At 37.9% G+C, this 72089-nt stretch overlaps 2 protein-coding genes and 1 pseudogene across 2 annotated transcripts; all 3 read right to left on the bottom strand.

Annotated features, from left to right (window-relative positions):
• Positions 1–2030: 2030 nt before the first annotated feature.
• On the bottom strand, positions 2031–2960 carry LOC120864502 (olfactory receptor 2T27-like). The gene has a single exon (XM_040241571.1). The coding sequence runs from the start codon at positions 2958–2960 to the stop codon at positions 2031–2033; it is 930 nt and encodes a 309-aa protein (XP_040097505.1).
• Positions 2961–40916: 37956 nt separating this feature from the next.
• Positions 40917–41860, bottom strand: LOC120863761 (annotated as a pseudogene).
• A 9230-nt stretch (positions 41861–51090) lies between these two features.
• On the bottom strand, positions 51091–52146 carry LOC120864503 (olfactory receptor 2T3-like). The gene has a single exon (XM_040241573.1). The coding sequence runs from the start codon at positions 52144–52146 to the stop codon at positions 51091–51093; it is 1056 nt and encodes a 351-aa protein (XP_040097507.1).
• Between the last annotated feature and the right edge of the window lie 19943 nt (positions 52147–72089).

Below are 72089 nucleotides of genomic sequence, written 5' to 3' on the forward strand. Positions count from 1 at the left end.
AGACATAGAGTGGCTAAATAGATGCAAACACAAGATCCAATATATGTTGCTTTAAGAGAGTCACTTCAGATCTAAAGATACACACAAACTGAAAGCATTCCTTGTAAATGGACTTTAGAACAAAGACTATAACAAGAGAACATTATATAATGATCAAGAGATCAATTCAAGAAGACATAACAATTTAAAATATGTATGCATGCCAAATAAGACTACCTAAGTATATAAAAAAAGTTGAAAGACATAAAGATAGAAATGGACAGTAGCACAGGAACAGCAGTGGACTTAACAAGAAACTTACATTAGTGGAAAGAATGAATTTCTGAATTTCATCCAGAAAGAAAATAAAGAAGGAAACACTGGCTTTAACTGATGCATTAGACTAATTGGATACACACACACACACACACACACACACACACACACACACACGTAACATTTTATACAAAATCAGCACAGTAGACCTTCTTTTCAATTTCACATGAAACATTCTCTAAGATAGATAATGTGCTAGGGCACAAAACAAATTTCAGTCAATTTAAGAAAACTGAACTCATATTAATCATCTCTTTCCACTACAAGGCTACATGACAAGAGAAAAACTGCAAAGAACACAAACAAACAGAGGCTAAAAAATATGCTGCTAAACAACCAATGAGTTATTGAAGATATCAAAGAAGAGATTAAAACAATTCCTGGAGACAAATAAAATGAAACACTCAAACACCCAATGGACCAAAAATCTCTAGGATGCAGCAAAACAGCTAATGTGGGGATTGGATATAAATACAAACCTGCCTCAGGAGAAAAGAAAGACATAAAATAAGCAACGTATCCTCACGTCTAGAGAAACTAAAAGAAGAAAAACAGACAGAGCACAGGTTATAGAAGAAAACAAACTGTAAGGATTAGAGTAGAAATAAATGAAATAGATAATAAAAATGGAAGAGATCAATATTGTAAAGTAATTAACCTCCAATTAAATAAATAAATTTATATAAAGAATAAAATTAAGAGTTAGTTCTTTGAAAAAATAAATAAAATTGACAAAACTTTATATAGATGCATCAATTTTATTAATTTAGAGAGGACTTAGTAAAATAAGAAATGAAAAGAAGTTACAACTTATACCACAGGAATGCAAAGGATCATAAGAGATTACTACAAACAATTATAACCATTAAGATGGAAAACCTAGAACAAGAGGACATGATTTTGATGATGATATTGATGATGTCAATAATAATAAGAAAATTGAACAGTTAACTAGAACAATGAGTGATAATTTTATAAATTAAAATTTTTTATTATTGCTCATTTTACTTGAAATAAAACCACATAATCATAAGTTTCAGTTAATTGTAGTTATTTTTAACTACAATCTCAGTAGTCACACTAAATTGGATTATAAATTATGAAATTGAACTATTTCATTGGCTTGAAAAATAACAGTTAATGTAGCATTGAAGAATGAAAAATGGTGAAAATTGAGAAGTATACATAATGCAACTACATAAATTATATGTAGAAAACATAAAAAATTATGTATGAGTACAAGTAGGAGATTAGAAAAAAGAGTTATATAGAACTATTTCATGGAAAAAGTGATCTTTGTTTTGATCTTTTGTACAGTGGTGCTTCAGTCAAGGCCATTAAGAATGAATTGATGAATGAAAGAAAACACAGAAATAATGACTTTAAGAAAAGAAACATCAACCAAGTAGTTATAGGATGACAATCAGTTCTGAATTTAATGAAGCTGCTCCAGAGGATGGAGATTATCTGTGTAAACCCATGTAATTTCCCCAAAAGCTAAAGACAAGTAACACATTGTTTGTACTCAACTAGAGTCATCACTATAGAATTAAGAACAGCTCCATCTCAATAGACATATGTCAATATGTATGCATCCTAATATCATCTTGCTCCTTTATGCTGTTATATTTCCCATATGACAGTCCAGTGACCATGATGATTTTTAAAATTGACAGTAGAGCATTTCTGACAGTGACATTGTGGAATATATTTCCTCACTTGTAACACTTTCCCATGCACTTCCTCAGAGCCCCCGCCACTTCTTTATTCCTCAGGCTGTAGATGAGTGGGTTGAGCATGGGGGTCACTATGGTGCCAAGAACAGCTCCAATCTGGTCTTGTTCAGGTGTATGGGCTAAGGAGGGTGTCATGTAGATGAAGATTGCTTGACCAAAGTAGAGACTCACCACTGTTATGTGGGAAGAGCAGGTAGCCAGGGCTTTGTTCTTGCCCTTGCGAGAGTTCATCCTGAGAACGGTGAGGAAGATGAGAGTGTAGGAAGTTAGGATGAGAATAAATGGGATCAGGAGAAAAACAATGGTTGACACAAATTTCACCATCTCATAGGCTGATATGTCCATACAAGACAATCTCAGGATGGCAGGCATCTCACAGAAGTAATGATTAATCTCTCTGGAACCACAGATGGGGAAGTTCATTGGATAGATGGTGTGTACAAGGGCTGCAAGGGCTCCACCAATCCAGGCTGCAGCAGCCATCTGTAGACAGATGTTGGGGTTCATGAGGACTGTGTATCGCAGGGGGTTACAGACAGCCACATAGCGGTCATAAGCCATGAGAGTCAGCAAGATGCACTCAGCAAGGCCAAGGGTGAGGAAAAAGAAGAGCTGAGTAGCACAGGAAAAATAGGAAATGTTCTTCTTCCCTGTGAAGTAGTTGGTGACCATTTTGGGGACTGTGCAGGAGATGTAAGCCAGGTCAATGAGGGAGAGCTGACTGAGTAGGAAGTACATGGGAGTATGAAGATGGGAGTCCAGCCAGATAAGGAGGATTAGTATGGAGTTTGCAGTAAAGGCAGCAGTGTAGATAAGGATGATAAAGAAGATGAGGAGGTTGGGATGTCTGAACCAGGGAAAGAGCCCCAGGAGGATGAAGTCAGCTGAGGTATCATTCTTCTGATTCATATTTTCATTCAGATGCCTTATTCAAACTGAAAACTTGCAGAAGCAAAATAAAGTAGCAGAGGATGTGGTGCTCTGCTAAAATAATTTAATATGTCGGTCAGGACTTTCTGTGTACACTTATGGATCAGACTACAAAGCAGCACATTCTCATAAAAGAAAATGGGAAAAACCCACAAAACTTCCTCAAATTAAAACACCTGTACTTAGAAATTAGAAAGATCATACCTGAAAGTTGGTAAATGAGTATTTATTCCATTTGATTTATAATACTCACTTACTTAACCATTATTTCTCCCATGTTTGAATTTCTTAATGTACTGACATTCTTATTTCTTGCATATTGCTTTTCTAACTGTTCTATTCTATCTACCTTCACCCTAGAAGAAAGATTTCTTACTTCCTTTGGAGTTCTCTCTCAGCTTTTATCAAGAAATTTTAATTGTCTGCTAATGAGAAAAGCTATTCACTTCATTTTATAAGCTAATCTCTGTAATTCTTATTTTATTCAGTTTTCTCTTTTGATTTGTACTTCTCATCTTGGTTTTCAACTGCATATTTACAGTTAAATAATTTCCTTATTCAGTTAACAACTTAAAGACAGCTGCCATATCCTTTCGTTTGTTAAAAGTGAAGTTGCTCAGTCGTGTTCGACTCTGTGACCCCATCAACTATAGCCTGCCAGGCTCCTCTGTCCATGGGATTCTCCAGGCAGGAATACTGGAGTGGGCTGCCATTTTCTTCTCCAGGGGAGCTTCCTGACCCAGGGACTGTACCCAGGTCTCCTGTACTGCAGGCAGAATCTTTACCATCTGAGCCACCAGGGGCAACCAGTTAATCTTACAGTTATTGTTCATTGATCATAGAATAAAAATCTCCTTCAAAATACTCTTAACAAGTTGACTAAAATCCTACAAATGAATTTTAAGATCCTGTGTTTGTAGGAGTCATATTTTTCAGCTGATGACAAACGAATTCATATATCTTCATAAATATTCCCTATGCCTTCTTTTATTTGAAATAATGAAAGAGAAACATTGTATACTGTCTGACTGTCAATGGAAAGAGAGCAGAGTTCTCAGTGTCACACTTCCAAGGAAAAGTCACTATAAGCTGTGGCAGCGCTTTAGCTCTGGGAAATTTTGTTTCCTTACATTACCAGAGATGCTGGGCACCTCTGGGTCCCTGGACTGCTTTTCTGGAGTGCTTTCCTTCAAGATGTTTCTCTGTCATCCCACATTTTTTGACATAAATATTTCCCTAACACATTCATTCTCTGTGGTATGAAATGATGGGAGAATAGCTTTGAAAATTATATTCTATGATCAAGTATCACATGTAAAATATGACATTTTGCCTACATATTTAATACACGCGGATTATTATTACTATGAATTCTAGGCTAAGAATGGGAAATAGTCAAACACTGCCAAATTAATTTGCTCTTTGCTTGCCTAGAGAATCCTGCGGATGGAGGAGCCTGGTGGGTTGCTGTCCATAGGGTCGCACAGAGTTGGACATGACTGAAGCGACTTCATGCATGCATTCACTGGAGAAGGAAATGGCGATCCACTCCATTATTCTTGCCCGGAGAATCCCAGGGACAGGGGAGCCTGGTGGGCTGTCGTCTATGTGGTTGCACAGAGTTGGACACGACTGAAGCAACTTAGCAGCAGCAGCAGCAGCATGAGTGATAAAGGATTGAACACTGTACCTAGCATCTCACTGATGATCAGTTTTTGAAATCTCTGTGCTTATATACAAGTCCTTTTCAAGTATGAATTAATCATTTCACAGATTAACAAATTAGACTTTTAAATGTGATATATTGTGGTTTGAAAATATTATGTTTTATATCTATTATGCAATATTACATTTTCTTGAATTTAGGAATATAAAGTAAAAGTGATTCTTGAGATTTCTTTAATAAGATCTTGGTTCTATCAGTATCTTTGTAAGCCTGGAAGTCAGTGAATAGCTCTAGGATTCAGTTGGTTCATATGTAAGTGAGACTTTGATCTGCTTGATTTATAAGGGGTGTTCTTGCCTTCTTAAAAATTACATTAATCAGTAGGTATTGATAAAACCATTGGACACACACTTTATTACACTGAAATAATGATTCAACAACAAACTATGCATTAGCCAACTCTTTGTGACCTTATAGACTGTAGCTTGCCAGACTCCTCTGTCCACGGGATTCTCCAGGCAGGAATACTGCAGTGGGTTGCCATGCAATCCTCCAGGAGATCTTCCCAACCTGGGTTGAGAAGGCCTTCCATCTGGTCAAACAGAGTTGGATATGACTGAAGCTACTTAGCACATACACATAAGTCTGTATTTGGCTAATGCATAATTTGTTGTTGAATCATTATTTCAATATAATAAAGTATCTGTACACATAAACTCAGTCTTGCAAAATATTTTTCTGCCAAAATATGTATATTTTTGCCTTCAAATGTTCAAATATGGATGAGCATAATTTACTCAAGAAATACAAAAAAAGCAAGTTTAATTCTGTGGGATATTTTAGCTAAAAGTAGTGCCAATTCTTTTAGTTTCTTCTTAGAAAATTCAAATTTCCTGGTAAATGCTCAAAGATCCTAATGTCTCCATTACATAAAGTCTGAAATTGAGTGATTAACCATCAAAGAAACACTCACTCTTAAAGCATTTTTGTGTAAATGGTGAAAGATAGAACCTATCAGAAAGGTTTGTACAGATTATTTCCATCCATGATTCACCCTATTCTTTTGAATGGTCTTAAACTCTTCTTCTGGAAAACAATGTCCAAAAAATGTCTTTGTCATGCAAGATCCAAGTTGCATTCCTTCTAGGCTCTGGGGCAGTAATTCCTAAAGAAATACTGTGAGAGGACATGATTGTCTCCTCCAATGACAGTATGGTGGAGGAACTGCTAATAATAGTGATTATAACAACAGTGAAGTGAAAGTGAAGTCGCTCAGTCGTGTCCAACTCTTTGCGACCCATGGACTGTAGCCCATCAAGCTCCTCCATCCATGGGATTCTCCAGGCAAAAATACTGGAGTGGGTTGCCATTTACTTCTCCAATAACAACAGTAGTTAATACTTATAGTAAAAGTAAAGTAAAGTGAAAGTCACTCAGTTGTGTCTGACTCTTTGCAACCCCATGGACTATACAGTCCATGGAATTGTCCAGGCCAAGAGGACTTACTAAATATCAGAGCCCTTTACATCCCTTAACCTACCGAGTGTTCATATGGAATGTATGTGCAGTCTTGAGGAACTGATGCAGAGAAGACATGTAGCGATGTGCTCTCAATACCCTGTCAGACAATGGCTGAAGAGCATGGGGACACAGGCAGTTTCCTACAGAAATTCCCTCCATCAAGATATTATTCAACCTGTCTAGTCATTTATATATTTATGTAATTGTAAAAGAAATGTAAATTGTAAAAGAAATGCATTTCACATATCATGACTCACTGTGAGAGGCTTCCTTTCTGTGTGGTCCAAACATATGTGCTCTTGTTTTTCAAAGCTTTCTGTCCTGAACCTTTGGTGTGGAGACTGAATGAACAAGAAGAGTTAGCTTCTTGCATGGAAGAATATAAATTATTATAAATTATTTATCCACTGTTAATAGGTAAACAACTTTTCTCTTCCATGGCTATTGCTGCTTGGTGAGCTTCCAGTAGCTACTGCCATCCCCTTGTGCACTACGACTCTTGTGCAGTAAATTCTTGTCTTGAGAAACCTGATTTCTGACATGTCAGAGTACTTGAAAGTGAATTAATTACATTTCTATTCTACACCTGGCTTAGGTCTGAGAACAGAATGTGAGGATTTAGTATTGTAATATGAAGTCCTTCCATAGCTTCTGTGTACCAGAGTTGGAGAAACCTTAAAGGATTTCTCATGGGAGTCTGTCCCCAAACTTCAATTAATTACAGATCTAGAGTAAATGTGGCTTCCCTGGTGGCTCATTGGTAAAGAATCCACCTTCAGTGCAGGAGAGGCAGGTTCAATCCCTGCACTGAAGCAGGCCGGGAAGATCTCCTGGAGAAGGAAATGGCAACCCACCTCATTATCTTTGCCTGGGAAATCCCATGGACAGAGGAGCCTGGTGAGCTACAGTCTGTGGGTTTGCAAGAGCTGGACATGACTTAGCTACTACACCACTACCACCACCAAATAAGTATAGGGCTCTTAGAAACCACCTATAAAGTATACACACTGTCCAGTATTATGTACTTTTTTTTTTTTGCAAAATAGCATGGTTGAACTTTGATTGTACCTATGAAAATGGAGACGTGAAAGAAGTTACATGCTGAATATGTGATAGCAAAGTATTTGGATGACTTAGAAAGAGTGGATAGCAAAAAACAAACTTTTTTTGAAAATTATACTTAAACATGAACTATGAAGCAAAATTCTAGGTGAGAATGCCAGTGTCAAACACCTTATGTTTTTACTGATTATAATTTTATTCCAAATTATCATGGGTCTGAGTATTAGTTTATCTTATTACAATCTATTTTTGCACTGGAAAATGGAGGAAAGTAAATTAATTGAGTAATATAAACTCTGTGGTTTCAGCAAGAGAATAATAAGCAAACTCATTTAAAGGAAGAAAATTCAATGAGTCAAGTAATTTGTGGGTTCTAGAAACAATAGTTTGATTATTATTTTAATTGTGACTATTTCAGTCTCTGGATGGAAAAAGTTCCCTCCAAGAATCATTTTACTTGAAATAACTAGTTGCTCACCATCTAGGAATACTGTATGAGAGGGCTGAGGTAGCCCTGGGAGACCATATGACTTGGTTTCACATCACACAGTTTTGTGGTTATTCTGACTCTACAGTCACACTTGGTCAGGTGTGTAAGAATATCTACTTCAGTTGCTTTATGGGAGGTGACAATCCATACCTAAACATCAATGGCTTTGTGGAAGTCACCATATTTCTTTCATGAATGTCATAGATTTTTGCTTTATTCCCAGGTTCAACAGTAGGAATAAAAGGTGACTCAGAAATACTAATTAGGGCATCAGTGGCTCCAAGTACAAGTAGCTTGTTTTCCATAACAAGATACAAATTGTCTAGTAACTTTCATGTATTTGTTAAACTACTCAGAAAGGAAAACACATAGCTTGTGGCAAAAGGCTTTTGCACACGTCATATGTTTGAGACAGAGTTACCTCTTTTCTATGTGCAGATGTTGGTTCTCATTATTTGTGATAGCTTTGCCCTTTTACTCTCTCCCCAAGATTTTTTGAGTAATAGTTGAAAAGTAAAGTTTATCTTTAAAGTGTACAACATGATGATAATTTGATATGTTCCATACTTTGAGAAATGACTACCACAATTAACACATTCATTACCTCACATAGGAACTATAGGAACTTTTTAGGGGGAGGCGGTTGTAAAAGCTTGGGCTTCCCAGGTGGCTCAGTGGTAAAGAATCTGCCTGCCAGTTCAGGAGATACAAGAGACATGGGTTCAATCCCTGGGTCGAGAAGATCCTCTGGAGGACAAAATGGCAACTTGCTCCAGTATTCTTGCTTATAAAATCCCATGGACAGAGGAGCCTGGTGGACTACAGTCCATGGGGTTGCAAAGAGTTGAACATGACTGAGTGACTTAACACAATGTAAAAGCCCAAGATCTACTCTTTCAGCAAATTTCAACTATACAATAAATGGTTATCTATAATATTCCAATGACATATAACACCATGCTGTATGTTACATCCTTAGGACTTGACTCATCTTATAACTGTCAATTTGCATTCTTCGACTAAAATATTTCCATTATTCCTACCATCTAGCTCTTGATATATACTGCTTTACTGTGGTTCTATGAATTAAGAAATTTTTAAATAAATTCCATATATGTGAGATTGTACAGTATCTGTCTTTCCAGTTTAGCTTATTTTACTTAGCATAATTTCTTCTAGATTCATTTAGGTTGCTGCAAATGGCAGATTTTTTTTTCTCTTTTATGGATGAATAATATTCCATAATAAAGGGAATATAAATATATGCTATATATTTATATAACAATATTACATATATATATATATATCATTTTCTTTATCAGTTTCTCAATTGTCTGTCACTGGACTTATTTTAATTTCTTCTCTATTGTGATAATGTTGTAACAAATATGAGAGAACAGATATTTCTTTGAGGTGATCTCATTGCTTCAGATTTATTACCCAGATTGGTTGAGCACATTCTACTTTTATTTTTTTAGAAACAGCCATACTGTTTTCCATAATGGCCGTACCAAAATACATCCTCACCAGCAGTGTACAAGAGATCCTTTTCTCCACATCCTTGCTAACATTTACCTATTATCTTTTTAAAAATAGAAATCCTAACAAGTTTGTGGTAATATCTCATTGTGAATTTGATTTACATTTCCTGATAACTCATTGGAGAAGACTGATGTTGGGAGGGATTGGGGGCAGGAGGAAAAGGGGACGACCGAGGATGAGATGGCTGGATGGCATCATGGACTTGATGGACACCACTCTGAGTGAACTCTGGGAGTTGGTGATGGACAGGTAGGCCTGGCGTGCTGCGATTCATGGAGTCACAAAGAATCGGACACAACTGAGCGACTGAACTGAACTGAACTGAACTGAACTGATAATTAGTGATGTTGATTGAGCATGTTTTCATGTATGTGTTGGCCATTTGTATGTATTTGAAAAAATGTCTATTCAGGTCGTTTGCCCAATTTTACATTAGAACACTTGTTCGTTTGCTGCTGAGTTGTATGACTTCCTTTTATATTTTGGATATTAAATCCTTGTCAAATAAATGATTTATAAACATTTTTTCCCATTTTATTGATTGTTTTTTCATTTTTGATGGTTTCCTTTGATGTGCTGAAGTTTTTTAGTGTGATGTATTCTATTTTATACTTGCTTTTGTTGCCCTTTCTTTTGATGTCATATCCAAAAAATAATGGTCAAGACCAATGCAGGAGCTTTTGAGTATGTATTTTTTTGAGGCACTTTACAGTTTCATGACTTATATTTAAGTCTTTTATCTTTTATTATTGGATAAAAGACAAACTTTTGTGAGTGGAATAAGACAAGGATCCAACTTCATTCTTTTACACATGGATATTCACTTTGACATAGTGGTAAAAAATCCACCTGCAATGTAGGAGACATAAGAAACTCAGGTTCGATCGCTGGATTGAGAAGATCCCCTGGGGGAGGAAATGGCAACTCATTCCAATATTCTTGCCTGGAAATTTTCATGGATGGACGATCTTGATAGGCTATAGTTCATGGGGTCTCAAAGAATTGGACATGACTGAGCACACATACATGTATCCAGTTTGCTGAACACCATTTATGAAGATATAATCTTTCCATGATGTCTGTTCTTGTTACTTTTGTTGAATATTAGGTGAGATATGAGTGGTTTTATCACTATACTGTCTGTTCTGTTTAATTGAATGATACCAGTAATATACAGGTTTGATCTAGTATATTATTTTAGTATATCTTTGTAATAATTTGATATTAGAAAGTGTAATGCCCCTGGTTTCATAATTCTTTTTCAAATTGCTAAGACTCTGGGGCAGTGCCAAGATGGTGGAGGAAGAGGAGGGGGAGACCACTTTCTCCCCAACAAATTCATCAAAAGATCATTTGAATGCTGAGCAACTTTTACAAAACAACTTCTGAATGCTGGCAGAGCAAACCAGGCACCCAGAAAGGCAGCCTATTCTCTTTGAAAGGAGGAGGGACAAAATATACAAAACAAAAAGAGAGACAAAAGAGTTAGGGACAGAGACCTGTCCTGGGGAGGGAATCGTGAAGGAGGAGAAGTTTCCACACAGTAGGAAACCCTCTCACAGGTGGGCCTGCGGGGAGTTTTGGAATCTCAGAGGGCAACATAACTGGGAGAAAAAAAAAATCAAAACCCCATAGAATAGGTGCCTAACTGTAACTGTGAGTGGGGAAGTAGCCCAGACGCTCGTGTCCACCACCAGTGAGCAGGGGCTGAAGATACCACCAGAAAATTACTAGAGCAAATCAATGAATAAAGTTGCAGCATATAAAATTAATACACAGATATTCCTTGCCTTCCTATACACTAACAATGAGAAAACGGAAAGAGAAATTAAGTAAACAATCCCATTCACCATGGCAATGAAAAGAATAAGACACTTAGAAATAAATTCATCTAAAGAAACAAAAGATCTATATATAGAAAACTATAAAACACTGATGAAAGAAATCAAAGATGACACAAATAGATGGACAAATAGACCATATTCATGGATTGGAAGAATCAACAAGTGAAAATTAGTATACTACCCAAAGCAATCTACAGATTCAATGCAATCCCTCTCAAACTACCAACAGTAATTTTCACAGAACTAGAACAAATAATTTTATAATTTGTATGGAAACACAGAAAACCTCAAATAGCTGAAGAAATCTTGAGAAAGAAGAATGGAACTGGAGGAATCAACCTGCCTGAGTTCAGACTATACTACAAAGCTACAGTCATCAAGACAGTATGGTATTGGTGCAAAAAATGGATATATAGATAAATGGAACAAAATAGAAAGCCCAGAAATAAATCCATGCACCTGTGGACACCGTTCTTTGACCAAGGAGGAAAAATATACAATGGATTAAAGACAATCTTTTCAAAAAGTGGTGCTGGGAAAACTGATCAACCACCTGTAAAAGAATGAAACTGGAACACTTTCTAATACCATACACCAAAATAAACTCAAAATGGATTAAAGATCTAAACATAAGACCAGAAACTATAAAACTCCTAGAGGAAAACATAGGCAGAACACTTGACATAAATCACAGCAAGATCCTCTATGACCCAACTCTGAGAATGATGGAAATATAAGCAAAATGAGGGATGGTACAGGGAGGGAGGAGGGAGGGGGGTTCAGGATGGGGAACATATGTATACCTGTGGCGGATTCATGTTGATGTATGGCAAAACCAATACAATATTGTAAAGTAATTAACCTCCAATTAAAATAAATAAAATTAAAAAATAAAAAAAGAATGAACATGGAGGACAAGAACAACAACAAAAAATAAAAAAATAAACAAATGGAACCTAATTAAACTTAAAAGCTTTTGCACAACGAAGGAAACTACAAGTAAGGTGAAAAGACAGCCTTCAGAATGGGAGAAAATAATGGCAAGTGAAGCAACTGACAAAGAATTAACCTCAAAAATATGCAAGCAGTTCATGTAGCTCAATACCAGAAAAATAAAAGACCTAATCAAAAAATGGGCCAAAGAAGTAAACAGACATTTCTCCAAAGAAGACATAAGGATGGCTAACAAACACATGAAAAGATGCTCAACATCACTCATTATCAGAGAAATGCAAATCAAAACCACAATGAAGTACCATCTCATACCGGTCAGAATGACTGCCATCAACAAGTCTACAAACAATAAATGTTAGAGAGGGTGTGGCGATAAGGGAATCCTCTTAATCTGTTGGTGGGAATGAAAACTAGTACAGCCACTATGGAGAAGAGTGTGGAGATTCCTTAAAAAACCAGAAATAGAACTGCCATACGGCCCAGCAATCCCACTGCTGGGCATACACACCAAGGAAACCAGAACTGAAAGACACACGTACCCCAATGTTCATTGCAGCACCATTTACAAATGCTAGGACATTGAAGCAACCTAGATGTCCATCAGCAGATGAATGGATAAGAAAGTAGTGGTACATATACACAGTGGAATATCACTCAGTTATTAAAAAGAACACATTTGAGTCAGTTCTAATTAGGTGGATGAAACTGGAACCTATTATACAGAGTGAAATAACTCAGAAAGTAAAACACCAATCTGGTATATTAAGGCATATATATGGAATTTAGAAAGAATGGTAATGATGACCCTATATGTGAGATAGCAAAAGAGACAGATATAAAGGGCAAACTTTTGGATGCTGTGGGAGAAGCTGAGGGTTTGATGATTTGAGAGAATAACATTGAAACATGTATATTACCATATGTGAAATAGATGACCAGTCCAAGTTCGATGCATGAAGCAGGGGACTCAGAGCTGGTGCACTGGGACAACCCAGAAGGATGGGATGGGGAGGGAGGTGGGAGGGCAGTTCAGAACAGAGGATCACATGTACACCCATGGTTGATTCATGTCAATGTATGGCAGAAACCACCACAGTATTGTAAAGTAATTAGCCTCCAATTAAAATTAATAAATTAATTTAAAAATTGCTATGACTCTAGTTTTTTGTGGTGCCATATAAAGATTGCTTGTTCTATTTTTGTGGAAAATGTCATTGGCTTTTAATAGAGAAGAGTCGGACATGACTGAGTGACTGAACTGAACTGAACCCTGAATTTGTAGATTTTGGGGGGTAGTATGAGCATTTAAAAATATTAATTCTTTAAATCCAAAATGTGTCATATTTTTCCATTTATTTGTGTATTCTTGCTGGTGGTTTATTCACTAAGTCATGTCTGACTCTGTGATCCCATGGACTGTAGCCTGCCAATTTCCTCTGTCTATTGGATTTCTCAGGTAAGAATACTGGAGTGGCTTGCCATTTCCTTCTCCAGGGCATCTTCCCCACCCAGGGATTGAACCTGGGGCTCCTGCATTGCAGGCAGATTCTTTACTGACTGAGCCAACAGGGAAGTCACTGGTATAAACTTTTAGATTTCTTTAATTAATGCTTTAGATTTTCAGTATATAAGCCTTTCACCTCCTTAATTTTTTACCCAAATATTATATTGTTTCTTACACTATTGTGAATTTTTAAAAATATTCTTTACCATAATGTTCATTAGTAAATATTTTTCACTGTATTGTTCATTAGTTAGTGAATGTTAGTGTAAGATACAAATTATTTTTATATGTTGATTTTCTATTCTGAAACTTTGCTGCTTTTGTTTAGTTCTAAGAACTTGTTGGAGGAGCCTTAGGATTTCCTCTATATAAGATTATGTCATCAGCAAACAGACATGCCTTTATTTCTTCTTATCTAATTGAAATTACTTTTATTTTTCTTGCATAATTGCAATGATTAGGGACTCAACTACTATGTTGAATAGAAATGTTGAGTGTGGGCACACCTGTATTGTTCTAGATCTTGGAGGAAACTCTTTTATCTTTTCACCATTCAGGATATCACTAGCTATGGGCGTGTCATATAAGGCCTTTATTATATTTGTACATTCTTTCTGTATCTAACTTGTTGAGAGTTTTTATCATTAAAAATGTTAAATTTTGTCAAATACTTTGTTGCTTTTAGTGAGATGATTATATTGTTTTTATCCTTTTTCTGCTAGTGTTATATATCACATTGATTGATCTGCATATTTTGAATAATCTTTGCATTTCAAGGATAAATTCTACTTCTCAATGGAGGATGACCTTTTTCATGTGCTATTGAATTTGGTTTGCTAGTATTTTGCCAATCACTTTTGTATTTAGATTTATTAGATTTATTGGTGTATAAATTATTTTCTTGTACTGTGTTTTTCTGTCTTGTATCAGAGTTATGCTGCCTTGTAAAATGTTGGGAAATATACTATCCTCTTCAGTTTTTTGAAAGAATTTGTGAGGGATTGGTACTGATTCTTCTTTTATTTTATTGAGATATAATTGACTTACAGCATTATATTAATTTAAAGTATAAATATAATGATTTGATATTTGTATTTATTGAGAAATGATCACTGAATAAGCCTAGTTAATATCTGTCAGTATGCACACTTATTTTTTCTTGTAATAAGAACATTTAATGTCTACTCTCAGCAATTTTCAAATATACAGTAAAATATAATTAACTATAGTCCATATGTTATGTGACTTGCATATTTTATAAGTTTATACATGTTGACCACATTCACTCATTTTGCTCATCCCTTGGCAACACACAATCTGTGTTTTGTACATATAAACCTGCTTTTGTTTGTTTGTTTCAGATTTTATGTATAAGTAAAATCACAGGAAATTTGTCTTTTTCTATCGGAAATGGCAACCCACTCCAGTACCTTTGCCTGGAAAATCCCATGGACGGAGGAGCCAGTAGGCTACAGTCCATGAGGTCGCAAAGAGTCAGACACGACTGAGTGACTTCACTTTTCACTTATCAAACATTTTTACTTAGCTTGATACCCTCAAAGTCTATTCAGGTTGTCAAAAATGGCAAGATTTTCTTCTTTTTATGGCCCCAAAATATTACAGTGTATATAAACATACTTTTTTATTTGTTCATCCTTCAATAGACATCTAGGTTGTTTTCATATCTTGGCCAGTGTAGATAAAGCTATAATAAACTTGGCAATGCATACATATTTTCTTGTTAGTGTTTTTGTTTTCTTTAAATAAATACCAAGATATGAAATTGTTAGATCTTATGATAGCTCTACCTTTAATATTTTGGGGAATCTCCATACTGTTTTCCATAGTGGCTGTACAAATTTTCATTCCCACCAACAGTGTGCAAGGAAGGGTTCACTTTTCTCCAGATCCTTGCCAACACTTGTTTTTTGTCTTTTCGATAATAACCATTTGAATAGGTGTGAGAGGATATCTCACTGTGGTCTTAAGTGGTATTTCTCTGACGATTAATGATATTGAACACTTTTGTGTGCATGCATGTCTGGTTCTTTGTGACCCTATGGACTATTGCCCACCAGGGTCCTCTCTCCATGGGATTCTCCAGGTAAGAACACTGGAGTCGACTGCCATGCCCTCCTCCAGGAGATCTTCCTGACTCAGGGATCGAACCCACATCTCCTGGGGCTCCTACACTGGAGGCAGAGTCTTTACCACTGAACCACCAGGAAAGTCCCATTGAACATTTTTACATACACCTGTTGGTCATCTGTATGTCTTTATTGGAAAAATGTCTATTCAGATGTTCTGTCCATTTTAAATTTTTTATTGAGTTGTATGAGTTTTTATATAGTTTGTATAATAACTGCTTATCAAATAAATGTTTTCCAGTTTTTTCCCCATGAGGTAAGTTGCCTTTCAGTTTGTTTTTCTATTCCTTGGTTATGTAGAAGTATTCTAGTTTGATATAGTGCACTGGTTTATTTTTGTTTCGGTGACATTGCTTTTGGTATAAAATCCTAAGATCATAGCTGGTATTCATGTCAAGGTACATAGCACCTACGTTTTGTTTTTGTTTTTAGGAGTTTTATGGTTTCTGATCTTACATTCAAATCTCACCAAACCTGGATAAGTTTTTGTATAAGATGAAAATAGCAGTTCACCTTTATTCTTTTGTGTTTAACTGTCCAGATTTCCCAACACTATTTATTGAAGGTACTGTCTTTTTCCCATCGTATATCCTTGTTTCACTGTTGCAAATTAATTGACCATGTATGTGTGCTGTTATAAGCCCCAACAGTTTTTTCTTTTCTTTTCTTTTTTTATAATGCAAGTGCTTGACTTAAGCTCTGATTGCTGAGGCATGCATTTTAAGGAAATATCTAATTCAAAGATGACTATCTGAAATAAACACGTTGAGCCACAAGACTAGATAAAGAGCCAGAACCAGGCCACACAGTATGCTTAACTCTGAGATTTTCTTGTTTTAGATATATTGGTTGATTTCAATAACTCACCATTTGGGACACAATTTTTTCTCTTTCTGCACTTTAAATTTCTGGTCTGTGTCTTCAGTTCACCAAAAGAGAATGTCTCTGTGAAACCCTAGGCCTCAACCTTCAACCTCAATACAAGCAGAATCCCAGCTCAATCCTCAGTTTCTCTCTCTCACTTTCTCTTCCCAAACCTTGATGTTTGCTCAAATGTGCTGTGCTATTTATGGGTCTTATAAATAACAGACTTCTATTTTCTCAAAGTTTCCTGATGGCCTTTGCTAAAGAAAGCCTTGCAATCAAAATAAGAATTGCAAGGGCTGGTTCAGCCACAACGTTTGTTACAGGATAAGATGGGCACAATATAATTGGCATAGTTGGCAGGATCTCATAATTGTCCTTGCAATTAGCTTACAAATGAGATAAATGCCCTGCAATTTGCTTACTAATCATCTAACTATGGTGGGTTAGACCATTTTGGAAAGAATCTTTGCTTGCTCGGTGTTTGTTGCACTGCTTTGTGTTTTCTTACAATGGTTTTATATTTTATATTTGGTCTATAATCCATTTTGAGTTTATTTTTGTATATGATGTAGGGAAATGTTCTAATCTCATTCTTTTATATGCAACTGTCCAGTTTTCTCAGCATCACATCTGAAGAGACTGTCTTTTATCCATTATGTTACTGCTTCTTTTGTCATAGTTTAATTGACCATAGGTATGTGGCTTTGTTGGTCTCTGTGTTGTGTTCCATTGATTTATGTGTCTTTTTGTGTCAGTATCATGCTATTTTTATTACAGTAGCTTTCTAGTACAGTCTGAATACAAGGAACATGATATCACTAGCTTATTCATTATTCTCAGGATTGCTTTGGTGATTTGGGGTATTTTATGGATTCATATGTATTTTAAAATGATTTCTTGTAGTTCTGTGAAAAATGTCATTGATATTTTGACAGATGGGGCTTCCCAGGTGGCACCAGTGGTACAGAAGCTGCCTGCGAATGCAGGAGATGTAAGATACAGGTTCGATCCCTGGGTTGAGAAATACCCTGGAGGAGGGCATGGCAACCCACTCCAGTACTCTTGCCTGGAGAATCTCATGGTGTTAGGGAAATTAAATAAAGAGTCTTGTTTAGGCTCAGAGAAAAAGCAGAGCAGGGCTCTGACCTTGCTTCTTCTTCTTCTTTTTAAAATTTGTATTATAAATTTATTTATTTTAATTGGTTTTGCCATACAATGACATGAATCCACCACGAGCATACATGTGTTCCCCATCCTGAACCCCCTCCCACCTCCCTTCCCATCCCATCCCTCTGGATCATCCCAGTGCACCAGCCACCAGCATCCTGTATCATGCATCAAAGCTGTACTGGTGATTCATTTCACATATGATAATATATATGTTTCAATGCCATTCTCCCAAATCATCCCACCCTCTCCCTCTCCCACAGAATCCAAAAGACTGTTCTATACATCTGTGTCTCTTTTGAGTATCGCATACAGGGTTATAGTTACCATCTTTCTAAATTCCACATATATGCATTAGTGTACTGTATTGTGTTTTTCTTTCTGGCTTACTTCACTCTGTATGATAGGCTCCAGTTTCGTCCACCTCATTAGAACTGATTCAAATGTATTCTTTTTAATGGCTGAGTAATACTCCGTTGTGTATATGTACCACAGCTTTCTTATCCATTCATCTGCTGATGGACATCTAGGTTGCTTCCATGTCCTGGCTATTATAAACAGTGCTATGATGAACATTGGGATACACATGTCTCTTTCAATTCTAGTTTCCTGGGTGTGTATGCCCAGCAGTGGGATTGCTGGGTTGTATGGTAGTTCTGTTTCCAGTTTTTTAAGGAATCTCCACACTGTTCTCCATAGTGGCTGTACTAGTTTGCATTCCCACCAACAGCTTAAGAGGGTTCCCTTCTCTCCACACCCTCTCCAGCATTTATTGCTTGTAGACTTTTGGATAGCAGCCATTCTGACTGGCATGAAATGGTACCTCATTGTAGTTTTGATTTGCATTTCTCTGATAATGAGTGATGTTGAGCATCTTTTCATGTGTTTGTTATCCATCTGTATGTCTTCTTTGAAGAAATATCTGTTTAGTTCTTTGGCTCATTTTTTGATTGGGTCGTTTATTTTTCTGAAATTGAGCTGCAGGAGTTGCTTGTATATTTTTTAGATTAATTCTTTGTCAGTTGCTTCATTTGCTATTATTTTCTCCCATTTTGAAGGCTATCTTTTCATCTTGCTTATAATTTCCTTTGTTGTGCAAAAGCTTTTAATTTTAATTAGATCCCATTTGTTTATTTTTGTTTTTATTTCCAGTATTCTGGGAGGTGGGTCATAGAGGATCCTGCTGTGATTTATGTCGGAGAGTGTTTTGCTTATGTTCTCTTCTAGGAGTTTTATAGTTTCTGGTCTTACATTTAGATCTTAAATCCATTTTGAGTTTACTCTTGTGTATGGTGTTAGAAAGTGATCTAGTTTCATTCTTTTTTTTTTAAATTTATTTATTTATTTTTAATTTTTACTTTACAATTCTGTATTGGTTTTGGCATAGATTGACATGAATCCACCACAGGTGTACATGCGTTCCCAAACATGAACCCCCCTCCCACCCCCCTCCCCACATCATCTCTCTGGGTCATCCCCGCGCGTCAGCCCCAAGCGTGTCATATCCTGCATCAGACATAGACTGGCATTTCGATTCTTACATGATATTATACATGTTTCAATGCCATTCCCCCAAATCATCACACCCTCTCCCTCTCCCTCTGAGTCCAAAAGTCCGCTATACACATCTGTGTCTTTTTTGCTGTCCTGCATACAGGGTCATCATTGCCATCTTCCTAAATTCCATATATATGTGTTAGTATACTGTATTGGTGTTTTTCTTTCTGGCTCACTTCACTCTGTATAATCGGCTCCAGTTTCATCCATCTCAGCAGAACTGATTCAAATGTATTCTTTTTAATGGCTGAGTAATACTCCATTGTGTATATGTACCACAGCTTTCTTATCCATTCATCTACTGATGGACATCTAGGTTGTTTCCATGTCCTGGCTATTATAAACAGTGCTGCAATGAACATTGGGGTACATGTGTCTCTTTCAATTCTGGTTTCCTCTGTGTGTATGCCCAACAGTGGGATTGCTGGGTCATAAGGCATTTCTATTTGCAATTTTTAAAGGAATCTCCACACTGTTCTCCAAAGTGGCTGTACTAGTTTGCATTCCCACCAACAGTGTAGGAGGGTTCCCTTCTCTCCACATCCTCTCCAGCATTTATTGCTTGCAGATTTTTGGATCGCAGACATTCTGACTGGTGTGAAGTGGTACCTCATTGTGGTTTTGATTTGCATTTCTCTAATAATGAGTGATGTTGAGCATCTTTTCATGTGTTTGTTGGCCATCCGTATGTCTTCTTTGGAGAAATGTCTATTTAGTTCTTTGGCCCATTTTTTGATTGGGTCGTTTATTTTTCTGGAATTGAGCTGCAGGAGTTGCTTGTATATTTTTGAGATTAGTTGTTTGTCAGTTGCTTCATTTGCTATTATTTTCTCCCATTCGGAAGGCTGTCTTTTCACTTTGCTTATGTTTTCCTTTGTTGTGCAGAAGCTTTTAATTTTAATTAGATCCCATTTGTTTATTTTTGCTTTTATTTCCAGAATTCTGGGAGGTGGATCATAGAGGATCCTGCTGTGGTTTATGTCGGAGAGTGTTTTGCCTATGTTCTCCTCTAAGAGTTTTATAGTTTCTGGTCTTACATTTAGATCTTTAATCCATTTTGAGTTTATCTTTGTGTGCGGTGTTAGAAAGTGATCTAGTTTCATTCTTTTACAAGTGGTTGACCAGTTTTCCCAGCACCACTTGTTAAAGAGATTGTCTTTACTCCATTGTATATTCTTGCCTCCTTTGTCAAAGATAAGGTGTCCATATGTATGTGGATTTATCTCTGGGCTTTCTATTTTGTTCCATTGATCTATATGTCTGTCTTTGTGCCAATACCATACTGTCTTGATGACTGTGGCTTTGTAGTAGAGTCTGAAGTCAGGCAAATTGATTCCTCCAGTTCCATTCTTCTTTCTCAAGATTGCTTTGGCTATTCGTGGTTTTTTGTATTTCCATACAAATCTTGAAATTATTTGTTCTAGTTCTGTGAAAAATATCGCCGGTATCTTGATAGGGATTGCATTGAATTTGTAAATTGCTTTGGGTAGTATACTCATTTTCACTATATTGATTCTTCCGATCCATGAGCATGGTATATTTCTCCATCTATTAGTGTCCTCTTTGATTTCTTTCATCAGTGTTTTATAGTTTTCTGTATATAGGTCTTTAGTTTCTTTAGGTAGATATATTCCTAAGTATTTTATTCTTTCTGTTGCAATGGTGAATGGAATTGTTTCCTTAATTTCTTCTTCTACTTTCTCATTATTAGTGTATAGGAATGCAAGGGATTTCTGTGTGTTGATTTTATATCCTGCAACTTTACTATATTCATTAATTAGCTCTAGTAATTTTCTGGTAGAGTCTTTAGTGTTTTCTATGTAGAGGATCATGTCATCTGCAAACAGTGAGAGTTTTACTTCTTCTTTTCCAATTTGGATTCCTTTTATTTCTTTTTCTGCTCTGATTGCTGTGGCTAAAACTTCCAGAACTATGTTGAATAGTAGTGGTGAAAGTGGGCACCCTTGTCTTGTTCCTGACTTAAGGGGAAATGCTTTCAATTTTTCACCATTGAGGATAATGTTTGCTGTGGGTTTGTCATATATAGCTTTTATTATATTGAGGTATGTTCCTTCTATTCCTGCTTTCTGGAGAGTTTTTATCATAAATGGATGTTGAATTTTGTCAAAGGCCTTCTCTGCATCTATTGAAATAATCATATGGTTTTTATTTTTCAATTTGTTAATGTGGTGAATTACATTGATTGATTTGCGAATGTTGAAGAATCCTTGCATCCCTGGGATAAAGCCCACTTGGTCATGGTGTATGATCTTTTTAATGTGTTGTTGGATTCTGATTGCTAGAATTTTGTTGAGGATTTTTGCATCTATGTTCATCAGTGATATTGGCCTGTAGTTTTCCTTTTTTGTAGTATCTTTGTCAGGTTTTGGTATTAGGGTGATGGTGGCCTCATAGAATGAGTTTGGAAGTTTCCCTTCCTCTGCAATTTTCTGGAAGAGTTTGAGTAGGATAGGTGTTAACTCTTCTCGAAATTTTTGGTAGAATTCAGCTGTGAAGCCGTCTGGACCTGGGCTTTTGTTTGCTGGAAGATTTCTGATTACAGTTTCAATTTCTGTGCTTGTGATGGGTCTGTTAAGATTTTCTATTTCTTCCTGGTTTAGTTTTGGAAAATTGTATTTTTCTAAGAATTTGTCCATTTCTTCCAGGTTGTCCATTTTATTGGCATATAATTGCTGATAGTAGTCTCTTATGATCCTTTGTATTTCTGTGTTGTCTGTTGTGATCTCTCCATTTTCATTTCTAATTTTATTGATTTGATTTTTCTCTCTTTGCTTCTTGATGAGTCTGGCTAATGGTCTGTCAATTTTATTTATCCTTTCAAAGAACCAGCTTTTGGCTTTGTTGATTTTTGCTATGGTCTCTTTTGTTTCTTTTGCATTTATTTCTGCCCTAATTTTTAAGATTTCTTTCCTTCTGCTAATTCTGGGGTTCTCTAATTCTTCCTTTTCTAGTTGCTTTAGGTGTAGAGTTAGGTTATTTATTTGACTTTTTTCTTGTTTCTTGAGGTATGCCTGTATTGCTATGAACTTTCCTCTTAGCACTGCTTTTATAGTGTCCCACAGGTTTTGGGTTGTTGTGTTTTCATTTTCATTCGTTTCTATGCATATTTTGATTTCTTTTTTGATTTCTTCTGTGATTTGTTGATTCTTCAGAAGTGTGTTGTTCAGCCTCCATATGTTGGAATTTTTAATAGGTTTCCTCCTGTAATTGAGATCTAATCTTAGTGCATTATGGTCAGAAAAGATGCTTGGAATGATTTCGATTTTTTTGAATTTATCAAGGTTATATTTATGGCCCAGGATGTGATCTATCCTCGAGAAGGTTCCATGAGCACTTGAGAAAAAGGTGAAATTCATTGTTTTGGGGTGAAATGTCCTATAGATATCAATTAGGTCTAACTGGTCTAATGTATCATTTAAAGTTTGTGTTTCTTTGTTAATTTTCTGTTTGGTTGATCTGTCCATATGTGTGAGTGGGGTATTAAAGTCTCCCACTATTATTGTGTTGTTGTTAATTTCCTCTTTCATACTTGTTAGCATTTGTCCTACATATTGCGGTGCTCCTATATTGGGTGCATATATATTTATAATTGTTATATCTTCTTCTTGGATTGATCCTTTGATCATTATGTAGTGGCCTTCTTTGTCTCTTTTCACAGCCTTTGTTTTAAAGTCTATTTTATCGGATATGAGTATTGCCACTCTTGCTTTCTTTTGGTCTCTATTTGCATGGAATATCTTTTTCCAACCCTTCACTTTCAGTCTGTATGTGTCCCTTGTTTTGAGGTGGGTCTCTTGTAAGCAGCATATAGAGGGTTCTTGTTTTTGTATCCAATCGGCCAGTCTTTGCCTTTTGGTTGGGGCATTCAATCCATTTACGTTTAAGGTAATTATTGATAAGTATGATCCCGTTGCCATTTGTTTTATTATTTTGGGTTCGGGTTTATACTCCCTTTTTGTGTTTCCTGTCTAGAGAATATCCTTTAGAATTTGTTGGAGAGCTGGTTTGGTGGTGCTGAATTCTCTCAGCTTTTGCTTGTCTGTAAAGCTTTTGATTTCTCCTTCGTATTTGAATGAGATCCTTGCTGGGTATAGTAATCTGGGCTGTAGGTTATTTTCTTTCATCACTTTAAGTATGTCCTGCCATTCCCTCCTGGCCTGAAGAGTTTCTATTGAGAGATCAGCTGTTATCCTTATGGGAATCCCCTTGTGTGTTATTTGTTGTTTTTCCCTTGCTGCTTTTAATAGTTGTTCTTTGTGTTTGATCTTTGTTAATTTGATTAATATGTGTCTTGGGGTGTTTCGCCTTGGGTTTATCCTATTTGGGACTCTCTGGGTTTCTTGGACTTGGGTGATTATTTCCTTCCCCATTTTAGGGAAGTTTTCAACTATTATCTCCTCAAGGATTTTCTCATGGTCTTTCTTTTTGTCTTCTTCTTCTGGGACTCCTATAAATTCGAATGTTGGAGCGTTTCATATTGTCCTGGAGGTCTCTGAGATTGTCCTCATTTCTTTTAATTCGTTTTTCTTTTTTCCTCTCTGATTCATTTATTTCTACCATTCTGTCTTCTATTTCACTAATCCTATCTTCTGCCTCCGTTATTCTATTATTTGTTGCCTCCAGAGTGTTTCTGATCTCATTTATTGCATTATTCATTGTATATTGACTCTTTTTTATTTCTTCTTGGTCCTTATTGAACCTTTCTTGCATCTTCTCAATCCTTGTCTCTAGGGTATTTATCTGTGATTCCATTTTGACTTCAAGGTTTTGGATCATTTTCACTATCAATATTCGGAATTCTTTCTCAGGTAGATTCCCTATCTCTTCCTCTTTTGTCTGGTTTGGTGGGCATTTCTCCTGCTCCTTTACCTGTTGGGTATTCCTCTGTCTCTTCATCTTGGTTATATTGCTGCGTTTGGAATGGTCTTTTTATATTCTGGTAATTTGTGGAGTTCTCTTTATTGTGGAGCTTCCTCACTGTGGGTGGGGTTGTATCAGTGGCTTGTCCGGGTTTCCTGGTTAGGGAAGCTTGTGTTGGAGGTCTGGTGGGTGGAGCTGGGTTTCTTCTCTCTGTTTTTGAAGACAATGATCTGCTTTTCTGGTTGCCTGATGTCCTCTGCCTGCATTCAGAGGTTGTTTTGTGGAGTTTGCTCCGCGTTGAAATGATCTTTTGAGGAATTTGTGAGGGAGAAAGTGGTCTTCCCTTCCTATTCCTCCGCCATCTTAGGACCGCCCCCTAGTTTCATTCTTTTACAAGTGGTTGACCAGTTTTCCCAGCACCACTTGTTGAGGAGATTGTCTTTTCTCTGTTGTATATTCAGCCTCTTTTGTCAAAGATAAGGTGTCCATAGGTGTGGATTTATCTCTGGGCTTTCCATTTTGTTCCATTGATCTATATTACTGTTTTTGTGCCAGTACCATACTGTCTTGATGACTGTGGTTTTGCAGTAGAGCCTGAAGTCAGGCAGGTTGATTCCTCCTGTTCCATTCTTCTTTCTCAAGATTACTTTGGCTATTTGAGGTTTTCTGTATTTCCATACAAATTGTAAAATTATTTGTTCCAGCTCTGTAAAAAATACTGTTGGTAGCTTGATAGGGATTGCATTGAATCTATAGATTGCTTTGGGTAGTATACTCATTTGCACTATATTGATTCTTCTGATCCATGAACACGGTATATTTCTCCGACTATTAGTGTCCTCTTTGATTTGTTTCACCAGTGTCTTATAGTTTTCTATATATAGGTATTTTGTTTCTTTAGGTAGATATATTCCTAAGTATATATCTACTTACAGAAACAAAGGACTGGAAAAGGCCAGTTTTCATCCCAATCCCAAAGAAAGGCAATGCCAAAGAATGCTCACACTACCACATAATTGCACTCATCTCACACGCTAGCAAAGTAATACTCAAAATTATCCAAGCCAGGCTTCAGCAATACATGAACCATGAACTCCAGATGTTCAAGATGGTTTTAGAAAAGGAGGAAATCAGAGATCAAATTGCCAACATCCATTGGATCATGAAGAAAGCAAGAGAGTTCCAGAAAAACATCTATTTCTGCTTTATTGACTATGCCAAAGCCTTTGACTGTGTGGATCACAATAAACTGTGGAAAATTCTGAAAGAGATGGGCATACCAGACCACCTGACCTGCCTCTTGAGAAATCTGTATGGAGGTCAGGAAGCAACAGTTAGAACTGGACATGGAACAACAGACTGGTTCCAAATAAGAAAAGGCATACATCAAGGCTGTATATTGTCACCCTGCTTATTTAACTTCTATGCAGGGTACATCATGAGAAACACTGGGCTGGAGGAAGCACAAGCTGGAATCAAGATTGCCGGGAGAAATATCAATAACCTCAGATATGCAGATGACACCACCCTTATGGCAGAAAGTGAGGAGGAACTAAGAAGCCTCCTGATAAAAGTGAAAGAGGAGAGTGAAAAAGTTGGCTTAAAGCTCAACATTCAGAAAACGAAGATCATGGCATCCGGTCCCATCACTTCATGGGAAATAGATGGGGAGACAGTGGAAACAGTGTCAGACTTTATTTTGGGGGGCTCCAAAATCACTGCAGATGGTGATTTCAGCCATGAAATTAAAAGATGCTTACTCCTTGGAAGGAAAGTTATGACCAACCTAGATAGCATATTGAAAAGCAGAGACATTACTTTCCCAACAAAGGTCCATCTAGTCAAGGCTATGGTTTTTCCTGTGGTCATGTATGGATATGAGAGTTGGACTGTGAAGAAAGGTGAGCGCCGAAGAATTGATGCTTTTGAATTGTGGTGTTAGAGAAGACTCTTGAGAATCCCTTGACTGCAAGGAGATCCAACCAGTCCATTCTAAAAGAGATCAGTCCTGGGTGTTTTTTGGAAGGAATGATGCTAAAGCTGAAACTCCAGTACTTTGGCACTTCATGTGAAGAGTTGACTCATTGGAAAAGACCCTGATGGTGGGAGGGATTGGGGGCAGGAGGAGAAGGGGACGACAGAGGATGAGATGGCTGGATGGCATCACTGACTTAATGGACATGAATTTGAGTGAACTCCGGGAGATGGTGATGGACAGGAGGCCTGGCGTGCTGCGATTCATGGGGTCAGAAAGAGTCAGACACGACTTTGCGACTGAAGTGAACTGATCTGAACTGATTCCTAAGTATTTTATTCTTTTCTTGCAATGGTGAATGGAATTGTTTCCTTAGTTTCTCTTTCTATTTTCTCATTATTAGTGTATAGGAATGCAAGGAATTTCTGTGTGTTGATTTTATATCCTGCAACTTTACTATATTCATTGATTAGTCTAGTAATTTTTTGGTGATGACTTTAGGGTTTTCCATGTAGAGTATCATGTCATCTGCAAACAGGAAGAGTTTTACGTCTTCTTTTCCAATTTGGATTCCTTTTATTTCTTTTTCTGTTCTGATTGCTGTGGCCAAAACTTCTAAAACTATGTTGAATAATAGTGTTGCAGGAAAGAGGACCCCTTCCAGGGCCCGAAACTGGGCTCTTGTCTAACACTTGGAAATGAATTGTCTGAGGAGACACATGTGCTGACAAAGCAAGAGACTTTATTGGGAAATGGGACCTGGGTGGAGAGCAGTAGGGTAAGGGAACCCAGGAGAACTGCTCTGCCACGTGGCTCTCAGTTTTGGATTTTATGGTGATGGGATTAGTTTCCGGGTGGTCTTTGGCCAATCATTCTAATTCAGAGTCTTTCCTGGTGGTGCACGCATCGCTCAGCTAAGATGGATGCTAGTGAGAGGAATTCTGGGAAGTGGACGGACACGTGGTGTCTCCTTTAGACCTTTCCTGAACTCTTCCGGTTAGTGGTGGCTTATTAGTTCCCTATTCCTTATCAGGATCTCCTGTCATAAAACAACTCATGCAAATGGTTACTATGGTGCCTGGCCAGGGTGGGCGGTTTCAATCAGTGTGCTTCCCCAGTAGTGGTGAGAGTGGGCACCCATGTTTTGTTTCTGACTTTAGGGGAAATGCTTTCAATTTTTCACCATTGAGGATAATGTTTGCTGTGGGTTTGTCATATATAGCTTTTATTATGTTGAGGTATATTCCTTCTATTCCTGCTTTCTGGAGGGTTGTTATCATAAATGGATGTTGAATTTTGTTAAAGGCTTTCTCTGCATCTATTGAGATAATCATGCGGTTTTTATTTTTCAATTTGTTAATGTGGTGTATTACATTGATTGATTTGTGGATATTGAAGAATCCTTGCATTACTGGGATAAAGCCCACTTGATCTCTGCCTGAACAGTGCCTTGACTATGAATGACTGTGAATGTGACTGCAAGACTTGCAGCACCTTAGACGAGATGGGGGAGGAATCAAGATTGTTGAGCCCTGAAGGGGGCCTGGCCAACCAAGCCCCAGGCTTAGCAACATTCCAAGTTTTACAAGATAAAGCAAACAGCATTAACATGAAACCAGGCTTGCAATTTGTTCACATATTGATGATGATATCGGTTTGTATCCTTCCTGGGATTATAAACAGTAATCCCAACTCAGGATCTTTGAAGTCTCACCCAAGGACCCTTTCCCAACTGGGACTCCAAATGTGCTGTGACATGGACTTATAGGTGTTGTTTAAGTCTGAAATCCAATTTGGTGATGTATTCTCTGCTCTTACTATTTCTCTTTTCTTTTAATGTTAGTATATTGAAAGTAAGCTAGATAATTCTCTAATAAATATTTGTATTATTTGTTTGTATATAACAAGCGACTTATTTTGTTAGCAAATCCTTTGAACCTGAGATGAGAGTGAAAACTTTTGGCAAAACACATAGACAGAGGAGCATGGTGGGCTATGGTCCATAGAGTCACAAAGAGTTGGATATGATTGAAATGACTTAGCACACATGTACATTTTGTCAGGTATTGCATTAAATCTGTACATTTCTTGGGAAGTATGGTAATTTTAACTATATTAATTCTTCCAATCCAAGAGAAATAGATATTTTTTCATTTCTTTACATTTTATTGAATTTCTCTTATTGATGTTTAACAGTTTTCAGTGTATAGTTCTTTCACCTCCTTGGTTAAGTCCATTTATAGGTATTTTATTCTTTGGATGCAATTTTAAATGAAACTATTTTTGCTTTCTCTTTTTGATATTTCACTATTAATGAATACTAAAGCAACAGATTTTATATGTTAATCATGTGTCCTTGGTTTTACTGAATTCATGTTTTATTTCTAATAGCTTTCTGATGGAGAATTTAGAGTTTTCTTTATATAGTAGCATGCCACTTACAAATAGTGACAATTTTAATTCTTCCTTTCCAAATTGGATGCATTTTATTCTTTTTCTTGTCTGATTATTATAGCTAGAACTTCCAATACTACATTAAGTAGAAGTGATGTGAGTAGCCATTTAGGGTAAAAGCTTTCAACTTCTCAACATTGAATATGATGTTGTTCCTGTTGTTCAGTCACTAAGCTGCATCAGACTCTTAGTGACCCCATGGATTGCAGCACACCAGGCTCCCTTCATCTTCACTGTCTCCTGGAGTTTGCTCAGATTCATGTCCACTGAGTTGGTGATGCAATCTAAACTGTCTAATCCTCTGCCGCCAGCTTCTCCTTTTGCCTTCAAACTTTCCCAGCATCAGGGTCTTTTCTAATGAGTTGGCCCTTTGCAGCAGGTGGCCAAAATATTGGAGCTTCAGCTTCAACATCAGTCCTTCCAATGAATATTCAGGACTTATTTCCTTAAAATCAACTGGTTTGATCTCCATGCTGTCCAAGGGACTCTCAAGAGTCTTCTCCAGCATCACAATTTGAAAGCATCAATTCTTCAGTGCTCAGCCTTCTTTGTGCCCCAACTCTTATATCCATACATGACTACTGGAAAAACCATAGCTTTGACTAGATGGATCTTTGTCAGTAAGGTGATGTCTCTGCCTTTTAATACACTGTCTAGGTTTGCCTAGTTTTCTTCCAGGGAACAAGTGTGTTTTAATTTCACGTCTGCAATCACCATCTACAGCAATTTTGGAGCCCAAGAAAAGAAAATATACCATGGTTTCCACTCTTTCCCCATCCATTTGCCATCAAGTGATGGGACCAGATGCGATGATCTTCATTTTTTGAATGTTAAGTTTTAAGCCAGCTTTTTCACTCTCCTTTTTCACTCTCATGAAGAGGCTCTTTAGTTCCTCTCACATTCTGCCATTAGAAGGGTACAATCTGCATATCTGAGGTTATTGATATTTCTCCCTCAAACTTGATGTCAGCTTGTGATTCATCTAGCCCAGCATTTTGCATAATGTACTCTGAATCTAAGCTAAATAACCAGGTGACAATATATCGCTTTGATGTACTCCTTTCTCAATTTTGAAAGAGTCCGTTGTTCCATGTTCAGTTCTAACTGTTGCTTCCTGACCTGCATACAGGTTTCTTATGAGACAGGTAAGGTGGTCTAATATTTCCATCTCTTTAAGAATTTTCCACAGTTTGTTGTGATCCTCACAGTCAAAGGCTTTAGCAGAGTCAATGAAGCAGAAGTAGATGTTTTTCTGGGGTTCCCTTACTTTTTCTATGATCCAATGACTGTTAGCAATTCTATCTCTGGGTCTTCTGCCTTTCCAAATCTAGTTTGTACATCAGAAAGTTATTGTACTGCTGAAGCCTATCTTGAAGGATTTGAGCATAACCTTTCTAGCATGTGAAATTAGCATGATTGTTTGGCAGTTTGAGCAATCTTTGGCAATGCTTTTCTTTGAGATCAGAATGAAAACTTAAATTTTCCAGTCCTGTAGCCACTGCTGAATTTTACAAATTTGCTGGCATATTGAGTGTAGCACTTTAACAGCATCATCTTTTATGATTTTCAGTAGCTCAGCTGGAATTCTATCACCTCTACTAGCTTTGCTGATGGTAATACTTCCTAAGACCCACTTGCTTACATACTCCAGGTTGTCTTGCTGAAGACAAGAAGAGTAACCACACCATTATGGTTATCCAGGTCATTAAGACCTTTTTGGATGGTTCTTCTGTGTATTCTTGCCATCTCTTCTTAATCTCTTGCACTTCTGTATGTCCTTACCATTTCTGTCTTGTATGTGTCCATTCTTTCATGAAATGTTTCCTTGATACGTCCGATTTTCTTGAAGAGATCTGTAGTCATTCCCATTCTATAGTCTTCCTCTATTTCTTTGCACTGTTCATTTAAGAAGACCTTTTTATCTGTTATTCTCAGGACCTCTGCATTCAGTTGAGTATATCTTTCCCTTTCTCCCTTGCCGTTCACTTTTCTTCTTTCCTTCAGTTCAGTTCAGTTCAGTCGCTCAGTTATGTCCGACTCTTTGTGACCCCATGAATCGCAGCACGCCAGGCCTCCCTGTCCATCACCAACTCCTGGAGTTCACTCAGACTCACGTCCATCAAGTCAGCGATGCCATCCAGCCATCTCATCCTCTGTCGTCCCCTTCTCCTCCTGCCCCCAATCCCTCCCAGCATCAGAGTCTTTTCCAATGAGTCAACTCTTCGCACGAGGTGGCCAAAGTATTGGAGTTTCAGCTTTAGCATCATTCCTTCCAAAGAAATACCAGGGCTGATCTCCTTTAGGATGGACTGGTTGGATCTCCTTGCAGTCCAAGGGACTCTCAAGAGTCTTCTCCAGCACCACAGTTCAAAAGCATCAATTCTTCTTTCCTTAGATATTTGTAAAACCTCTTCAGACAATCACTTTGCCTTTTTTTTCTTTGTGATAGTTTTGGTCACTGCCTCCAATACAATGTTACAAACCTCCATCCAGAGTTCTTCTGTCTAAAAAATCTAATCCCTTGATTAAATACAGTGTAGTCATCACCTGCACTGTATAATCATAAGGGGTTTGATTTAGGTCATACCTGAATTGCCTCTTGAGTTTCCCTACTTTCTTCAAATTAAGTCTGAAGTTTGCAATAAGAAGCTTATGATCTGGGCCACAGTCAGCTCCAGGTCTTATTTTTATTGAGCTTCTCCATCTTCTGTATTGAGCTTCTCCATCTTTGGCTGCAAAGAATATTATCAATCTGATTTCAGTATTGGCCATTTGGAGAGATCCATGGGTAGAGTCACCTCTCATGTTGTTGGAAAATGGTGTTTGCAATGATCAGTGTGTTCTCTTGACAAAACTGTTAGTCTCTGCCCTGCTTCATTTTGTACTCCAAGGACAAATTTTCCTGTTACTCCAGGTATAACTTGACTTCCTACTTTTGCATTCCAATCCTGTGATAAAAAGGACATCTTTTTTTTTTGGTGTTGCATAAGATTTTGTAGGTCTTCATAGATCTGTTCAACTTTAGCTTTTTCAACATTAGTGGTTGGAACATAAACTTGAATTGCTGTGAGGTTGAGTGGCTTGTCTTAGAAAAGAAAAAAGATCATTCTGTCATTTTTGAGATTGCACCTAAGTATCGCATTTTGGAGGCTTCCCTGTGGCTCAGATGGTAAAGAATCTGCCTGCAATGTGGGAGACCTGGGTTCAATCCCTGGGTTGGTTAAGATCCCCCAAAAGTAGGGCATCGCAACCCACTCCAGTATTCTTGTCTGGGGAATCCCCATGGACAGAGGCTCCTGGCATGCTACAATCCATGGGGTCACAAAGAGTTGGATACAACTGAGCAACTAAGCACAGCACGACATTGCATTTTGAACTTTTTTGTTGACTATGAGGGCCACTCCATTTGTTCTAAGGGATTCTTGCCTGCAGTAGTAGATATAAAGGTCATCTGAGTTAAATTCACGTATTCCTGTCCATTTTGGTTCATTGATTCATACAATGTCGATGTTCATTCTTGCCATCTCCTGCTTGACCATGTCCAATTTACCTTGATTCATGACCTTAACATTTCAAATTCCTATGCAATATTGTTCTTTACAGCATCAGAATTTACTTTCACCACCAGACACATCCACCACCGAGTGTTGTTTCCACTTTGGTCCAGCAACTTTATTCTTTCTGGAGCTTTTAGTAATTCCCCTCTGCTCTTCCCCCGTAGTCTATTGGATACCTTCAGACCTGGGGTGCTCACCTTTCAGTATCATATCTTTTTGCCTTTTTATGCTGTTCATGATGTTCTTGTGGCAAGAATACTGGCATGGTTTGCCATTTCGTCCTCCAGAGAACTACGTTTTGACAGAACTCTTCACTATGTCTTGGATGACCCTGCTCATATCTTGGGTGACCCTGCTCAGCATGGCTCATAGCTTCATTGGGTTACACTAATCCGTTCACCACAACAAGGCTGTGTAGGTCATAGATGATCTTAAAACTGTTAAAATATATTCCCTCCATAGAAAATTTGATGAGAATTTTTATTATGAATTTTCTGAAAATTCTTTTTGCAACTATTGAGATGATCATATCCTTTTGCTAATGTGCTATATCACGTTGATTGATTTGCAAATAATGAATCATATCAAGACCCTGGAATAATCATATTTGATTGCAGCATGTGATACTTTTTATATGTATTCATCAAGAATATTGGCCTGTGTGTTTTTTTTGTTTTTTTTTTTCTTTTGGTACTTTGTCTGGTTTTGGTATCAGTGTAATGATGGTTTCATGGAGTGAATTTGGGAGTGTTTCTTCCTCTTTAACTTTTTGGAATAGTTTGAGAAGAGCAGATACAACTCTTCTTTATATGTTTGGTGAAATTCCCCAGTGAAATTGTCTAAGCCTGGTGTTTTGTTTGCTGGTAGTTTCAAAAGTTACAATTCAGTTTCACTACTAGCAATCAGTTGGTTCAAATTTCTTTTTCTCTTTGATTCATTCTTGGCAGTTTGTTTGTTTCTAGAAATTTGTCTATTTCTTCAAGATGTTTATAGTACTCTCATTAGTTTTTCTTCTTAATATCAGTTGTTATTTCCCCTTTCATTTCTAATTTTATGTGTATCCTCTCTCTTTTCTTCGTTTTAAGCCTATTTAAAAGTCTATCAGTTCTATTTTTTTTTTCAAAAAAAAAAAAAAACCCTCTTGGTTTCATTTTATATCGTTTTTTAGAGGGAGGCTGTTTCATTTACTTCCTCTATAACATTTGCTATTTTCTTTCTCTGGCTGACTTTGTGCTTTGTTTTCCTTTTTTCTAATGTTTTTAGGTGGTAGTATTGGTTGTTTGCAATTTTTCTTGTGTCTTGCAGAAGTCCTACAGAGTTATAAAATTTCCTCTTTGAACTGCTTTTGCTGCATCCCATAGGTTTTGGTAAGTTGTATTTCCATTTTCGTTTGCCTTGAGATATTTTCTGATTTCCCCTTCGATTTTTCCATTAATCCATCCATTATTTAGTAGCATGTTGTTTAGTCTCCATGTGTTTCCTTCCTGCTTTTCTTTCTGTAGGTAATTTCTAGTTTTATACTGTTATGGTTGAAAACATGCTTAAAATAATTTTTATCCTCTTAAATTTGTTGAGGCTTGTTTAGTATCTTAGAATGTGATTTATCTTAGAGAATGTTCTGTGTGCACTTGAAAAAATGTGTATTCTGCTGTATTTGGATGAAATGCCCTGTATTTATCTCATGAATTCAGTTGCTTTATCATGTTGTTTAAAGCTACTGTTGGCTTATTAATTTTCTGCTGGATTATCTGTCCATTGAGGTAAGTGTGGATTTTAAGTCCCCTACTTTTATTGTATTATTGTCAATTTTCTCTTTTATGACTGTCAGCATTTGCTTTATATATTTAGGTGCTCTTCTATTGGGTTAATATGTGTTAATGAATGTGATATTGTCTTCTTGCCTTGATGTCTGTATCACTATATACTGCCTTTCTTTGTCTTTCGTTATAGAATTTGTTTAAAGAGTATTTTCTCTGATATGAGTGTTGCTATTCCCACTTTCTTTTCATTTCTGTTTGCATGAAATTCCTTTATAATACCCTCACTTTCAGTCTGCATGTGTCTTTAGTTCTGAAGTGAGTTTCTTATAGGTGGTATATATAAACTTATTTTTTTAAATGCAATCTTCCACCCTACATCTTTTGATCAAAGCATTTAGTCCATTGACAGTTAAAGTAATTATTGATAGACAATATATCCTTATTGCCATATTTTACTTTTTCCCCATTTGTAGTTGTTCCCTTGCAGTTTGATGATTTTCTTTAGTAGTATCCTTGTGTTCATTTCTTTGATTTTATGTATCCACTGTAGATTTTTGTTTTGTGATTGTCATGGGATTCATATATTAATATGCTGACCCATAACTATGTTTAGTTGTTTTAAACTTGCAGTCATTTACATTCAAACACATCCTAAATAATCTACATTTTTGTTTTCCTTTCCAACATTTTATGTTTTTGATGTCATGTTTTACATCTTGATGTTTATACCATAAATGTTTATGGTAGTTATAGTTGCTTTCACATTGTTTTTTCCTTTAAGCTAGTATTCTTTTGTACTGACTTATTTAAGTGGTTGATATACAATCTGTACTATATATTTGCCCTTGTGGGATTTCCCTTTCCTATAGATTCTTCTTTTCCACTTAGAGAAACCACTTAACATTTCTTTCAACATAGGCTTAGTATTGATGAACTCTGGTTTTTGTTTGTCTGAGAATTTCTTTATCTTTCCTTTGATTCTAAGTGATGATCTTGCTGAGTAGAGTATCTCAGGTTGCAATTTTTTTCACTTTCAGCACTTTGAATATATCATGCCATTCCCTTCTTGCATGCAGTGTTTTGGCAGAAAAATGCTGATAACCTTTTTGGAATTCCCTTGCATTCCACCCCCCGCCCACCCTGCTTAAATTTGTTTCCTTTAGAATTCTCTGTTTGCCTTTAATTTTTGCATTTTAATTATGTTGTGTTGATGTGGGTCTTTTGTGTTTAGTTTATTTTGGGCCCCCTGTGCTCCTATGCTTTGCTAACTTGTTTTATACTAGGGTTTGGTAAGTTTTCAGCTTTAATTTCCTCAAATATTGTTTCAATCCCCCTTTTTTCTCTCTTCCTCTGCAACACTTATATTGCAAGTGTTGATAGGCTTAATATTACATTAGAGATTTCTTTTTAAATTAATTTTTATTGGTGTATAGTTGATTTATAATGTTGTGTTAGCTTCTGCTCTACAGCAGAATGTATCAGCTATACATATAATCACCTCTGTTTTGGATTTCCTTCCTATTTAGGTCATCACAGAGAACTGAGTAGAGAGTTGCCTGTGCTAGGGCTTCTCAGGTGTTGTGGTGGTAAAGAATTCACCTGCTAATGCAGGAGATGCAAGAGATGTATGTTTGATCCCTGGGTGAGGAAGATCCCCTAGAGTAGGAAATGGCAACCTACAGTTTTCTTGCCTGGAAAATTCCATGGACAGAGGAGGCTGGCAGGCTACAGTCTTTTGGGTCACAAGGAGTCAGACATGACTGAGTGTACACACACACACACACACACACACACATATGGTAGGTTCTGATTAATTATCTATATTATACCTAGTAGTGTATATATGTCAATCTCAATCTCTCAGTTCATTCCACCCCCAACAGAGATCTTTTAAGCTCTCCTATTTTAAGATTAGTTTTTCTCTTTCTTGTTCTTATTGAGTGATTTCCATTATTCCTCCAGATTGCTTATGCATTTTGTTTTTCACATAGTCTGCTATGCATTATTTCTAGTGTGCTTTTAAGTATTAAATTATTTATTTCTGATTTTTAAAACACATGATATAGTTTCTTGATAAAATTACCATTGTGTTCATCTCCTCTTCCCTTAATTCAGATACAATTCTTATAACTAATGCTTTGGGTTCTTTATCTGGTAAATTGTTTGCTTCGGTTTCATTATATATTTTGGGGGGCATTTTCTTTTGTTCTTTTAAATGAAAGGAGTTCTTCAGCCTTTCCATTTTGCTTGAATTTTCTGCCTTTCTGAATTTAACTGAAATTTTAGTTGAAAGAGTTATTACTAGTCTTGAAAGTGTGTTCTTATGTGGGAGTGTGCCTATGTAGGGTGCTAATGACCAGTGCCTTTGATTGGTAGGCTAAATTTGATGTGAGCCCGTCATGTCTTTCCTCATTGTGTGCTGGCAGCTGTCACCTTTATAGTAGATGAGTTGGAGACTGAGGGGTTAGTGGAGCTTGTGTGAGGCAGGGCTTCCCCCAACCAGTGACCATCAGTGCTATATTAGGGGCACAGTCTGATCCCAAGTTGCTTGAGCAGAAGCCTTGGCCTCAAGTTGGTTCCATTTCATTTGAGTATGATGTTTCCTCTTCTAGCACTGGGACCCATTTATGGGGATTGTTGAAGAAAGGAGGGTGCATGTGGGTTCTTGGCTTTTTGCTGCCACAGATAGAAGTCAGAGCCATCTCTCATGTATAGCTGTCTCTGACCTATGCCTGTATAGGTGCCAGCAAATGTTTCCCTTAATTGCTCAGATGCAGCCTCAGGTCCAAGCCTCCTTTGTTCTACAGAAAATAAAAATAAAATTAGATGTGTATTTCACAGTATACTAAAAATCAATTCATACAAACTAATTAGCTATATGCCTGGGCACAGGAGGGACGAGAGGGCTCCACATTCAATGTCAGGAGGGGTGGTGGTGAGGAGATACCCCTAGTCCAAGGTAAGGAGCAGTCGCTGCGCTTTGCTGGAGCAGCCATGAAGAGATACCCCACGTCCAAGGTAAGAGAAACCCAAGTAAGACAGTAGATGTTGCAAGAGGGCATCAGAGGGCAGACACACTGAAACCATAATCACAGAAAACTAGTCAATCTAATCACACTAGGACCACAGCCTTGTCTAATTCAATGAAACTAAGCCATGCCCTGTGGGGCCACCCAAGATGGGCGGGTCATGGTGGAGAGGTCTGACAGAATGTGGTCCACTGGGGAAGGGAATGGCAAACCACTTCAGTATTCTTGCCTTGAAAACCCCATGAACAGTATGAAAAGGCAAAATGATAGGATACTGAAAGAGGAACTCCCCAGGTCGGTAGGTGCCCAATATGCTACTGGAGATCAGTGGAGAAATAACTCCAGAAAGAATGAAGGGATATAGCCAAAGCAAAAACAATACCCATTTGTGGAGGTGACTGGTAATAGAAGCAAGGTCCGATGCTGTAAAGAGCAATATTGCATAAGAACCTGGAATGTTAGGTTCACGAATCTAGGCAAATTGGAAGTGGTCAAACGGGAGATGGCAAGAGTGAACGTTGACATTCTAGGAATCAGCGAACTAAAATGGACTGGAGTGGGTGAATTTAACCCAGATGACCATTATATCTACTACTGTGGACAGGAATCCCTTAGAAGAAATGGAGGCCATCATGGTCAACAAAAGAGTCCAAAATGCAGTATTTGGATGCAATCTCAAAAACAACAGAATGATCTCTGTTCATTTCCAAAGAAAACCATTCAATATCACAGTAATCCAAGTCTATGCCCCAACCAGTAATGCTGAAGAAGCTCAAGTTGAAACGTTCCATGAAGACCTAGAAGACCTTTTAGAACTAACACCCCCAAAAGATGTCCTTCTCATTCTAGGGGACTGGAATGCAAAACTAGGAAGTCAAGAAACACCTGGAGTAACAGACAAATTTGGCCTTGAAATATGGAATGAAGCAGGGCTAAGGCTAATAGAGTTTTGCAAAGAGAATGCACTGGTCATAGCAAACACCCTCTTCCAACAACACAAGAGAAGACTCTACACATGGACATCACCAGATGCTCAACACTGAAATCAGACTGATTATATTCTTTGCAGCCAAAGATGGAGAAGCTCTATGCAGTCAGCAAAAACAAGACCGGGAGCTGACTGTGCCTCAGATCATGAGCTCCTTATTGCCAAATTCAGACTTACATTGAAGAAGGTAGGGAAAACCATTAGACCATACAGGTATGACCTAAATCAAATCCCTTATGATTATACAGTGGAAGTGAGAAATACATTTAAAGGACTAGATTTGATAGATAGAGTGCCTGATGAACTATGGACTGAGGTTCATGACATTGTACAGGAGACAGGGATCAAGACCATCCCATGGAAAAGAAATGCAAAAAAGCAAAATGGCTGTCTGAGGAGGCCTTACAAATAGCTGTGAAAAGAAGAGAGGCAAAAAGCAAAGGAGAAAAGGAAAGATATAAGCATCTGAATGCAGCGTTCCAAAGAATAGCAAGAAGAGATAAGAAAGCCTTCTTCAGTGATCAATGCAAAGAAATAGAGGAAAACAACAGAATGGGAAAGACTAGAGATCTCTTCAAGAAAATTAGAGATACAAGGGAACATTTCACGCAAAGATGGGCTTTATAAAGGACAGAAATGGTATGGACCTAACAGAAGCAGAAGATATTAAGAAGAGGTGGCAAGAATACACAGAACTGTACAAAAAAGATCTTCATGACCCAGATAATCACGATGGTGTAATCACTCACCTTGACCCAGACATCCTGCAATGTGAAGTCAAGTGGGCCTTAGGAAGCATGATTACGAACAAAGCTAGTGGAGGTGATGGAATTCCAGTTGAGCTATTTCAAATCCTGAAAGATGATGCTGTGAAAGTGCTGCACTCAATATGCCAGCAAATTTGGAAAACTCAACAGGGGCCACAGGACTGGAAAAGTTCAATTTTCATTCCAATCCTAAGAAAGGCAATGCCATAGAATGCTCAAACTACCGCACAATGCACTCATCTCACATGCTAGTAAAATAATGCTTAAAATTCTCCAAGCCAGGCTTCAGCAGTACGTGAACCATGAACTTCCAGATGTTCAAGCTGGTTTTAGAAAAGGCAGAGGAAGCAGAAATCAAATTGCCAACATCCATTGGATCATGGAAAAAGCAAGAGAGTTCCAGAAAAACATCTATTTCTGCCTTATTGGCTATGCCAAAGCCTTTGACTGTGTGGATCACAATAAACTGTGGAAAATTCTGAAAGAGATGGGCATACCAGACCACCCGACCTGCCTCTTGAGAAACCTGTATGCAGGTCAGGAAGCAACAGTTAAAATTGGACATGGAACAACAGACTGGTTTTAAATAGGAAAAGGAGTACGTCAAGGCTGTATATCATCACCCTGCTTATTTAACTTCTATGCAGAGTACATCATGAGAAACGCTGGGCTGGAAAAAGCACAAACTGGAATCAAGGTTGCTGGGAGAAATATCAATAACCTCAGATATGCAGATGACACCACCCTTATGGCAGAAAGTGAAGAGGAACTCAAAAGACTCTTGATGAAAGTAAAAGAAGAGAGTGAAAAAGTTGGCTTAAACTCAACATTCAGAAAACAAAGATTATGGCATCTGGTTCCACCACTTCTTGGTAAATAGATGGGTAAATAGTGTCAGACTTTATTTTTCGGAGCTCCCAAATCACTGCAGATGGTGATTGCAGCCATGAAATTAAAAGACGCTTACTCCTTGGAAGGAAAGTTATGACCAACCTAGATAGCATATTCAAAAGCAGAGACATTACTTTGCCGACTAAGGTCCGTCTAGTCAAGGCTATGGGTTTTCCAGTAGTTATGTATGGATGTGAGAGTTGGACTGTGAAGAAAGCTGAGCACTGAAGAACTGATGCTTTTGAACTGTGGTGCTGGAGAAGACTCTTGAGACTGCAAGGAGATCCAACCAGTCCATTCTAAAGGAGATCAGTCTTGGGTGTTCAGGAATGATGCTAAAGCTGAAACTCCAGTACTTTGGCCACCTCATGTGAAGAGTTGACTCATTGGAAAAGACTCTGATGCTGGGAGGGATTGGGGGCAGGAGGAGAAGGGGATGACAGAGGATGAGATGGCTGGATGGCATCACTGACTTAATGGACGTGAGTCTGAGTGAACTCCGGGAGTTGGTGATGGACAGGGAGGCCTGGGCGTGCTGCAATTCATGGGGTCTTAAAGAGTCAGACACGATTGAGTGACAGAAGTGAACTGAACATCTACTAGATGCCTCAGGGTTAAATATGAGCAACAAAGTAGCCTGTAAATAATTGTAGGCAGAGGACTGTTTTGTCATAGGAATGATCAACCACCTGAACATGAGCTTGATTTCTCAGACATGTTACTTACACTGCCACAAAACAGAAGATAAATAAAAACAGAATGAAATGTCTGATACTTGACCGTTTATTTTTAGTTAGTTCAGTCGCTCAGTTGTGTCCGACTCTTTGCAGTTTATTTCTAAGTAATCTCAAATATACAGACAAGTACCATGAGCAGTAATAGTACAATTAACATACGTAGTAACAGTTACCTATATTCACCCGTTAGTGTTATACCACTTTTCCTTCCTCATCTTTTCTTTCCTTCTCTCTCAACAGTTGCACATTCTGTGATATTTGTCTTGTAAGTATTTTAGTTACGTATTTCTTAAGAATATAAATATCTGCCACATGATCCCATAATTCCACATAAGTACATTTGTCAACTTCAGAAAAATGTAACCTGGATACAATACAATTGTGTAATATTTTGAATGCAAAAGGAATATAAAATTAGAGAGCTTTCCAGTCCAGGGAAACAATTCCTCCACAAGGGATGAATATGGGATGACACATTATGGTATGCAAATCTGAAGAATAATATTGGCATAAGACCATAAAATTCTGATTTATAAAGTGAAGAAAATAAACCATCAGTATAAAAATGTTTTCTTCTATAGTTTTCTAAAAGACAGCTCCACATTCAATATTTTCTTTAGAGCCCCTGTGACATCCTTATTCCTCAGACTATAGATAAAAGGGTTTAGAACAGGAGTGAGTATGATGTAAAAGGCAGACACAGCTATGTCTTTCTCAGAGGTGTGGTAGGAGATGGGGAGCATGTAGGTGTAGATGGCAGCTCCATAGACGAGGATGACCACAGTCATGTGTAAAGAAAAGTGGTGAAAGCCTTCTTCCTGCTATCTGCTGAATTCATCCTGTGGATAGTGAGGAGGATGAATGAATAGGAGCTTGAAATGACCATCACAGGGATGAGGAGCATGAGGGCACAGCAGAGGTACGTGAATGTCTTATAGAGGGAAGTGTCTGAGCAGGAAACTTCATTACAGCCAAGACCTCACAGAAGAAATAATGAATCTCCTGAAGTTTGCAGAAGGGGAAAGTCATGGTGATGGGTGTGAGCATAAAGCCATCCACTGATCCCAGGAACCAGCAGCTATACACCAAGAGGAGATACATCTTACGTTCATGAGAATAGAATAACAGAGTGGATGGCAGATGGCCACATAGCGAGCATAGCTCATGGCAGCCAGAGGAAAAATTTCTGAACCTCCTAGTATTAAATAGAGAAACATCTGTATTCAGGGGCTGAGATCTTATTCAAAACTATGACCTGCTCCATGAGCATCTTGGGCACAGTGACAGAAATATACATCATGTCCATGAGAGACAAATGACTGATGAAAAAGTACATAGGGGTGTGGAAGTGGGCATTAGAATGTATTAGAAGGATCAGGAGGTATTTTCAGACAAGACCATCAGGAAAATCACAAATATGACCACACAAAGGAGAGCTGGGTGCTTAGACTGAGTGAAGATCCCCGCCATGATGAAACCACTGTCCATTGTCATTAGTTACCCAGGTGGAGTTGTTCATGAAATTTCACCTAGATTTTACCAAGAAGAGCTTTGAGATGAACAGACCATTCATGGGAAATGACTGTGTGTGTTAGTCACTCAGTCGTGTCTGTCTCTTTGCAACCCTATGGACTTTAGCCCCCCAGACTTCTCTGTCTGTGGGATTTTCCAGGCAAGAATACTGGAGTGGGTTGCCATTCCCTTCCCCAGGTGATGTTCTCAACCCAGGGATTGAATCCAGATCTCCCACATTGCAGTTGATTCTTTACCATCTAAGCCACCAGGGAAGCCCATGGGAATCGACTATCTGAAATGAATGTTTGGTGTGCTTGTAGTATGTGTGTGTGTGTGTGTGTGCATGTGGGCGTGTGTGTGCACAGCAACACAGTTGTGGTAATAAGAGGAAGTGCCATCAGAGTATGGATACTGAGATTCTAGGTAACTACCTATAATTCAACAAAGTTACTGGAAAATTAATAATTGTTTACTTATAATAAAGCTGCTGATTCATGAGATTTCTTGAAGATAGCATTGTTTATCAACAAATATGGAAATTTCCATAATCACTCCCCTATGCAAATATAAAAAGCAAATTTTTTTTTATAAAAGATAATTCTTTTACTTCTAGAGGTTTTGTTAGTCAAGTCAGAATTTGATCAATCTGTTTTAATAATCCAACTGGATCTTAAAATCTTGGAGATGTATTTCATATAAGAAAGAATTATAAAGTAACTGAAACATAATTTGGGGGAAATCCATACCAAAGCTTTGAACACCTTTTGCTTATGGGTTCAGACCATATTGTGAGGGTCTGTGGCTGTGTATAGAGAGTCATTCATTCACAGGAGACTATGGGGTTTCTTAAAACTACCAATCTGTTAGATATTATAAGGGCACTAAAGTCCAAACTGAAGCTGTACTGCTGCTGTGGGTTGAGATTATCATCTACCCAACATTCCTCTGTCTACTTTACATAAAAAGGATAATGTTTGATCTCAGATATGGTTAGGATTAAATGAGGTAAAATAATAAAAATGCTGAGAACATTATCAGTTAGTTTGTGTTGATATTTAAAGTAGCTATTGTATAGATTCTATGTAAGAGATTACTTTTACTGTTACTGTTTTATGGTATGAAATGCATTGCTTCAGTCTGAAAGCTTTAGTATCTGTTAATACATACAATTTCAATTGGTTAATTTCTGTAGTCCTAGACTACTACATGTGTACATATATAATGTGTATATTATATATAATGAGATTTTTATCAGACTCTCTATAAAATAAAGTACAAACTATTTAAATATTTTATATAACTATGATCTATAAATAAAATCACTGCAGATAGTGACTGCAGCCATGAAATTAAAAGATGCTTACTCCTTGGAAGGAAAGTTATGACCAACCTAGATAGCATATTCAAAAGCAGAGACATTACTTTGCCGGCTAAGGTCCATCTAGTCAAGGCTATGGTTTTTCCAGTGGTCATGTATGGATGTGAGAGTTGGACTGTGAAGAAGGCTGAGTGCTGAAGAATTAATGCTTTGAACTGTGGTGTTGGAGAAGACTCTTGAGAGTCCCTTGGACTGCAAGGAGATCCAACCCATCCATTCTGAAGGAGATCAGCCCTGGGATTTCTTTGGAAGGACTGATGCTAAAGCTGAAACTCCAGTATTTTGGCCACCTCATGCGAAGAGTTGACTCATTGGAAAAGACTCTGATGCTGGGAGGGATTGGGGGCAGAAGGAGAAGGGGACGACAGAGGATGAGATGGCTGGATGGCATCACTGACTCGATGGACGTGAGTCTGAGTGAACTCTGGGAGTTGGTGATGGACAGGGAGGCCTGGTGTGCTGCAATTCATGGGGTCACAAAGAGTCGGACACGACTGAGCGACTGAACTGAACTGACCTGATGATGAGTTTATAGCTTCCCTGGTGACTCAGATGGTAAAGCATCTGCCTGCAATGCAAGAGACCTGGGTTCAATCCCTGGGTTGGGAAGATCCCATGGGGAAGGAAATGACAACCCACTCCAGTACTCTTGGATAAATATTCAGGAGTGAAATTGCTGGATCATATGCTACTTCCATTTAAAATTGTTTGAGGAACCACTTTATTTTTTTCTGTAATATTTGCACCAATTTACATTGCAATCAATAGGAATCAAGTGTTCCCTTTCTCCATCTCATCATCACTTATTCAGTTCAGTTCAGTCACTCAGTCATGTCCGAGTCTTTGTGACCCCATGGGCTGCAGCACATCAGGCTTTCCTGTCCATCACCAACTCCCAGAGCTTGTTTACACTCATGTCCATTGAGTTGGTGATGCCATCCAACCATCTTATCGTCTGAAATCCCCTTCTCCTGCCTTCAATCTTTCCCAGCATCAAGGTCTTTTAAAATGACTCAGTTCTTCACATCAGGTGGCCAAAGTATTGGTTTCAGCTTCAGCGTCAGTCCTTCCAATGAATATTCAGGACTGATTTCCTTCAGAATGGACTGGTTGGATCTTACAGTCCAAGGGACTCTCAAGAGTCTTCTCCAATGCTACAGTTCAAAAGCATCAATTCTTCAGCACTCAGCTTTCTTTATGGTCCAATTCTCATATCCATACATGTTATCTTTTTGATAATAGTCATTCTAACAGATTTGTGGTGATATTTTATTCTGGTTTTGATTTGTATATTCCTGATCACTAGTAATGTTAAACATCTTGTCTTATGCCTAATGGCCATCTGAGTGTCTGCTTTGCAAAAACGTCTATTCCGATATTCTCTCCATTAAAATGGAGAGATAAAAAATAGCAAAAAAAATTCAGCCTTCTTAATGGTCCAACTCTCACATCTGCACATGGCTACTGGAAAAACCAAAGTTTTGACTATACAGAGCTTTGTTGGCAAAGTGATGTCTCTTTTTTTAATACAATGTCTAGGATTGTCATAGCTTTTTTTCCAAGGAGCAAGTGTCTTTTAATTTCATGGCTGCACTCACCATCCACAGTGATTTTGGAGCACAAGAAAATAAAATATGCCACCATTTCCATTTTTTCCCCATCTATTTACCATGAAGTGATGGGACCAGATGCCATGATCTTAGTTTTTTGAATGTTGAGTTTTAAGCTAACTTTTTCACTCTTCTCCTTCACTTTCATCAAGGGCTCTTTAGTTCTTCCCTTTCTGCCATAAGGGTGGTGTCATCCACATATCTGAGGTTATTGATATGTCTCCTGGCAGTCTTGATTCCAGCTTGTACTTCATCCAGCCCATTTAACTTATATGCAGAGCACATTATGCAAAATGCCAGACTGGATGAAGCACAAGCTAGAATCAAGATTGCTGGGAGAAATATCAGTAACCTCAGAAATGCAGATGACACCACCCTTATGGCAGAAAGTGAAGAGGAACTAAAGAGCTTCTTGATTAAAGTGAAAGAGGAGAGTGAAAAAGCTGGCTTAAAACTCAGTACTCAAAAAATGAAGCTCATGGCATCCAGTCTTATCACTTCATGGCATCCAGTCTTATCACTTCATGGCAAATAGTTTGAGAAACAATAAAAACAATGACAGAGTTTATTTTCTTGGGCTCCAAAGTCACTGCAGATGGTGACTGCAGCCATGAAATGAAAAGATGCTTGCTCCTTGGAACAAGAGCTATGACTAACCTAGATGACATATTAAAAAGCAGAGACATCACTTTGCCAACAAAGGTCCATTTAGCCAAAGCTATCATTTTTCCAGTAGTTATGTATGGATGTGAGAGTTGGACCATAAAAAAAGCTGAGTGCTGAAGAATTGATGCTTTTGAACTGTGGTGTTGGAGAAACTCGAGAGTTCCTTGGGTTGCAAGGAGATCAAAACAGTCACATCTAAAGGAAATCAATACTAAATACTCATTGGAAGGACTAATGCTGAAACTGAAGCTCCAATACTTTGGCCACCTGATGCAAAGAGCTGACTCAATGGAAAAGACCGTGATGCTGGGAAAGATCGAAGACAGGAGGAGAAAGGGACGACAGAGGATGAGATGGTTGGATAGCATCACTGACTTAGTGGACACGAGTTTGAGCAAGCCCCAGGAGTTTGTGATGGACAGGGAAGCCTAGTGTGCTGCAGTCCATGGGGTCGCAAAGAGTTGGACATGACTGAGAGACTGAACTGAACTGATAAAGAAAATAATCCATCCATATATAAATAAAATCAATTAATGTTGTTAGGTATACATTAATAGACCACAAGTCTATTTTTTAAATAAAATTGAGGACAGTGGCTGCCTTTCAGGCAATAAGGGTGTTGGATAAACAGATATAGAGACTTCAGGCATGAGGGAAGTTTTCCTTATATATGTGGAGGATGGGTACTTTGTGGTAGCTTTACATACATTTCATAAAGTATAACCTTTAAACCAAAACACTTTTTTGCAATGTTAATTTTCACAATACAATTTTATATTTTGGAAGAATGAATTGATTAGAAGAATATAGAAGATGACAGGAGAATATTTTGCTATAGTTTTTGAATGTAATGTACTACATATCAATTAAGTGGCAGCTGGAAATACTGAAGGTGAAAAATTTTTAAGAAAATAATTCAGAAATTTTTCAAATTGTTCTTTATTAAATTGAGAATTAATTTCCATTTCTCTTCCTTGAGAATGGAAAACCACTTTCCATTCTCCACATACCATTAGGTATGTTTACTTCTATCCTTGCCTTTTACAATTTCCAAAACTCTAATATTAGAACAAATATTGTAAAATTGATATACTAGCACATATATTTAATTTTATATTAATGAATTATATACAATTCATTAGAACTGGAATGCAAGAGTGGGGAGTCAAGAAATACCTGGAGTAACAGGGAAATTTGGCCTTGGAGTACAGAATGAAGCAGGGCAAAGTCTAATAGAGTTTTGCCAAGAACGCACTGGTCATAGCAAACACCCTCTTCCAACAACACAAGAGAAGACTCTACATGTGGACATTGACAGATGGTCAATACTGAAATCAGACTGATTATATTCTTGGCAGCCAAAGATGGAGAAGTTCCATACAGTCAGCAAAAACAAGACTGGGAGCTGACTGTGGCACAGACCATGAAGTCCTTACTGCCAAATTCAGACTTAAGTTGAAGAAAGTAGGGAAAAGTACTTGACCATTCAATATGACTCAAGTCAAATCCCTTATGATTATACAGTGGAAGTGACAAATAGATTCAAGGGATTAGATCTGATAGAATGCCTGGTGAACTATGGATGGAAGTTCATGATATTGTACAGGAGGCAGGGATCAAGACCATCCCCAAAGAAAAGAAATGCAAAAAGGCAAAATGGTTGTCTGAGAAGGCCTTACAAAATAGCTGTGAATAGAAGAGAAGCAAAAGGCAAATGAGAAAAGTAGATATACCCATCTGAATGCAGAGTTCCAAAAAATAGCAAGGAGAGATAAGAAAGCCTTCCTCAGTGATCAGTGCAAAGAAATAGAGGAAAACAATAGAATGGGAAAGTCTAGAGATCTCTTCAAGAAAATTAGAGATACCAAGGGAACAGTTCATGCAAAGATGGGCTCAATAAAGGACAGAAATGGTATGGACCTAACAGAAGCAGAAGATATTGAGGAGAGGTGGCAAGAATACACAGAAGAACTATACAAAAAAGATCCTCACTACCCAGATAATCATGATGGCGTGATCACTCACCTAGAGCCAGACATCTGGAATGTGAAGTCAAGTGAGTCTTAGGAAGCATCACTATGAACAAAGCTAGTGGAGGTGATGGAATTCCAGTTGAGCTACTTCAAATCCTAAAAGATGATGCTGTGAAAGTGCTGAACTCAGTATGCCAGCAAATTTGGAATACTCAGCAGTGGCCACAGGACTGGAAAAGTTCAGTTCATTCCAATCCCAGAGAAAGGCAATGCCAAAGAATGTTCAGACTACCACACAATTGTACTCATCTCACATGCTCGTAAAGTAATGATCAAAATTCTCCAAGCCAGGCTTCAACAGTACATTAACGGTGAACTTCCAGATGTTCAAGCTGGTTTTAGAAAAGGCAGAGGAACCAGAGATCAAATTGCCGACATCCGCTGGATCATGGAAAAAGCAAGAGAGTTCCAGAAAAACATCTATTTCTGCTTTATTGACTATGCCAAAGCCTTTGACTGTGTGGACCACAGCAAACTGTGGAAAATTCTTCAAGAGATGGAAATACCAGACCATCTAATCTGCCTCTTGAGAAACCTATATGCAGGTCAGGAAGCAACAGTTAGAACTGGACATGGAACAATAGACTGGTTCCGAATCGGGACAGGTGTATGCCAAGGCTGTATAGTGCCACCTTGCTTATTTAACTTCTATGCAGAGTACATCATGAAAAACACTGGGCTGGATGAAGCACAAATTGGAATCAAGATTGCTGTGAGAAATATCAATAACCTCAGGTATGCAGATGACACCACCCTTACGGCAGAAAGCAAAGAAGAACTAAAGAGCCTCTTGATGAAAGTGAAAGAGGAGAGTGAAAAAGTTGGCTTAAAGCCCAACATCCAGAAAACTTAGATTATGGCATCTGGTCCCATCACTTCATGAGAAATAGATGTGGAAACAGTGAGAGATTTTATTTTTTGGGCTCCAAAATCACTGCAGATGTTGACTGCAGTTATGAAATTAAAAGACGCTTGCTCCTTGGAAGAAAAGTTATGATCAACCTAGACAGCATATTAAAAAGCAGAGGCATTACGTTGCTAACAAAGGTCCATCTAGTCAAAGCTATGGTTTTTCTAGTAGTCATGTATGGATGTGAGACTTGGACGATAAAGAAAGCTGAGCACCAAAGAACTGATGCTTTTGAACTGTGGCATTCAAGAAGACTCTTGAGAGTCCCTTGGACTGCAAGGAGATCAAACCAGTCCATCCTAAAGGAAATCAGACCTGAATATTCATTGGAAGGACTGATGCTGAAGCTGAAACTCCAGTACTTTGGCCACCTGATGCAAAGAATTGGGTCATTTGAAAAGACCCTGATGCTGGGAAAGATTGAAGGTGGGAGAAGAAAGGGATGACAAAGGTCGAGATGATTGGATGGCATCACTGACTCAAGGCACATGAGTGTGGATAAACTCTGGGATTTAATGATGGACATGGAGGCTTGACATGTTGCAGTCCACAGGGTTGCAAAGAGTCGGAAATGACTGAGCAACTGAATTGAACTGATAATGCATTATATGCTGTTTACTCTAAATTTAGATTAATTGGTAATTGGATGATGACAAGATAAGTTAAAAGATATTTCATATTTTATACAGAGTGAATTTAACTTATTTTAATGTATTTAGTATATTTAATTTAATATGTTAAATTTAATTTAATATATAAAATATATATTTTTACATGCTCCCTTTTCATTTCAGTGTAAATCTATGCTTAATTTGGTTTTTATAGTTTCCTGATATCTCCACTGCCTTTTTAATACTCATGTCTGTTCATTTGCTGGTCCTCTCTTTGAAATGTTCTTTTGTCTCTTTACATGTATCTGATCTTTAGTTTAGGATAACCCCTCAAATCTGGGCTTCCCATCTAGATGCTGCAGGGCTTTCTGGGTGCAGTCATCTCATAGTTCTTGTGACTGGGAGCTCATGTCTACACAGCTCTCTCTCCACTAACAAATAAACTCCTTGAAGTAAGGGTTTGTGTTCTGGCCACTGTTGTATCTCTCAGAAATTGCAGACTATGTGCAATATAGAAGGTAATCCATCAAGATATAATAAGTGATTAAATGATTCAAGAATCTAGGAACAGCTGCTTTTCAGAGAGTTTGACAGAATGGCATTACATCATTTACATCAAATGATATTTGAAAATTATACATTTGTGACTTGACACAAATGTAATATAGTTTTACAATTTAATCAAATACTTCCAAGAAACTGCCCAATTGGAAGATGAAAAAAATACCAGAAATGCTGTAGTTTAATTCAGCAGACAGCTCACGAGCTCCTCTCAGGTGACAGAGAATCTGCACTGACTCCCTCTTATACATGAAGATGTGGAACAGACACACAGAGGCAGAGTCATGGGCAAAGTCATCTTGATTCTGTCACACCTTAGAAAGGGCAACATTTTTTTTTTTCTGTGTATCACATTTTTTATTGAATTAAAAAATTTTTAATATAAATTTATTTATTTTAATTGGAGGTTAAATGAAATGAAGTCGCTCAGTTGTGTCCGACTCTTTGCATCCCCATGGTCTGTGGCCCATCAGGTTCTTGTCCATGGGATTTTCCAGGCAAGAGTGCTGGAGTGGATTGCCATTTCCTTCTCCAGAGGATCTTCCTGAACCAGGGATCGAACCCGGGTCTCCCACATTGTAGGCAGACGCTTTACCGTCTGAGCCACCAGGGAAGCCTGATTGGAGGTTAATTACTTTACAATATTGTATTGGTTTTGCCATACATCAACATGAATCTGCCACAGGTATACACATGTTCCCCATCCTGAACCCCTCTCCCTGTAAAAAAAAAAAAAAAAAAAAAAAGGGCAACTATTTATCTAGACCTTTCAAGGGGTCAGGCCCTGGACTGGGCCAATGAACTAAATTCACTTAACATTCAAATTCCATGATGATGCTTATATTGCTAATTCTATTTTAGTGGAGCGAAAATAAGGCAGTGGTGGCATAATCAGCTCCTCAGAGCTGCTTAGTAGCAAATCTAAGATTTAGCTGGAGGTCCTTATGGTTCTACACTGTTTCTCACACCTCCACCCCCTGAAGGCAAAAAAGAGGCTAGGATTTATAGAGATAGAAAGAGAACTCACAGTTTGGAGCAGGTGTTAGGGCTGTCTGTGTATATTATGCCACTTAGTCTTACAAGTAACTTGATTAAGAAGTTTTTCTTTCCCTGTCTAAAAACCAATATATGTAAGCAATTGAAAAGTTTTGGGAAAGCTAAAAATGTCACACAACTCATACTAAAATGATCAATAAACTTGGGATATGAGAGCAGATAAAAAGGCACTATGTGCAGTTTTCTTTATGACAGCTATTATATCACAGACAAATGGAGTACAAAGACATTGAATATAATGAGATAAATTATGATAGGTAAATCATATGGTGAAGAAATATCACATGCATAAGAAAGAAGAAAGTGATTACTGGGCTCAGTGTTTGCAGCCCTGGAAACAGGTGACAAAGGAGAGGGGAAATAGGGAGGGGAGGAATAATATATATAGGGGAAAAATACATGGTCATCCTCAGGTTTTCCTCTTTACAACTTTCCTTAGGCTCAGCCCTGACTGCATCCTGCTGCTCAGAGCCCCTGTGACATCCTTATTCCGGAGGCTGTAAATGAGGGGGTTCAGCACAGGGGTGATGATGGTATAAAAGGCTGACACCATCATGTCCTGCTCAGCTGTGTGGTAGAAACTAGGAAGCATGTAGGTGTAAATTGCAGCACCAAAGAAGAGCAGCACTACAATCATGTGGGAGGAGCAGGTGGCAAAGGCTTTCCTGCGGCTCTCTGATGAACTCATTCTGTGGATGAGGTGCAGGATGAGGGCATATGAGCTTGAGATGACCACAGTGGGGATGAGGAGCATAAGAACACAGCACAGGTACATTACCATCTTGTAGAGGGAGATGTCGGAGCAGGAGAGCTTCATCAAGGCTGGAGCCTCACAGAAGAAACTCAGGATTTTTCTGGAATGACAAAAGGGGAAGCTCATAGTGATGGGTGTGAGCAACAAACCATCCACCATTCCTAGGAACCAGCATCCAGACACCAGGCATTCACAGACCCTCTGGCTCATCAGCAGGGGATAATGGAGAGGTCTGCAAATGGCAGCATATCGGTCGTAGGCCATGGCAGACAGGAGAAAAAATTCAGCTCCAGCGAGCGTCAGATAGAAGAACATCTGGACCCCACAACCTGAGGGAGAGATTGTGTGATCTCCTGTCACCTGGCCCAGGAGCATCTTGGGCACAGTCACAGATATGTACATGAGGTCCATGAGGGAGAGCTGGCTGATGAAGAAGTACATGGGGGTGTGCAGGCGGGGCTCCAGGTGGACGAGGATGATGAGGAGGGCGTTCCCAGCTAGGGCCATCAGGAAGAAGATGAAGGTCGCAGTGTAGAGGAGGAGGGCGTGTTTGGTTTCACCAAAGAGCCCCACAAGGATGAAATCAGTATTCAACGTTTGATTCTGTGAAGTTTGATTCTCTGAATACGTGGTCTTGGTTATAGTTTTCATCTGAGGAATAAATGAGTCATTGTTTTCAGATATTTCACATGCATATGATTTCTTAATCATTTTTTTCAATAAGAAAAGTACTTTGAACTATTTTTTCAAATATGAAGTTGTACTGATATAGAATTAAAAGCTAAGTTCTCTAAGAGGTCAGGTTGCATACTGGCCATAAGTCTAGAATAGATTATGAAACAAACCTGGGGAGGTGACAACTCTACAAATAGACAAATTGTTTACAGTCAGTAAATCTTATTTATTTTTTCCCTAAGCTGAAAATATAAAAGGGCTTATCGCATGGGATGATTAGAATGCTAAAGTATGAAACACAGATTAAATCTGTAACACAATGTGAGTGTTAAATGAAGTCATCTAAGATGCTCGCACTCCACTTTTGGACACAGTAGGCCATGCAGGAATCAGTGAAGAAAGATGATGCTAATGTCAACATTAATATTGTTAATGATACTAATATAACCAAAGTTCACTGAAAACTTGTAATCTTAAATATTTTCCCCCCGATACATCTCTATTAACTACCCTTTCATTGCTAAAAATATTTCAGTTTATTCAACCTTTCTTTTCTCAATGAAGCTCCAGAAGCAGGACCACCAGGGGCATCAAAACAGACAGTGTTCAGCCTGCCTGTGGATTGCAGCTCAGGGTGCAGACCTAGGGCAGAGAAGGAGGGCAGAAGGTGAGCAGACCTTGTACAGATAAGAGGGTACTTGTATACCGACTTTGTATAGTTCAGAATGGCAAAAGGGATGCAGGTCTGATGTAGGACAAGAGGATACTCAGTGTGAGGCCTTTTACAGTGGGGAGGGCAGTAAGGTTGGTAATCTGGTGCAGAACAGGGGGGGCAAGAATATGATGTGCTGACACTGTACTGGGCTGAAGGGCACTCAGGGTGCAGACAGTGCAGGACAGGACATTTGAGATGCAAACCTGGTGCAGAGCATGAGAGATGTTGATCTTGCACAGTTAAAAGAACATTTGGGGTGCGGAGCATGTGCAGGGCAAGATGGCATTCAAGTTGCCAACCACAGTACAATGGAGTATGGCAGTTGGGGTGCATATATGGTGATAGGAGAAGGTCACTCAGGGTGCAGATCGTGTGCAGGGGAGGAAGACACAGGGTATATAGTTGGTGTAAGACAGGAGGTCAGCAACATTCTACCTGGTCGCTCTCATAACCAAAGCAGGGTTAAAGCATTTAATGTTTCATACAGAGAAATGATTTTTATAAGAAATCACAAAACCAAAAACTATAGATTTCCTAAATAGTATCTTTCTAATTGAAATTATACTATTGAAATAATTAAATAATTATTTTTCCTTTTGTTGATGGAAATTCCCTGAAAACTGTTTATTCCCTGAAAACAGTGCCAAAATTATTATGTATTCTATGTATATGCTGGAGACCCAGGTTCGATCCCTGGATTGGGAAGATCCCCTGGAGAAGGAAATGGCAACCCACTCCAGTATTCTTGCCTGGAGAATCCCATGGACAGAGGAGTCTGGCGGGCTACAGTCCATGGGGTCGCAAAGAGTCGGACACGACTGAGTGACTTCACACACACACACACACTATGTATATGTATGGTTAACGAATGAATGAATTAGGTTAAATGGTATGGAACATATATAGCAATATGAAGCAGTTGGGTACCACACACAAAGCTACAGCCTTAAAACCCAATATACTGATCTTGGATCTTAGTTTAATCAGGAAACTAGTAAGTTGCATGCATGCATGCTAAGTCACTTCAGTCATGTCTGATTCTTTGTGACTCTGTGGACTGCAGCTCACCAGGCTCCTCTGTCCACGGGATTCTCCAGGCAAGAATACTGGAGTGGGTTGAGATGCCCTCCTGCAGGGGATCTTCCTGACCCAGGAATCAAACCTGCATCTCTTACAGCTCCTATATTGACAGATGGTTTCTTTACCACTAGCACCACCTGGGAAACCCTCTCTACAGACCAGCAGGTTTGCTTAATAACTGTTCTCCCTGAATATTTCCATTTTTAATATCCTGGTTGAATTGCTGAAGTCATGCCTGACACAATTGTCCTAAATCATTAAATTAAGAATAGAGTTAAGTTAGAGTTTATGGAAAGGTTAGGAGCTCCATAACTGACTAGGGTCTGATCAATATCAGAGTTGCTACACACCAGGTTAGAGAAATTTGCAGAGAAAAAAAAATCACATAGTAACTAAGTCACATGGAAATGTGAAGCAAAGTATATTGTAATGTACTTGGGTGAAAAAAATCTGGGATTTCATGAAATTGAAAGTCAGAATTACATAAGAGATTAATAACTGTAACCAGACATATTTGCTCCTTTTTTGTTTGTACCTTTAAAGGGTTCTGAAGAGATGTTAAAAAAACACATTCCATCAAAAAGACAAACACAGCATTTAAAACACATACGTTTTGTTTCACCTCATCTTCTCTGCTGCTGCTGCTAAGTCACTTCAGTACCAGAGAGTAACTAACTGATAGACAAAAGCTGAATGAAGCTGCTTTTACCATTCCAAGGCCAGGCAATCAGGCTTAAATTCAGAAGGCAGAGTATAAAAGTTACATCATCAGTTTCTTCACATGAGGGAATTGAGAGAAATTTCTGTTGTTTAGTCCTTTGCATTGTTGAATAAGCATAAAAACTAACAAGACTGGCAAGCCAAAAGGAATCTTCAATGGGGATTGAACATGTTTGCCATTTAGGTGCTACAGCTATCAAAAAGCAAATCTTTTTCATAAAATATTGCAGTTTTTTTTTTAAAGCTCAGCAGTATGTTTTCCAGTTTCAAATCACATTTTCCTATTTGATATTTGTTTAGAATGTTCTCTCACTCTCTGTTTGTAAAAATAATTCTGATTTTTAGAAAGTCAGTATCAGGCAGAACATACACATCTGAGACAGAACTTGACCCAGAATTGATTGAAAATTTTTGAGATTACAAATTCCTGAAAGAAAGTAAGTTGTCACTATCAAAGTGAGGTTATGTGTTTTCATAGATTAAGAATAATAGATTTGGTATAATGTGTTGAAACACAGGCTGTGACCTGGTCAGTATCAAGAGCAGTATTCAAGATCTTTTATTGTCCCCTTGTGATTATCTACTCCTATCTAAGGTTGCATAATATGTATCACAGAAACACCTTCAATTTGTGGATCTAGGTTAAAGCTTCACAAGAACAGGAATCTCATTCAAATTACAAAAATAAAAGTGAAGTTGGAAGCATTATTTCTTGGAGCTTTTCCTGATGTGATAGTTTCACAGACATTTCCAAGGTCTTATGATCTATTCTTACCTTGAGTATACACTGGAGGCTTATTGCTATTGTTCAGTTGCTAAGTTTTGTGACACAGTGGGCTATAGCATGTCAGGCTGCCCTGTCTTCTCCTGTTTCCCAGAGTCTGCTCAAATTCGTGTCCATTGAGTCGATGATGCTATCTAACTATTTCTTCCTCTGCCACCCCTTTCTCCATTTGCCTTTAATCTTTAACAGCATCAGGACCTTTTTAAATGCCATTGTCTGCAGTGATTTTGGAGCCAAAGAAAATAAAATCTGCCACTGTTTTCACTGTGTCCCGCCCCCACCCCCCGCCCGTCTATTTGCCATGAAGTGATGGGACCAGATGCCAAAAACTACCATAATCAATTTTTTGAATGTTGAGTTTCAAACCAGCTTTTTCACTCTTCTCTTTCACTCTCATTAAGAGGCTTTTTAGTTCCTTTTCGATTTCTGCCATTAGGATGGTATCATCTGCGTATCTGAGATTATTGATATTTCACCCAGCAATCTTGATTTCAGCTTGTGATTCATCCAACCCAGGATTTTGCATGATGTACTCTGCATCTAAGTTAAATAAGCAGGGTGACAATATACAGCTTTGGTGTACTCCATCCCCAAATTTGAACCAGTCCACTTTTCCACGTCCACTTCTTCTTCTTTTTTTTTAAATTTTACTTCACAATACTGTATTGGTTTTGCCACACATCAACATGAATCCGCCACGGGTGTACATGTGTTCCCGCTGGGATGACCCAGAGAGATGGTATGGGGAGGGAGGTGGGAGGGGGGTTCAGGATTGGGAACACGTGTACATCCATGTCCACTTCTAATTGTTATTTCTTGACCTGAATAGTTTCTCAGGAAGCAGGTAAAGTGGTCTGGTGCTCCCATCTCTTTAAAAATTTTCTGCAGTGTTCCTGCCTGGAGAATCCCAGGGACGGGGGAGCCTGTTGGGCTGCCATCTATGGGGTCACACAGAGTCGGACACGAGTGAAGTGACTTAGCAGCAGCAGCAGCTTTTTAAAAAAGAATTTATTTATTTTTATTGAAGGATAATTGCTTTACGGAATTTAGTTGTTTTCTGTCAAACCTCAACATGAATTAGCCATATATATACTTATATCCCCTCCCTTTTGAACCTCCCTCCCATCCCCTGTCCCATCCCACCCCTCTAGATTGATAAAGAGCTCCTGTTTGAGTTTCCTGAGCCATACAGCAAATTTCTGTTGGCTATCTATTTTACATATGGTGATGAAAGTTTCCATGTTACTCATTCCATAGCTCTCACCCTCTCCCCATGTCCATAAGTCTATTATCTATGCCTGTTTCTCCATTGCTGCCCTGTAAACAAATTCTTCAGTACCATTTTTCTAGATTCTGTATATATGCATTAGAATACACTATTTATCTTTCTCCTTCTGACTTACTTCTCTCTATATAATAGGTTCAGTTTCATCCAACCCATCAGAACCGACTCAAATGTGTTCCTTTTTATGGCTGAGTAATATTCCATTGTGTATATGTGCCACAACTTCTTTATCCACTCATCTGTCAATGGACATCTAGGTTGCTTCCATGTTCTCTCTTCTTTTTAAAATTTATTTATTTTAATTGGAGGCTAATAACTTTACAATATTGTAATGGTTTTTGCCATACACTGACATGGATCTGCCACAGGTGTACATCTGTTCCCCATCCTGAACCCTCCTCCCACCTCCTTCCCCATCCCATCCCTCAGGGTCATCCCATTGCACCAGCCCTGAGCACCTTGTTTCATGCATCAAACCTTGACTGGTGATCTGTTTCACATATGATAATATATATGTTTCAATGCCATTCTCTCAAATCATCCCATCCTCACCTTCTCCCACAGAGTCCAAAAGACTGTTCTTTACATCTGTGTCTCTTTTGCTGTCTTGCATATAGGGTTATTGTTACCATCTTTCAAAATTTCATATATATGTGTTACTATTGGTGTTTTTCTTTCTGACTTACTTCACTCTGTATAAAGGCTCCAGTTTCATCTACCTCATTAGAACTGATTCAAATGCATTCTTTTTAATGGCTGAGTAATATTCCATTGTGTATATGTACCACAGCTTTCTTATCCATTCATCTGATGATGGATATTTAGGTTGCTTCCATGTCCTGGCTATTATAAACAGTGTGCAGCTTGTTTTGATCCACGTAAGCACATATAAATAATATCATATATTTGCCTTTCTCTTTCTGATGTACTTCACTTAGTATTGTAATATAATCTCTAGGTTCATCCATGTTACTGCAAATGGCAGTATTTCATTCTTTTCATGGCTGAGTAATATTTTATTATATATAGATATAAATAAGGCTTCCCTTCAGTGGTAAATAACTCAGCTGCAATGAAGGAGACCTGTGTTTGATCCCTGTGTTGGGAAGATGCCCTGGAGGAAGGTATGGTAACCCACTCCAGTATTCTTGTCTGGAGAATCCCCATGGACAGAGAAGCCTGGCTGGTTACAGTCCATGGGGACAAAAAGAGTGGGACATGACTGAGTGATGAAGCACAGCATAGCACATAGATATATAGATACAGATGTTTATATGTATATATGTATATATATATACATAGTGGTTTAGTCACTAATTCATGACTGACTCTTGTGACCCCATGGACTGTAATCTACCAGGGTTCTCAGTCCAAAGGATTTTCCAGGCAAGAATACTGGAGTTGGATGCCATTTCCTTCTCTAAGGGATCTTTCTGGCCCAGGAATTGAACCCACGTCTCCTTCATTGCAGGCAGTATCCTGCATTGCAGGCAGATTCTTTACCACTGAGCCACCAGGAAAGCCCCCTACAGATGGGTAGATATATAACAATTATCTTTATATCATTCATATGTTGATGGACATTTAAGTTGCTTCTATGTCTTGGCTATGTTAATAGTGCTGCTTATGAACATTGGGGTGCATGTAATATTTTCCAGTTAGTTTTCATCTTTTCTGGATGTATGCTCAGGAGTGATATTGCTGGATTACATATAACTCTGCACTTGCACTTATTGCTTAGTTGCTCAGCCATGTCTGACTCTTGTGGCTCTATGGAGTATAGCTCACCAGGCTCCTCTGTCCATGGGATTTTTCTGGCAAGAATACTGGTATGGATTGCCATCTTCCTCCAATGGATCTTTCTGACCCAGGGATTGAATCCTCATCTCCACATCTCTGGCATTACAGGTGGATTCTTTACTGCTGAGCCACTGGGAAAGCCCTCATATATAACTCTGTTTTTACTTTACTAAGGAACCTTCCAAAATCCCTGTGGATGGTGACTGCAGCCATGAAATCAGAAGATGATTGTTTCTTGGCAGGAGAGCAATGACAAACCTAGCTAGTATGTTGAAAAGCAAAGACATTACCCTGCTGACAAACGTCCATATAGTCAAGGCTGTGGTCTTCCCAGCAGTCAGGTAAGGTTGGACCATAAGGAAGGCAGAACACCAAAGAATTGATGCTTTTGTACTGTTGTGCTGGAGAAGACTCCTAAAAGTCGCTTGGACAGCAAGGAGGTCAAACCAGTCACTCTTAAGGGAAGTCAACCCTGAATATTCACTGGAAGGACTGATGTAGAAGCTAAAGCTCCAGTATTTTTGGTCATCTGATGTGAACAGATGACTCATTGGAAAAATCCCTGATGCTGGGATAGACTGAGATTAGAGGGAGAAGGAGTCAGAGGATGAGATGGCTGGGTGGCAATCACCGATGCAACGAACGTGAACTTGGGCAAATTCTGAGAGATGGTGAGGGACAGGGAGGCCTGGCGTGCTGCTGTCCATGGAGTCGAAGAGAGTTCAACATGACTGGGCAGCTGAACAACAGCAACAAGGAGCCTGCAGACTTTCCTCCGCTTGGCAGCACCATTGTACATTTCCACCAACAGTGTATGGAGGCTCTTTTTTCTCCACACCCTCTCCAGAATTTATTGTTTGTAGACTTTCATGTTTGCCATTCTGTCTGATTTGAGGTTATACCTCACTGGAATTTTGATAGGTGTTTCTCTAATAAGTGGTGATGCTTAGCATATTTTCATGGTCCTGTTTGCCACCTTTATGTCTTCTTTAGAGAAATGTATATTTAGATCTTCTGCACCACTTTTGAATTGTTCATTTTTAAAAATACTGAGTTGTCTGAACTGTTGGTATGTTTTGAAAATTAAGCCCTTATTGGTCACAACATTTTTGAATATTTTCTCCTAGCCCTTTGATTGTTTCTGGTTTTATTTTTGGTTTCCTTGTTGTATAAAACTTGTAAGTTTTATTAGTTCCCATTTATTTATTTTTGCTCTTACCTCTTTTGTCTGGGGAGACTGACCAAAGAAAACACTGCCACAATTTATGACAGAGAATGTTTTACCTATGTTCCATTCTAGGAGTTTTATGGTGTTATGTCTTATATTTAAGCCCTTTAAGCCATTTTTAGCTTACTTTTCTGTATGGTGTGAGAATGTGTTCTAATATCATTGATTTTCCCTAGACACTTCCTAGGTGGCTCAATGGTAGAGTCTGTCTCCTAAGCTGGAGATGTGGGTTGAAATCTGGGTGGGTTATGCTTCCAGCTTTGTAATTTTTCTTCAGGATTGCCTTGGCAATTCTGTACCATTTGGGATTGAGCATAAATTTTAGGATTTCTTGTTTGCTTGTTTTAGTTCTGTAAAAATATCATAGGTAATGTATTATGGGTTGCATTAAATCTGTACATTGCTTTGGGAAATAAGGCCATTTTAACAACATTAACTCTTTCATCCAAGAACATGTGATATTGTTCCTTTTCTCTGAATCATCTTCAATTTCCTTATTCAATGTTTTATAGTTTCAGCATATAAGTCTTTTATCTCCCTGGTCAGGTTTATTCCTTAGGTATTTCTTTTTAAACTCCCCAAAGATTATGTTTTAGGGTATAGCCTATTTACAAAGTTGTTTAGTTTCAGGTGAACAGTGAAGTGACTTAGCCACATATATATGTGTATCCATTCTGCCCCAAAGCCCCTTCCCATCCAGGCTCGTACATAATATTGAGCAGAGTTCCATGTGCTATACAATAGGTTTTTGCTGATTATCTATTTTAAATACAGCAAAGTGTACATGGCCTTCCCAAAGTCCTTAACTATCCATTCCCCCCAGCAACTGTGAGTCCATTTTCTAAGTCTGTGAGTCTCTTTCTGTTTTGTAAGCAAGTTCATGTATCATTTCTTCTTAGATTTCAGATATAAGGGATGTCATATGATGTTTCTCCTTCTCTGTCTGACTTACTTCATTCAGTATGACACTCTCTAGGTCCATCCATGTTGCTTCAAATGGCCTTATTTCATTATTTTTAATGACTGTATAATATTCCATTATATATATGTGCCACATATTGTTTATCCATTCCTCTGTTGATGAACATTTAGGTTTTTTCCTTTTCTTGGTGGTTGTAAACAGTGCTGCAATGAACATTGGGGAGCATGTAGTTTTTCAGGCCATGTTTTTCTCTGTATATATGCCCAGGAGTGGAATTGTAGGGACACATGGTAGTTCTAGTTTTAGTTTTTTTAAGGAACCTCCCTCCATACTGTTCTCCATAGTAGGTGTACCAATTTACATTCCTACAAACAGTGCATGAGAGTTCCCTTTTCTCTACATTCTCTCCAGCATTTGTTGTTTGTAGATTTTTTTGATGGTAGCTATTCTGACTGGTGGGAGGTGATATCTCACTGTAGTTTTGATTTGCATTTCTCTAATAACTTTGATTTCCTAAAGGAAATCAACTCTGAATATTCACTGGAAGGATTGATGCTGAAGCTAAAGCTCCAAAACTCTGGCCAACTGATGTGAAGAGCCAACTCATTGGAAAAAGGCCCTGATGTTGGGAAAGATTGAAGGCAGGAGGAGAAAGGGATGACAAAGGATGAGATCACTGACTCAATGGACAAGCTGTGGAAGATGGTGAAGGACAGGGGAGCCTGGCATGCTGCAGTCCATGGAGTTTCAAAGAGTTGGACATGACTGGGCACTGAACAACAACAAAGATAACTAGTGATGTTGGACACCTTTTCTTGTGCCTATTGTCCATCTGTATGTCCTGTTTATGTGTTATATAAAAGATTCAAGAAAAACAATTTTGCCTTTTGCCTTTCCTAATAAATATAGAAAATAGAGGAAATGATGAAATATAGTCAAGAATTAAGAAAATGTGCAAGAACCAGAAAAAGTCAAAACCAGTAATGACCCTTTTGATCCCATAAATTTTTTTTTCTGTTTGTTTTCTCCCATCATCAGATGATGCTGAGAGCTTCATTTGATTAGGTTAATGAAGGTGGTCACAATTAACTGTATAAAGAGAAACAGGAGAGTGATATCACTTCTGTTTTGGCTATGCTCATTAGGGGAAGGAATGATGGTTTTCTATTAATATATACCTTCAGGGACCTTGAAGTAAAATGTAAGTAAGAGTGCTAAAAAAAAAAAAAAAAAAAAAAAAAGGCAACCAATGTCTCTCTTGCACACTTCTGGTTTTCCTCTTATGTCTTAAAAAAAAAAATCTCCTTTTATTATTAAACTAGAAATCTTGAACAGTTTTAGCAGTAATCTAAAATTTTACCATCATCAATAAAATCTTATCTATGACATAGATATTATTTTATGTATGGCCTTAGCCTTTTCATATTACAAAACAATATCTTGTATGTGCGTGTCCTTACTGTTTCTTCAAGAATATTTTGTGAGGTATCGATGAGCCTTTTGTCTTTCAATGATAAAGACCCTATAATTCATAGTCTAGTTGATATGTTGAAGACAACATCACTAATTGCTTTTGTAGTTGGGACTAAAATTTCTGTGGTCTTCTTTCCATCTTCATTTGTATCACTCTTCAATAGGTTACTGATTGTACTCTTTCTTTTTTCTGTAACTCATTTGGAATCTGTGTTGCTTTAATGTTCATTGCATTTTAGGTAATCAGTTTTAAGTTAAATGTCAATGTGTTAATTATAGAAAAATATTTTAAAAGACACAAACTATTATAAAGAAAAATTTAAAGTCAGCCATAATATAGTCACCCAGATAAGTTATGCCTTAATAATTATAACTTGGTTTCTTGAATAAAGATATGTAGAGAGTTTCTACCATGTACCAGGCAGTTGGTTAAGAACTAAGACCCAAGAAAGAAGCAGCTCTACGTCTGATGGAAGTTACAGCCAAATTTTTCTAAATGTTTTTCCATACACATGTTCTCAAATTATGTTATTTTTCCTTGACATCCTTTCTGCATGGTGTCCTTTGTCCACATGGTGACTTTTGTATGTAAGGTTCACACTTGGGTGTGGAGACTCCTGTGTCCTCCAAGGTTTTAGCTTGTATATGGCTTGTCTTAACCCTTTTGTCACATGGTTTCTGTTAAGGATCTGAGAATGCAGGCCCTGGGAGGCACTAGAAAGAGGGAGGAAGAAGGAAACTGTGACTTTTTCTTGCTTCTGGTGAGGGTCTCTGGTAGCTCCAGGAGCTGTAGGCAACTGACAGCCACATGGGAACTGTGGGATCCAGCACACCAAAGGCAGTGTCAATAGCACTGGCAAGATAAAGGCCTCTGGGTTGCAGTGAGGTAGGTCCCACTAGCAGCCCCAGAATGTAATGTGTCCGTCAGTTCAGTTCAGTGCAGGCAGGTGGAGCCCCTGTGTTTGACAAGGACTCCTCGTCCTTGGGTGATGACACTCCCTTTGCTGCTTCTCCAGTCTCCATTCTCCCCTTTGCTGTCTCTTAAACCATGTCCTATATTATCCCTTCAGCTTGAAATGTGGCAAGAGTTTGTAAATTGAATTAATTATGCCTCAATTATAATACTTTTAAACTGAGTATTTCCATTACATTCAAATTTTTAAATTATAATTTGTGCTGAAATAAAAGTGATCCATAGAAAGTACTCTCTGAATGAAGATTTTCTGAGACAATTTAGGGAGAGTGTAAATTATTTGAAATTTCTCAAACATAAAATTTCTTATACATTGAATTTATTTTTGAAAAGCTTCAAAGTGTGCGGACATCAAATTTCACCTGAACTAGCGTTAAAGTATATATGTTTTTTCATTTTAGTCAGTTTGATAGACACATCACTGTTTAATTCATCTTTCTTGATTATTAGTGTGTTTATATGACTTTTCATGTTTATCCATGTAAACAATGCTTATTTGAAATATGTATCTTCTTCATAGGCTTTTTTATATTGAAAGATTTTGTATTTTATATTGGAAGATTGAAAGTTTTAAAAAATGTGTTAATATATTGAAAACAGTCATTTGTGAATAGTATGGATTGTATTTTTATTTCAATTTTGAATTTGGTACTTTGACTCAGAATTTTTAAAAGTAATTTAGTTTAACATATAAACTGTATTTCTTTTTGCACTTATGTGTTTAGAAAGTCCTTACACATTTTGATAGACTAAAAATATTAACTTTTACATACCTCTAAGATTAATGGTTTAGTCGCTAAGTTGTGTCCAATTCTTGAAATCCCATAGCCTGTAGCCCACCAGGTTCCTCTGTCCTTGGGATTCTCCAGGCAAAGATACTGGTGTGGGTTGCCATTTCTTTCTCCAGGGTTTTAAGAGTGAGTTTAAGAGCATTTTTGTATGCTTAAATCCTAATACAGTGATACCTTATGCGGGTCTGGTATGGAATAGATTTCAAACTTGATTGTTTTCAAGTGGAGATTAACTTCAAATGCTAAATGAGTCTTTAATTCACTCATTCCAAAAATATTATTCACTGCTAATTATTTGCCTGCCACTAGTGCAGTTTCATGATGGTGAAAACAAGATCATTTCCTTATAAAGTTCATATCCTGGTGAAAAATAAAGGCAATAAACTACAAAATATGTAGTATTGTATCAGATGTTAATAACTACAGTGACTAAAACTAAGGCAGAGTGAGAGAGTAAGAATCATGATGAAATCTACTTTATACTGCCTTATTAAGACCACATTAAGAATGTGAAACTTCAACACTCCCCAAAATGAAACAAGTGAGTGAGATATTGAATATCTGGGCAATGATATTTTAAATAGAGGGAACCAGAAGTGAAAGGCCCTGAGAAAGAAACTTGCCATGTTTGTCACTAGTCAGCAGCAACTCTTCTGAAATAAAAATTTTGGAGAAGCATACAAGATTAGGGTAGACATTGACCATGTGGCAAGTTCATCAGAACTGTGAGAGACTTGCAAAAGCCCAATTATCATCAAAATATCATTAAGGAAATTATTTTAAAGATGCATGTACAAATTCACAAGACTACATTAGCAGTTTTCTACTGCTAAGCAATTTTAAACTCTTGGCTTAAATTACACTTGGTAATGGCTTGTAATCATTTTTACAGTTTTGTATTCCAGTTTGCTAATAGTTGTTAAGAAATTTTCATCTACATTCAAGAGGTATATTGAGATTTAATTTCTGTTTATATTTTGACTAGATCTGATAGAGTGCCTGATGAATATGGATGGAGGTTTGTGACACTGTACAGGACACAGGGATCAACACCATCCCCAAGAAAAAGAAATGCAAAAAAGCAAAAGGGCAGTCTGAGGAGGCCTTACAAATAGCTGTGAAAAGAAGAGAAGTGAAAAGCAAAGGAAAAAAGGAAAGATACACCCATTTGAATGCAGAGTTTCAAAGAGAGAGAAGAAAGACTTCCTCAGTGATAAGTGCAAAGAAATAGAGGAAAACAATAGAATAATAGAATGAGAAAGACTAGAGATCTCTTCAAGAAAATTAGAGATACCAAGGGAAGAGTTCATGCAAAGATGGGCTCAATAAAGGACAGAAATGGTAATGGACCTAACAGAAGCAGAATATATTAAGAAGAGATGGCAAGAATACACGGAAGAACTGTACAAAAATGATGTTCACGACCCAGATAATCATGATGGTGTGCTCACTCACCTAGAGCCAGACATCCTGGAATGTGAAGTCAAGTGGGCCTTAGGAAGCATCACTGTGAACAAAGCTAGTGGAGGTGATGGAATTCCAGTGGAGCTATTTCAGATCCTAAATGATGAGCTGTGAAAGTGCTGAACTCAATATGCCAGGAAATTTGGAAAACTCAGCAGGGGCCACAGGACTGGAAAAGGTCAGTTTTCATTCCAATCCCAAAGAAAGGCAATGCCAAAGAATGCTCAAACTACAACACAATTGCCCTCATCTTACACTCTAGTAAAATAATGCTCAAAATTCTCCAAGCCAGGCTTCAACAATATGTGAACCGTGAACTTCCAGATGTTCAAGCTGGATTTAGAAAAGGCAGAGGAACCAGAGATCAAATTGCCAACATCCACTGGATCATCGAAAAAGCAAAAGAGTTCCAGAAGAACATCTGTTTCTGCTTTATTGACTATGCCAAAGCCTTTGACTGTGTGGATCATCACAAACTATGAAAACTCTTCAAGAGATGGGAATACCAGACCACCTGACCTGCCTCTTGAGAAATCTGTATGCGGGTCAGGAAGCAACACTTAGAACTGGACATGGGAAAACAGACTGGTTCCAAATGGGAAAAGGAGCAGGTCAAGGCTGTATATTGTCACCCTGCTTATTTAACTTCTATGCAGAATACATCATGAGAAATGCTGGGCTGGATGAAGCACAAGCTGGAATCAAGACTGCCAGGAGAAATATCAATAACCTCAGATATGTAGATGACACTACCCTTTTGGCAGAAGCAAAGAAGATCTCAAGAGTCTTTTGATGAAAGTGAAAGAGGAGAGTGAAGAAGCTGGCTTAAAACTCAACATTCAGAAAACTAAGATCATGGCATCTGGTCCCATCACTTCATGGCAAATACATGGGGAAACAATGGAAACAGGGACAAACTTTATATTTGGAGGCTCCAAAATCACTGCAGATGTTGACTGCAACCATGAAATTGAAAGACGCTTGCTCCTTGATACAAAAGCTATGACCAACCTAGACAGCATATTAAGAAGAAGAGACATTACTTTGCCAACAAAGGACCATGTATTCAGAGATATGTTTTTCCAGTAGTCATGTATGGATGTGAGAGTTGGACTGAATAGAAAGTTGAGCACTGAAGAATTGATGCTTTGAACTGTGGCATTGAAGACTCTTGAGAGTACCTTGGGCTGCAAGGAGATCAAATTAGTTAATCCTAAAGGACATCAGCCCTGAAAGAAAGGAATGATGCTGAAGCTGAAACTCCGTAACACTTTGGCCACCTGCTGAGAAGAACTGACTCATCAGGAAAAGACCCTGAAGCTCAGAAAGATTGAAGGTAGGAGGAGAAGGGGGCGACAGAGGATGAGATGGTTGGATGACTCAATGGACATGAGTTTTAGTAAGCTCTGGGTGTTGGTGATGGACAGGGAAGCCTTGCATGCGTCAGTCCATGAGGTCACATAGAGTCTGACACGACTGAACAACTGAACTGAACTGAATGATTGTGTAAATTCAAGGAATGCATATTGATTTGATTCATCAATGTATTAAAATATTGTAACATTGTAGCATTTTTTTTTAGCAATTCTCTGTGAAAGTCATGCAGTCATGTCTGACTGCCTGCGAGCCTGTGGGCTATACAGTTCATGGAATTCTCCCTGCCAGAATACTGGAGTGGATACTCTCTGCTGCTGCTGCTGCTAAGTCATTTCAGTCGTGTCCGACTCTGTGCAACCTCATAGACGGCAGCCCACCAGGCTCCCCGGTCCCTGGGATTCTCCAGGCAAGAACACTGGAGTGGGTTGCCATTTCCTTCTCCAATGCATGAAAGTGAAAAGTGAAAGTGAAGTCGCTCAGTCGTGTCTGACCCTCAGCGACCCCATGGACTGCAGCCCACCAGGCTCCCCTGTCCCTGGGATTTTCCAGGCAAGAACACTGGAGTGGGTTGCCATTTCCTTCTCCATTGCATGAAAGTGAAAAGTGAAAGTGAAGTTGCTCAGCCGTGTCCCACTCTTCGTGACCCCATGGACTGCAGCCCACCAGGCTCCTCTGTCCATGGGATTTTCCAGGGAACAGTACTGGAGTGGGGTGCCATTGCCTTCTCCAGGGTACTCTCTACCATGTCCCATAATTACTTTTTTGTGTTGTGTCTGCTGTGATAATTAAATCTCTTCTCTCAACAAGTTTTCTGATTACAATACAAAATTTTTTACATATTTACTATTATGTCTATTAAATATTCAGGATTTATTTATCTACAGTTTGTTTGTTCCCTTATCAATACCTCTCTTTCCTCATTCTTCAGCTGCTGAGAACCACTTTTTTTACTCTCAGTTTTCACAAACTTTTTTTTTAGATTGCACATTCAAGTGTTACCACACAGCATTTGCCTTTCCCTGGTTTATTTCACTTAATATAATGTTTTCAAAGTCCATACATGTTATTTATTTTTTTTTTAACTTTTATTTTATTTATTTATTTATTTTTAATCTTTTTTTTTTAAATTTATTTATTTATTTTTAATTTTTACTTTACAATTCTGTATTGGTTTTGGCATAGATTGACATGAATCCACCACAGGTGTACATGCGTTCCCAAACATGAACCCCCCTCCCACCCCCCTCCCCACAACATCTCTCTGGGTCATCCCCGCGCGTCAGCCCCAAGCGTGTCATATCCTGCATCAGACATAGACTGGCATTTCGATTCTTACATGTTATTATACATGTTTCAATGCCATTCTCCCAAATCATCACACCCTCTCCCTCTCCCTCTGAGTCCAAAAGTCCGCTATACAACAATTCCATTCACCATTGCAACAAAAAGAATAAAATACTTAGGAATATATCTACCTAAAGAAACTAAAGACCTATATACAGAAAACTATAAAACACTGATGAAAGAAATCAAAGAGGACACTAATAGATGGAGAAATATACCATGCTCATGGATCGGAAGAATCAATATAGTGAAAATGAGTATATTACCCAAAGCAATTTACAAATTCAATGCAATCCCTATCAAGATACCGGCGATATTTTTCGCAGAACTAGAACAAATAATTTCAAGATTTGTATGGAAATACAAAAAACCACGAATAGCCAAAGCAATCTTGAGAAAGAAGGATGGAACTGGAGGAATCAATTTGCCTGACTTCAGGCTCTACTACAAAGCCACAGTCATCAAGACAGTATGGTATTGGCACAAAGACAGACATATAGATCAATGGAACAAAATAGAAAGCCCAGAGATAAATCCACATACATATGGACACCTTATCTTTGACAAAGGAGGCAAGAATATACAATGGAGTAAAGACAATCTCTTTAACAAGTGGTGCTGGGAAAACTGGTCAACCACTTGTAAAAGAATGAAACTAGATCACTTTCTAACACCGCACACAAAGATAAACTCAAAATGGATTAAAGATCTAAATGTAAGACCAGAAACTATAAAACTCTTAGAGGAGAACATACATGTTAAAAATGGCAAGATGTCCTTCTCTCTCATGGTTAGCTAATATTTTATTGAAGTAGTTCACAAATAGTCCATGAACCCCATATTTTTAATCTATCCTTCCACTGATGGGAAGTTGATTATTCCCATTATTAGTATATTGTTAATAATGCTATAATACTGAATTTGGGAGTGCAGACATCTTTTTGATATTCTGTTGTCAATTCTTTGTTTATGTTTCTAGAATAAGAATTGCTGGGTCATATGGAGAAGACTCTCGAGAGTCCCTTGGGCTGCAAGGAGATCCAACCAATCCATTCTGAAGGAGATCAGCCCTGGAATTTCTTTGGAAGGAATGATGCTAAAACTGAAGCTCCAGTACTCTGGCCGCCTCATGTGAAGAGTTGACTCATTGGAAAAGACTCTGATGCTGGGAGGGGTTGGGGGCAGGAGGAGAAGGGGACGACAGAGGATGAGATGGCTGGATGGAATCACTGACTCGATGGACATGAGTCTGAGTGAACGCCAGGAGTTGGTGATGGACAGGGAGGCCTGGCGTGCTGCGATTTATGGGGTTGCAAAGAGTCGGACATGACTGAGCGACTGAACTGAACTGAACTGATGGTAATTCAGTTATTAATTGTTTTAGGGAAACTCCATACTTTTTTACATAGTAGCTTCACCAATTAATTACTATAAAAATGCACAATACTTCCCTTTTCTTCATATCCTTGTTAATATGTGTTATTTCTTGACTTCTGGATGATAGCCATTCTAACAGGTGTGAAATGATATCTAATTGTTGTTTTGATATGCATTTTCTGATGATTAGTGATGTTAAGCAATTCATGGGGTTGCAAAGAGTCGGACATGACTGAGCGACTGAACTGAACTGAACTGAAGCATCTTTACATGAACTTGTTGGATTTTTGTACGTCTTCTTTGGAAAAATATGTATTTAAGTCCTCTGCCCATTATTTAAGCAAAATAGTTTGTATATTAATATTGATTTATATGAATATATATATATATTTTGGATATTTACCCCCTTTTCATTGTATGATTTGCAAAATTTTTGTTCCACTGTCTTGCCTTTTCATTTTATTGATTATTTATTTATTTGTGTAGAAGTTTTTTTAACTTATTTAACTTATATGCATAGCACATCATGAGAAATGCTGGGCTGGATGAAGCACAAGCTGGAATCACGATTGCCAGGAGAAATATCAATAACCTCAGATATGCAGATCACACCACCCTTATGGCAGAAAGCAAAGAACTCAAGAGTCTTTTGATGAAAGTGAAAAAGGAGAGTGAAAAAATTGGCTTAAAACTCAACATTAAGAAAACTAAGATTACGGCATCTGGTCCCATCCCTTCACGCAAATAGATGGGAAACAATGGAAACAGTGAGAGACTTTATTTTCTTGTACTCCAAAGTCACTGCAGTTGGTGACTGCAGCCATGAAATTAAAAGACGCTTACTCCTTGGAAGAAAAGTTATGATCAACCTAGACAACGTATTAAAAAGGAGAGACATTACTTGCCAACAAAGGTCTGTCTAATCAAAGCTATGGTTTTTCCAGTGGTCATGTATGAATGTGAGAGTTGGACTATAAAGAAAGCTGAGCACCAAAGAATTGATACTTTTATACTGTGGTATTGGTGAAGACTCTTTTTTTAAAAAATTTATTTTTATTTATTTATTTTTTAAAATATAAATTTATTTATTTTAATTGGAGGTTAATTACTTTACAATATTGTATTGGTTTTGCCATACATCAACATGAATCTGCCACAGGTATACATGTGTTCCCCATCCTGAACCCCTCTCCCTTCACCATACCATCCCTCTGAGAGTCCCTTGGACTGCAAGGAAATCCAACCAGTCTATCCTAAAGGAAGTCAGTCCTGGGTGTTCATTGGAAGGACTGATGCTGAAGCTGAAACTCCAATACTCTGGCCACTTGATGCAAAGAACTAATTCATTGGAAAAGACCCTGATGCTGGGGAAGATTGAAGGCAGAAGGAGAAGGGAACAACAGAGGATGAGATGGTTGGATGGCATCAGTGACTCAATGAACACGAGTTTGGGTAAACTCCAGGAGTTGGTGACAGACAGAGAGGCCTGGCATGCTGCAGTACAGTCAGACATGACTGAGTGACTGAATTGAAATGAACCAAGAAGTTTTTAAGTTTGATATAGTTCCAGTTTTTGATTTTTACTTTTGTTCATCTGCTCTGTTGTCATAATAAGAAGATCATTGCTAAGACCAATGCTGAAAAATTTTCATCTATGTTTTCTTCCTAGAATGTTACAATATCAGTTCTTCATGTTTTAGTCTTTGATCCATTTTGATAAAATTTTATGTATTGTGGAAGATAAGTTGCCCATTTCATATTTTTGCATGAGATCATCCACTTTTTCCAGCACTATTTCTCACAGAGACTATTGTTTTCCTAGTGGGTGTTTTTGGCTCCTTTGTAGAACAATAGCTGAACATATATGCAGGAATTTAATTCTGGGCTATCCATTCTGTTCCAATGGGTGAATACTTATTTTAAGAATATATCATTCAGTTTTAATTATTTTACTTTGTATTAATAGTATATTTTGAAATCAGAAAATGTGATGGATCCAGGTTTGTGTGGTTTTCTTGGGATTGCTTGGTTTCTTTGGGTTCTTTTGTGGTTCTGTACAAATGTTAAGATGATTTTTCATTTAATATCATCAAAATTTTGATAGCAATTGTGTTGAATATATAAATGGCTTGAATATAATGGACAATTTAACATAGTCACTCTTCTGATTCATGAAATGGGATGTCTTTTCATTTGTTTTATATCTTTTTTGATATCTTTCAGCAAACTCTTAAGTTTTGTTATTTAGATCATTATTTTCCTTGGTATAATTTATTCCTACATATATTATTATTATTTATTTTATTTTAGTTGGAATTATATTTTTACATGTTTAAATACTATTCCATAGAAATTCAAATGCCTTCTGTGTGTTGATTTTATATCCTGCAACTTTATTGAGTTTATTCCTAGCTACAAAGGTTCTAGTTTTCTAATTGTATATTCTTGCCTCCTTTGTCATAGATTAATTGGTCATATAAATGTGTGTCTACTTCTTGGCTCTCTATTTTGTTCCATTGATCTATGTGTCTGTTTTTGTTCCAGCATCATACTATTTTGAATATTATAGGTTTATAGTACAGTCTGAAGTCATGGGTTATGATATCTCAAGCTCTGTTCCTCTTTCTCAAGATCATTTTGGCTGTT

The sequence above is a fragment of the Oryx dammah genome, unplaced genomic scaffold, assembly GCF_014754425.2.
Source record: "Oryx dammah isolate SB20612 unplaced genomic scaffold, SCBI_Odam_1.1 HiC_scaffold_5, whole genome shotgun sequence".
NCBI lineage: Eukaryota > Metazoa > Chordata > Mammalia > Artiodactyla > Bovidae > Oryx > Oryx dammah.

Bases quoted from the DNA above. Each gene is read 5' to 3' on its own strand.
- LOC120864502 (XM_040241571.1), bottom strand. From the start codon at position 2,960: ATGAATCAGAAGAATGATACCTCAGCTGACTTCATCCTCCTGGGGCTC.
- LOC120864503 (XM_040241573.1), bottom strand. From the start codon at position 52,146: ATGATTAAGAAATCATATGCATGTGAAATATCTGAAAACAATGACTCA.